Source organism: Podarcis vaucheri (genome assembly GCF_965113315.1).
Source record: "Podarcis vaucheri genome assembly, chromosome: 3".
In the NCBI taxonomy this organism is placed as follows: domain Eukaryota; kingdom Metazoa; phylum Chordata; class Lepidosauria; order Squamata; family Lacertidae; genus Podarcis; species Podarcis vaucheri.
Window position 1 is genome coordinate 65675697 of NC_138761.1, and position 72089 is coordinate 65747785.

The window sequence follows — 72089 nt, forward strand, 5'->3', positions numbered from 1 at the left end:
GGAAAAGAAAAGAAAGAATATGAGGAGCAAATTGCTAAAAAATATTTAAACCAACAATCATTTTTTAAAAATGCATTAGAAACAGGAAGCTGACTAAGGAAGCAGTTGGACCTTTGGATGACATGGGAGTGAAAAGTGTGCTAAAGCAGTAAAAGGAAGTTGCAGAGAAGCTGAATGAATTCTTTGTCCTCACTGCAGGAGATGTGCTTCAACTAACTTTCTCAGGACGGGAACGCAAGGAAGTGAGGCAAATAGTTTGGAGAAGAGATGAAATTCTCCACCAGGGGTTGGGAACCTTTTCTGCCCAGCAAGCCAGATCTTTATCTCTGCGCTCCTGGCATGCCGAAACTCACAGGTGGACAGGGCTACTCACCTGTGGGTCACCTGATTTCATAGGGACATCATGTGATACTGTGCTTTGAAGCCCCAGTTGACAGCACTTCAAATCACAGTGCAGGGACGTCTGTGGGCAGAATTCCTGCACTGCAGGAGATTGGACTAGATGACCCTTAGGGTTTCTGCCAACTATACAATTCTATGATTCTTGTACTACCCATGCTCTAGCTGTTGTCCAGTCTGCTTCTTTGTCTGGAGCTACCTAGAATACCAAATGGCAACATCAGCTCCACAATGATGAAAAGGCGCCCATGAGAAATCATGTTGATAGCCCAATGAATTTTGCCATTTCATAGTGAAAGTAGGGTGAAAGGGTAGCCTGTTCACTGGCAAATCCCCAAAGCATTCAGAAATTCATTGGTTTCCATATTCTCACATTTTACATTTGTATAACAATACGTTGACCATTACAAGCATTCTCAAGAATCCATAGAAATGTACTGTTGCCCTAGTAGATCCCAACAGCAATTGTTATGATAGAAATTAAGATAAAAATTGGTAATTTACAGAAGATACTTGGTGGCTCTTGAAATGTACCAGTGAACTGAATAAATGAATGAGCCACATTTTCAACATTTACCCCAGCTCAATGAAAATATTGCCATCCACCCTAAGGTGATAGCTCTTTGTTGGGGCAAATTGCTTGGCATTGAGATTCACTGTTAAATAATCAGAGATATTTATGTCACAAGGTTTGTTTTGGGAAAGTACAAACTAGCTATGGTGAATCTTGTCCTTTAATACTAAATGATGGAAATGAGGACAGAACTTGGTAATTTACTGGGAACACTCAGTTGACCTTGAGATTTTCTGTAAATGTCAGAGTTTTCTAACATTTCCCACTGGTCTCCTAAAAGCTTATTGATAAAGGTCAGCACTAAACAAGTTCTATTTACCATCACATTTACATTGCCTTCATTAAGACAGTTATTAAATTTGCAATTCTGTCACTCAAGCTTAAATTTATCAACCAAAACTGGTCATCTTCTCCTACTCCCAAGTTTCACCCAACAAGCACTCAGAGCTGTGGTAAAAGCCAGAAGGTAGGAAATGTAATTAATTTGATGACTAGAACTCAAGGCCCAGCTTTGGATGCTAAGTGGATGACACTTAGCAAGAGACTCAGTCCCAGTTTTATTTCACTCCCTCTAAGCAAGAGGGATAATAACGATAAGCTATTTTCAGACGATCAGTGTGAGCTAAATGAATGCATCTGGCAGCAGGGAGCAGGGCTGTAGCAGCAGGTCCCACACCCGACTCTATGTGCATTCATCAGACTGTGAAAACAGATACAAGGCATGTGGAAACTTAAAAGCACAGGCTCTGTATTTGCAACCTGGACCTACAAAAAGCCCTGAAAGAGTACCCTAGATTGATTATCTGAAAAAGATATAATCTTGGAGAAATCAGAACAGTTATAGGAACTGTGATTACTGAGAATTAATGCACTCAGTAGATCCTTCTATAATCCAGGCTTCGTTTTAAAACCCTCGGATATCCATTCAGTATATCCTCTTACAGCCTCAAGTCAGTTTAACCTTGTAACTCAGTGTAAAGTGCACTTCCAAAGTTATGTACTGCTGATACTAGCAGCAATCCAATTTGGACTTTTTTTTGTAGTTTACCCCTCTTCACTAGCTTGAAATGGCCCTTCTCCACTTTTATCCAAAGGTCTTTTACCTCTTCTCTGGATATAGTCCTGTGCAGCTTGCTAAACTTCCAAACAAATTAGCACACAGGCCACTGATGGATATATGAGTTTTAAACTAGGGACATAAGTGTGTGGAAAAGCCTGATAGCTTGGAGGCAATGCTCTTTGAAGGCTCAGGGGACATTCAAGCTTTGGAGACATTTTCAGAATATCTGCCCCATTGAACCATGAGCCATGGAGGAAGGTGTTTGAGATGAAGATGTGAACGTCTAAAGCAGGAACTATTTCAGCTGGAAATTTCTACATGGCACAGCTTTAAAGGAAGGTTTCAAAAAGTGAGCTTAAAAGACTAAGTGGAAACATGTGATCTCATCCCTTAATTTAGCAGTGTGGTGTAAGAAGCTCTGTTTGTGTACCACACACTTGGCATGAACCCCCACCTACCCCCAGCCACTTCTAAAAGCTGGCCTCTTTCCTTCGTTATAGTACTTTTTAAAATAACAGTTTCCATCTCCTTAATTCTATGATGACATCATTTTATCTACAAAGTGTGAAAAGTGTACATTGTGGTTGAAATAAATGGCAATTCTCCCTTTTACTTTCATACAGGGTGGCGTCCTTTTGCTACCCCCTTTCTTGTGGATTAGATCCCATTCTCTACATGCTGCCCTAAAGCCTACATACACAAACAGAAAGAAAATATATATAAACGTGCTTCACAATGGGACATAATTCCAGAAGACATTGGCTATGTACACATTAGCAGCTTAAAATGCAGTGAGGTCATTCTCCTCTCTGCCCCATTCCATTTTTAAATTGCTGTTCATACTAGACAGACATTGAAGAGGTCTTCATCCAATGAGCTTTACCTGTTTGGTTTCCCCATGCCTGCGACCCCACTAAACTCCTATTTAACGAAGCGGTCATCTGAGCATGCACAAAGGTTTTCCAAAATGTTCACACCTCAGCTCAACTCTCACACCTCAGCTTAAGCTCACAAGTCAGACAGAAGCTGATTTGAGGGCAATCACATCAAACCTCTGTATTTCTCGAGAAATTTCAGGATACATATGGGTTGTGGCCAACGTCATGTGTACTCTGTTTCAAACACCAGCAGTGGGAGTGCACTGGAGCTGGAGTAAATGGCAATGTACACACAGCCATTGCAGGTATCAGCCAAAGTGTGAGCTTTTTGGAAAGTCTGGCATTCTTCTGCTTTCTCTAAATGATGTGTGGTTTGTTTTTGTTTATTGATATTTTTTTAAAAGTGACCATAATATATCAAGCCTTTCAGAATGCTTTCCATTTACCATAAGTAGTCCTCTTTGTTGTGTGTGGAAACTTAGGTTCGTACAGACATCAGCTTCTTCCACAACTGAGTTTGCACTAAAATGCTGTTAACTGTATCTGGATGAATATTCCATCTGTTCACAGTTGTTAACAATTAGAATCCCAAATTAGTCCATAACCATGCACAGAAAAGGTGATTAAAAACCTACCCTTCCCCAGCCTTACTCCAAATATGACAAGGTCGTTATATAGCAACAACAACAACTTATTTGTATCCCGCCCATCTGACGGGGTTGCCTCAGCCATTCTGGTTATTAATGGTTATTAAACAGCAGCTAAGCGGGTTATGTTTTTGATGTGTGGTTTTTCATTTAAAACTTTTGGAATGTAGTTTTCACTATGTGATTGTTGATAGGGTAAGACAATTAATGTCCCAATCCTACTGACTACATGATATACTAAGTCTTGTCCAGGCTGCAGCTTGGATTATTTTTCTCATATCATTTTTCTTCCACTACAGAACCCAAGGCAATAAGCATATGGTTCCCAGGTCTGTTTCCCTTCAGCAAGGGTCTCATTTCCCTTCATTCCATACATATGTCTGGGTTCAATGCTGTGGTGCCAAGCTGCTTGAATGGCACTGGGGGGATGGGGCAACTGACTGAAAAAGATGTAAATCACCGCGGGGGTTTTGTTTTAAAGACACTCTTTCAGACCACCAGTCACATGGCCTGCTAAGAAAGGATCAACCTGGATAGCTCAGTTGGTTAGAGCATAGTGCTGAAAATGCCAAGGTTGCAGGTTCAATCCCCGTATGGGACAGCTGCATATTCCTGCATTGCAGGGGGTTGGTCTAGATCAGGGTTTCCCAAACTTGGGTCCCCAGCTGTTTTTTGGACTATAATTCCCATCATCTCTGACTGCTGGTCCTGATAGCTAGGGATGTTGGGAGTTGCAGTCCAAAAACAGCTGGAGACCCAAGTTTGGGAAACCCTGCTCTAGTCTTGATGATCCTCAGGGTCCCTTCCAGCTCTACAGTTCTATGATTCAGTTCAGGGCAGCGGGGCCAAAGTGCAGTGCAGCCAAAGCAGCACATCTGACACCTGAAAGGCGCCACCTGTGGAAACCACTTACGAGGTCACGCAGCAGCAGCACCTCTGGTGGAGCAAACGCACTGCAACACAACATGTTGTCTCTGCCACCTGGACTAGAGGGGTGCAGAACCAGGATGTGTCCTGGCACCGCCATGCTGAGACTTACAGGCTCCCACTGGTACTTCAGAATAAGGAAGATGTCTCTCTTCATGCTCATAGTGGTACAAGCTCAGTGGCAAGCACAAGTCCCAGAAGTCAGGATTCCAAGGTTCATGAGCAAGGCAAGAGGTCCATAAGCAAATGGAATCTACGAAGATGTCCCAACAAGTGGCATTCCCCTCCTGCCAAGTTTTCAAAGATAAGGCAGGGCAAACTCTGCCATAAGACTTGTCTGCTCTGTCTGCTCTTATTGTGCCTGGTGGGGATGGAGGGAACTGGCAAATCTACTTCCCTCTCTCTGGCCTCTAGAGCCAAAAGTGGAGGACCAACAGGTTGACTCTGTTACCTGTTGCAGAACCAGGCTGTGTCCTGGCACCGCCCTGCTGAGGCTTACAGGGTGTGCTGCCTGTTATCTACCTGGTACCTGAGAAACCCTCCGCCTGGCAGGGCGCGCGTCGCTCCCCTCCTCCCCTCCCGCGTCCACGAGGCACGTGGCACCTCTCTCCCGCGCTCCGCCTCTCAGCAGCAGGACTCTGAAGAGGAGCACGTGTCAAAGGCTTCTCCTGTTGAACTTCTGCCTGTCTGACGAGGGAGGAGGGGGCTCCTCGTTGCCCAGCCGCGAGCTTCTGCCCCCTCGCTCTTTCCCCTCAGGACCTTCGCTTCGCCGGCTCTCCTCAGGGCTCCTCACCCAGGTCGCGCTCTCTTCCTCCTCCTCCTCCTTCTCCCGCGCTTTCCTCAGCCCTCGAGGCCCGCTGACTCCGCGGGGGCGGGGTGACGCCGGGCGCCCGCCCCGTCCAATGAGCAGGCGCGGCGCCTGGCGGAGGCGCCAGGAGGCTGCCTCGGCCAGCTCAGTCCCCAACAGCTTAGCGGTCGGCTGAGGTGCGCGCCTGGCGCTGGTGCAGCGGGCGACGAGGATGCGCCGCTGGCCGCTGCTGCTGCTGCTCTTGTGGGGGCTGCCCGCCGTGCCCGGGCGCCACTACCCGCACAGCGCCGTGCTGGACGGGGCGTCCCGCTACCGGCTCTCGTGGGCTGCGCAGGGCAGCTCCATCGCCTTCCGCCTGGAGGTGCGCGCGGCGGGCTACGTGGGCTTCGGCTTCTCGCCCACGGGAGGCATGGCTTCGGCGGACATCGTGCTGGGCGGGTTGGACGCGGGGAAGCCCTACCTGCAGGTGAGGCGGACGGGCGCCTTGGACAGCGCTGGGTGGGGTGGGGGGGCAGAGTACGATCTGATCAGGGGAGGGGGGTCTGGCTCACAAGTGCATTGGGGGAGAGGGAAGGAGAAGAAGGGCTGGCTCCCCCTTCCAGGACCAGGGATCCAAGCTCCTTAGGGGTCCAGGCTCCAGCTGCTCAGTGGAATGGGCAGTCGTGCACTCTGTGCATGCTCAGAGCACGAGGGTCCATTATAAAGCTGCTGGTGCAGTCAGTGGCGTAGCGTGGGGGGTGCAGGGGGGCGCAACACCTGGGGTTAGGGGGCGCAAATCCACGGGTTAGGGGGCGCAAATTACTTGCCTTGCCCCGGGTGCTGACAACCCACGCTACGCCACTGGGTGCAGTGAAAGGCAACGGGACAGCCACCAAATCGCGACCGTTTGGGGCAAGGGGCAAAATGGGATCTCATGCTTGCTTCTCCTGAATAGTCATTACTGTCAAGCCATTACTACTTCTATTGTCATTTTCGATTTATATACCGTCCTTCATCAAAAGATCTCGGGGCGGTTCACAAAAAACAAACCTGGTGCCAAGGGATAGGTTTCGAAAAACCTCCTTACGCGTTTTCCGTGAACTTGCTGGGTTGTAAAAAGAATTAATATGAGGAAACATTCAAACATGTATTGGAGTTATTCTGGCGTGTGTGGGGCGTGTGTTTTTATGGGGAGGGTGTGTGCCAGCAATCCTATGCGAAGCAGAGAGTAGTAGAAGACTTAAAAGCGTTTTTAAAAATTTGACCTATTTTATGAATAGCCTTGTCTCCCAAGTTAGAAGCTTAGTGGTGAAGTTGGTTCTGAATTCGGCAGGTTTGAGGGTTGATCCCTGGGCAAGACTGGGGTCCATCTAAGACCCTTCTAAGGTGAGCAGATGAGTGACCAGATGGGTAGCATGCTCATTGGAGGAAAAGGCAATGGCATACAAGTAATTTTCTGCCTCTCATCTGTCTGTTTTTCACCTGGCATTGACAGAGCACTCATAGTATGTAAATCTGTGTTCAGTTGAGTTTAAAGGTGAGAGTGCTTAGGATTGCAGCCCTAAGTTTTAGCATTATTAATGATGACAAGCCCCAATGTTCACGTGACTGTGTTCACACTTCATGTGCACAGATTCAGGAATTAATATTATTAGTAATAGAACATTGAATATTTGTCCCCTTGTAGGGATGGGCGAATCTGGAGATTTTTGTTTCTCCTCAGTTTCTCATTTTTTCACTCTCTTCAGTTCATCAGATTTCTACATCAGTTTGCAGTTACATAAAAGAACAAACATTGACAAGCAGGACTTCTGCAAAGGGAGGTTTTGCGTCACACACCTTTTAATAATAATAATAATAATTTATTTATACTCCGCCCATCTGGCTGGGCTTCCCCAGCCACTCTGGGCGGCTTCCAAAAGAATATTAAAATACTATGATACATCAAACATTAAAAGCTTCCCTAAACAGGGCTGCCTTCAGATGTCTTCTAAAAGTCTGGTAGTTGTTGTTCTCTTTGACATCTGGTGGGAGGGCGTTCCACAGGGAGGGCGCCACTACCGAGAAGACCCTCTGCCTGGTTCCCTGTAACTTGGCTTCTCGCAGTGAGGGAACCGCCAGAAGGCCCTCGGTGCTGGACCTCAGTGTCCGGGCAGAATGATGGAGGTGGAGACGCTCCTTCAGGTATACTGGACCGAGGCCGTTTTGGAATTCCTTTAGTGTGTCCACAAGTATTCAGTTGGGGGAGATCTGGTTGACATTATATACTTAGACTTCCAAAATGCTTTTGATAAAGTTCCTCACAAAAGGCTCATGAGTCAACGTAGCAGCCAGCCACATGACAAAAGATCGTAGGAACACAGGAAACTGCTTTATATCATCTAGCACAGATTAGTGACAATATAAAGGTTTGATTACCACAAAGTAGGCATTTATCTTTTTCCTTTAGTTATACTTATTTACTTATGTTTATATAAGTAAACAGAAGTGAATTATTATGTTTGCACCATATTGGTGCACACAATATGGTGCTTTACATGGCTTTATTTTTTTATTTTTTTAAAAAAGGCCCTGCTCTCAAGAAACTTGCAATTCATATGCTCCATTAGATAAAACTGCTTTGCTTCCATCAAGGAAGATATAGATCAACATCTAGCTGATCGATCTGTGAAAGTTCATAGTGGAAGATCTGAACAGTGGAAGTGAAGTGTTTTTACATAGTATTTAAAAGAAAAACACACATATATACACAAACAAGCCAGAGCTTTCTTTTTTCACAGACTTAAAAATTTTTAAAATGCCCCACCAGGAATTGATTTCCCACATCCCCACCCAAAAAAAGAAAATATTTGCCAAGTACTAGAGATCAGGAAAACTTTTAAATAAAAAACATGAATAATTATCTCTCTGTGTGCCGCTTGATGTTACCTGGGGCTTTTGCTTCAGTATCTGGTATGATGAAACAGAACTTGAAAGATGCTTCTACTAACTCCTTGTAAATAGATCAATCAGGTTGAAGGGTGCAATTATATTATGGAGACAAAAAAGAACTTTACAAAGGGTCCACACATTCTTTCAAAAACTGTGGTTGAGTGGTGAGGGAGCCTGAAATGATGCATTAGTGGCCGAGCATTCCAGGAGCTCAGAGATTAGAGTGGGAACCCAGCTCTAACTATTTGGAAAGTGCAAGACTTGTGTCTAAATAAGAGTGGTCTCTCAAGCATGCTTAATAGCTGTTCTATGAGGGGTGGGAAAAGAGTGAGAGTTGAGCTAAGGTGGCGGGGGGGGGGGAGAGAGAAAGAGAAAGGGAGAGAGCACTCACTACAGACACATTTGCAGGCCAATGGTAGCAAAGTAGCTGCAGACGGGTGGAGCTATTATTATGAATACATTTAAGCATGGAAAAAGCACATGTACCTCAGTGCAGTGAAGCGAAGATACTTGATTGGTGCTGCCTCAGAGAAATTGCTCAGTCTGTCTGCGCTTGTAGTTATAGTGCCACTGCAATATTGCCAAAGTGAGTTTCTCGGCAGATTACTTGCCATGAGAGTGCTCAAGGCAGCTCTAATTTTTGCATCTAGCTTTTTGAAAGACCCTCTCTTTTTTGCTCATGAATTGACACAACTTGCATTTTCTTGCCTCCTCCATGGTCTCCGCCCCCATCTGGAATTGTGCATCCCCACCCGCAGCCTGCAGTAGCTGTGAGATCCATTTTTGCAGAGGGTAATCCTTCTTTATGAATGCTTGTTTTGTGCAAGTTCTACAGAACGTTGCATTGCAAACCCTTCTGTTGAATTCTTGCACAAAAATAGCCCTTACTTGAGGCATAAATCCTTTTGTGAATAGCTCTTCATTAATACGCTGTGTTCATTATAACCCTTGCTTGTTAGCTGACACCCATAACGAAGAATATTTGTTTTATCAAATACAATCAATTTTGAGATGTTACAGAGGAACAATCAGAATAGATTTTGAAAAGCGAGAAAATGGTGAACGGAACCATATTCTTCTTTTAAATGCACTCATGCCAACATAAACAAAGAAATGCTAAGAAATCAAATAGAAAAGCAGTAAGGGGAGATACGTCAGTGTGACACACACTTTATATGTCAGCTGGTGTTTGGCTGGAGGCATTTCAGTACGAAGCCTCCCTGTATTGATTTAACTATGGGGTGAGTTTGTAGTGTAAGAGCATTCACACTTGAGAAACCAGAACAAAACATAGTAGTTGGCATCTTGCTCCATATTTACTGGCCTTCCACACAGCAGACCTGCTTCTTCTAAACATGTGTTCAAATCTGCATTAATTCAACAACCATTTTGAAGAAGTGTTGAGTACAGATAGAGGTTTTCCACACGGCTGAAACAAATTGTGAAGAAAGGACACAATTTCTGAAGTTGTATTCTTTTACCATGAGGTGTAGAAACAAGTGTTATTTTTAAGATAAAACCCCTCACAGAAACCCCCCTCTTCTCAGCTTTTCCACAGATATACAAAATACCTATAGCCCTGGTTGGGACCCTCTGCTATAATTAATCAAGCCCTGCTGGGGAAACCCAGCCAGAGGGGCAGGGTGTGGTCTCTGTTGTGTTAGGTTGTAAACCTGCATAATTCCCCAAAGCGAGGTTAAATGATAATAAATGACTTGTCAGCCTGCCAGTTCTAAATGGTTCCCCACCTAAAAATGCCTGAAGCAATTCTTTTTTGGTTCTTTATTACATTTGAATCCTTCCAGTGAATCTCAGACTGACATTTTACCCTCACAACATAACCATGTAGGTTAAGCTGAGAGCTTAACTTGTGCCAAATGTGAATGTGGACCTGGGGCACTAGTCACTGTACTAGTCTGACTTGAGTGGTACAGAATGAACACTCTCATCCATAATTTGCATTCACGTGGAACAAAATTAACACCCCACAAGCATAATGCCCCATATGCCCTGGTAGAATTGCATAATCAGGCTATCAAATAATCTTGTGACCCTTTGTGTTGGAGTGCCCCAGTGTAGTTGAACATATTATTCTCACTTCCTTTACTAATGGAAGGAGGCAACATATATTGCAGGTTGTCAAGTATTTGGAGGGTATCTTCTCCATAAAAACACCTGTTCAAGGATAGAATGACAGCTGTGATTCCCCCCCCCAAGGTTCCTTGTGCAGCTCTGCTTACATTCTTCAAGGATAAAACAGGGCTTATTTACATATTTTTACTACATCCATAAGAAAGTACTCTCCTTGCCATTTTGTATAGCACTAATCAGAAACCATATCAACTGCAAATCCCTTTTGAGAGAGCGAGAGCAGGGTCAACAGCATGTGAGGAGCAATTCATCATCAATGCCTTCATCTGTAGGAAATTATATACCTCATCTTTTATGATCCGTAAAATCAACTTACCATGTGTTGCTTCAATTTCTAAATTACTTCCAGTGCATGAAAGACATCTAATTGTTTGACTACACCCACAAGCCAATAATTGCTTATGGTAGTTTTCTTTTTTAAAAAAGTGCTGATTTTAGGCAGTATCATTACTTCAAAACATCCTAAACTTTGGCATTATATAGTATGCATCCAGGATGAACAGCACATCACATGTGGTCAGCAGGGATCTAAAGCTCTCTTTACACAATACTTTGACCTGACATGGTTCTTGCCATTGACAGGCTCTCACTGGTAGCATCTGTGACTTCAGAATAAGGAAGATGTCTCTGTTCATGCTCATAGTGGTACAAGCTCAGTGGCAAGCACAAGTCCCAGAAGTCAAGATTCCAAGGCGCATGAGCAAGGCAAGAGGTCCATAAGCAAATGGAATCTACGAAGATGTCCCAACAAGTGACATTCCCCTCCTGCCAAGTTTTCAAAGATAAGGCAGGGCAAACTCTGCCATAAGACTGTCTTGTCCTGTGTGTCTGCCACAGGTACACATGTCTGCTCTGTCTGGGGGGTGCATGTGATCTTACCTACAAAGGTGGTGCTTGGTCCACAATTGGGGGGATGGAAAGAACTGGCAAATCTACTTCCCCCTCTCTGGCTTCTAGAGCCAAAAGGGGAGGACCTCCTTCCTCCATCTCTGGGTGCCAACCTTCCAGCCCCCACCCCCACCCCACCCATCTTCCTGGCCTTCCTGGGGTTGCCAAGCCACATCCTGATGGAGTCAAGGAGTCATTATCATAGTTCTTCACATACGTCTTTGCCAATGAGGTTAGGGCAGACTACAGTTATATACAGTGCTGGCTGGGGGTTGCCACTGTGATTCAGAGCCACGCAGTGCCACATCATAGGCAGAGAATAACTCCTTACACAAAGCTGCTCTGATGATCATGATAATAGAGTAATTCAAGGTAACATGTAAACTCAGAATATTTTGCCTCATAGCAGGTACGGGAGGCAGGTGAGTGAACTGACTGAATGTCAATATCTTTGTTGATCTGTTACATGATTTATCGTTTGCGGACAGGAAATGTTTGTCCACTAATATATACTGGTTTTCTTGGAGATGCATACCTTGGGTTATCCACCCAAATTGTTTGTGTTTAGTTTCTGTTTATTTATTTGGTCTGTTGTCTGCCCCACCCCTTTTCTTTTACATGTATCTCTAATAAAATTCTTTTTTAAGAAGAAAGAAAGAAAGAACTGCAGGAAAAATGCGTCCGAAAGCATAGTAGCTACAGCTTACTCAACACCTCATTTTGGAGTGTGGTCCTGGCCAACTCACTCTGAGCAAAATAGGAAACAAATGCACAAATGCCCCCACAAGCTAAGAAGAGAAAATTAGATGACATTACTGTCCTGGTCTCTAAGTCTATGGAAGGTTTTTGTGAATTAGCATCAGAGAATTTTAAGTCAGTCACAGGACTTATGGTGACCTAGAGAGGAGTCAGAAAGCCAGCTGCACATTATGACAAAGAATTCAGAGGTGAAGAGGTTAATGACACTATAATGCAGCTTATGCATTATATCATATGTCTGCTAACATTGAGAAGTAGGATAATCTTTCCTCAGAAAAACATTAAAATATTCCTGTGGGTTGGCACATAGAAAGTGTACAACAATATCATATTCCTATTTAATATTTCTCTGCCTGCCTGCCTGCCTCTCTCTCTCTCTCTCTCTCTCTCTCTCTCTCTCTCTCACACACACACACACACACACACACAATAACTTGGTTATGAATAACTTCCTTCCATATGTAGACTAGGAAGTAGGTTCCAATCCAAGGAAATGGAAAGAACTAACAACATAGGTTTAGGATTGGGCTATTAGATTGTTCATTAATGCAGACACTTTATTCCTAGATTTTAAAACATGAAACAGAAGAGGACTTTGAAATAGATACACTTTAACAACAAACTTTTAAAAGTTAGTTTATACATTCTACGAAAGCAAAGCAAAACCATAATGGATACACTTTTAACCCACAAGTGCAATGCAAAGAAGTATCATCTGTATAATATGTTTCTTTTAATGTAACTATTTTGATTGCAATGTATTCGTGGTGACAATGTTGGGAAATTTGCTTTGTTTTCTTTTTCTGCTCTTTCCTTCCCTCTTTTGTAAGGTGCGCAGATGAAAATATATGCATACAGTTATAAAATAAATTTTGGTGGCTAAATTCTAATGTTTTCCTGTTTGCTAATATAATATACTTTCTTAGAAAATTACAACTTACCGTATCCTTTTACACTTCTTTCCCAGAAAACTCAAAAGGTTGTTGAATTCAGATTATTTAAAGCAAAACAAAAAAAGTAACAGCAGGATAATGTTCTGGTTTGTTTCTTCAACAGGATTATTTTACAAATGCAGACAGAACATTGAAAAAGGACTCACAGCAGGACTACCATCTGGAGTATGCCATGGAAAATAGTACCCATACGATACTAGCTTTCAGCCGGCAACTTCACACATGTGACCCCAATGACAAGAGTATAACAGTAAGTAGTTGACGATCAATCTAACTCAGAGAGAGGGGAGTAAGACTTAAATCATGAATGAAGAGATAAAACAGTCTGCCAAAAAAAATCAAGCTGTTTGTGAGCTTCACATTCTTGGATCAATTAACCATTATGCTATGCTAGGGTTGCCATATTTCAAAATGTGAAAATCCGGACAGAAAAGTTGTTGAGCTTTCTTTTTCTCACTGAAAAGCTCTATGTCTAATAGAAGTTTGTTTAATTACAGATTCTGGTGGCAGCACCTGAATAATTAATTCATCAGAATACAGTGGTACCTCGGGTTACAAACACCTCAGGTTACAAACACTTTGGGTTACAGATTCTGCTAACCCAGAAGTAGTACCTCGGGTAAAGAACTTTACCTCAGGATGAGAACAGAAATCATGCACCAGCGGCGCGGACGCAGTGGGAGGCCCCATTAGCTAAAGTGGTACCTCAGGTTAAGAATGGTTTCATCTTAAGAACGGACCTTCGGAACGGTTTAAGTACGTAACCAGGGGTACCACTGTATATCTCAATTCCACAAGGAGGCATTGCCTGAAGTACAGAACACTTTAGGATAGGTGAAACGAATGTTCTTGGATTTTTAAAATGTAAAATATTGATAGACTGCTTTTTTGATCATATATAGGCTGTATAAAAAGCAGACAAAACTATTTTTAACAGCAAATTTATTTATTTATTTATAAAAATTTTATTGGTTTTACAAAATTTTTAAAAACAAACAAACATATAGACAAACATACAAACACGTATAGTTTCAAAACGTTTTTTCATAAACCTCTTTTCTGGGACTCCCCCATACCTCCCCTTTCTGCATCCCAATGTCCAAAGTTTTTTAGCAACTTCTAAACATTTCTGTCCAACCTCTGTCATCTTAGTCTTTTCTTTAATCTAGTCTTGTATCGCTGTAACCCTTTCTTTCTGAAAACCTCGACATTCTAACATTCATCAAGTTTATAATAGTCCTTAAGATAGGTAAATAATGCAGTAACTGAGGAACTTAGGATAGAAAAAGGAACACGACAGGGGTGCCCAATTTCCTCATTGCTTTTTATTTCGGTTCTGGAGGTGTTGCTAAATATAATTAGAAATGACCAGCAAGTTAAAGGTGTAAAGGTCGGAGCTAAACATTACAAGCTAAGGGCATTTGCAGATGACCTAGTATTGACTTTGCAAGAGCCAAACACTAGCACGAAAAGGGTGTTAGAAATAATTCAACAATTTGGCCAGGTAGCTGGATTTAAACTGAATAAACAAAAAACTAAAGTCTTGGCAAAAAATTTAACAGATATGGAGAAGGAGGAATTTCAAGAGGAGACAGGTCTGACGGTGGTTAAGAAGGTGAAATACCTAGGGGTTTATCTGACATCTAAAAATCTGAACTTGTACAAGGACAATTATGAAAAATGCTGGTCAGAAATTAAAAAAGATCTAGAAATATGGTCAAATCTGAAATTGTCAATGTTAGGCCGAATTGCAGTTGTTAAGATGAATGTATTGCCTAGAATGTTATTCTTGTTTCAAACCTTGCAGATCCTTGACAAGATGGACTGTTTCAAGAGGTGGCAGAAAGATATTTCGAAATTTGTCTGGCAGGGCAAAAAGCCCAGAATAAAATTTAAAGTACTTACAGATGCAAAAGAAAGAGGGGGATTTGCCCTGCCGGACTTAAAACTGTACTATGAAGCAGCAGCTTTCTGCTGGTTGAAAGAATGGATGCTCCTCGAGAATACAGATATCTTGGATTTAGAAGGTTTTGATAATATGTTTGGTTGGCATGCATATCTATGGTATGACAAAATCAAAGTGCATAAGGCCTTTAAAAATCATATTGTCAGAAAAGCGTTATTTAATGTCTGGATAAGATATAAAGACCTGTTGGAAAACAAAACCCCTAGATGGGTATCACCCTTGGAGGCTAAGGCATTGAAGAAAACCAATATGGAGGTTGGATGGCCAAAGTATTGGGAGATTTTGGAACAAGATGGAGACAAATTGAAATTACAGAGCCATGAGAAAATGAAATCTAAAGTACGAGATTGGCTCCATTATTATCAAATAATGGAGGTCTATAAACAAGACAGGAAAATTGGCTTCCAGGTGGAAAAATCAAAATTAGAGACTGAATTGTTAGAACCCAATACTAAGAATTTGTCAAGAATGTATAATTTGCTGTTGAAATGGAACACACAAGATGAAATGGTCAAATCAGCTATGATTAAGTGGGCACAGGACATTGGTCATAACATTATGTTTGCTGACTGGGAAAGGTTGTGGAACACCGGTATTAAATTTACGGCATGCAATGCCTTAAAGGAAAATATTATGAAAATGATTTATAGGTGGTACATGACTCCAGTCAAGCTAGCAAAAATTTACCATTTGCCTGATAATAAATGTTGGAAATGTAGAGAAACTGAAGGTACTTTCTACCACCTTTGGTGGACATGCCCGAAGATTAAGGCTTTCTGGGAAATGATATATAATGAAATGAAAAAGGTACTTAAATGTACTTTCCCTAAGAAACCAGAGGCCTTTCTCTTGGGCATTGTCGGCCAATTGGTATTAAAGAAAGACAGAACTTTCTTTATGTATGCAACAACAGCAGCAAGAATACTTACCACAAAGTATTGGAAGACACAAGATCTACCCACCTTGGAAGAATGGCAGATGAAAGTGATGGACTATATGTCATTGGCCGAGATGACTGGCAGAATCCGCGATCAGGGAAAAGAGACGGCGGAAGAAGAATGGAAGAAATTTAACAGCAAATTTAAACAAAACAAAATGAAGTGCAGAGTGATAGAACTACAAAAAGAATAAAATGCAGCTATCAAATCCTTACTAAATAATCTTTCTGGACTATCCCTCACCAACCCTAGCCAGGTGACGGGGGCTGATGAGAGTTGTAGTCTAAAATATATGAAGGGTATCATTGGGAAAGGCTGTTATAGATGGGCAGATTCATCTGGTAAGCCGCCATGATTGGCTGAGACATCTTCTTGCATACTTAATTAGTAAAGTTTTTCTTTTTGCTTTCTAGGAAAGCACAGTGAGGGTGATATGGGCATACCATGACAAAGACTTTAGAGAAGGAGTTCAAAATTACCATGGTTCAAATCGAGGGACAAAGAGTCTTCGTTTATTGAACCCAGAGAAGACTGCTATTATCGCTCCTTCATTGCCGTATTTTGACTTGACAAACCAAGGCGTAAGTTTCTTTGGGTTTTGCTTTTATTAAGTATCAGGGTAGGATGGGTGGAACTGTTAGCTACCTGTACAGGGAGCAGAAATCAGGTACTTTTATATTATATTTGCCTTTCCTTTTCCTTTTATTAAGACAGGTGCCTATACCAGACAAAGATACAACATATTGGTGCCAAATGTTTAAGATACCTACACTACATGAAAAGCATCATGTGATACAGGTATGCCATCAAGATACATATATGTATGCATTTACAAGATAGCACTTTTTGCTAAGGCTTTCTTTTCTGTACACACATTTTAAAAACAGTGAAGATCCTTGAAATATAGGATCATATTTTCAGCATCTAAAAATCTGAACTGCTGCATTAACTTTAGCTCTGTTTTATGTCCTGCCATGGTTATGTTGATTTATTGCAGAGAAGTTTAAGAAAAAAGGGGCTTTGGTTGGTCATCCATGCATGTGTGTGTGTGTGGGGAGAGAATTACAGTACTATCAACCCCTAAATGGCTTTCCCTAATTTGGATAGAAACATGATTATTTGAAAGTTCCCTTGAAATGGGATTTGATTTGGAGTACTGAAATGTATTTTTAATGTATTTTAAATCTTCGTTGGAAGCTACCCGGAGTGGCTGGGAAAACCCAGCCAGATGGGCGGGGTATAAATAATAAATGATGATGATGATGATGATGATGATGAAACAGCTCCCCCTGCCACCTCCCAAATAAAAGCCATTTTGGTTAAGTTTAAGAAATACTGTTTTTGAACATCAGCTGTTTTATTGCTGCTGGGTATAGTTGTGCTTCTTCAGTCGATACGATGGAATTCCAAGACTTGCTGTTCTGGTTCATTAATGTTCAGGATCCCATGTGCCAACATTTATGACTGTTTAGCATGATACAAACATGCCGAGGCAAATGTATAGGATCTAGGCAGGTAGTTTGGTATATAGTAAGTCTGCAACGTACACATATTTTACTTGGGTGCATTCAGGTTTATGTGCTTGGCAAAACAATTTTACATACGGTAATTAAAAAGGGTGTTGAAAGGAGGCAGGCATCCAGGGGAAAAGACTTTGGCAATCCCAACTGCCATGGAACCCAATGTGTTTTGACTATACACGATTTTGGCTTTAGGCATGATTCCCAGAACATAACCCCCATGTAAATTGCGGGCTTACTGTAATCTCTGAATCACATTGTGCAAATATGGCTTTATGTAACTCCATAGTTTTTGTGAGGAGTGGTGGGTTTACCAAAGAAGTTATAAGATTACAGAAAGACTTGCTTCTTATTCTGAACTTCTTAATCTGCTACTTTTATCTTGAAAGTAAATGCCTATCCAGCTAAATATGTTACATAAATCAAAAAGTTCATATGAGTTACGAAATTTTACAAATCTTGAGACCCAAGGTATATGCAATTTTCTTAAGGGAGCCAACAACACTTATTTATGCCTGCAAACATGTCTTGTGGCTAGATGTGCACTTGCATCATGCTTTAGTTTGCTTAAGTTGCAGGACTCCACAGATGCCAGAGGCACAATTCCATGCATTTGATGTTTGCCTATATATAGTACTAATGTCCTGAGTGTTCTAAAATAAAATAAAAAACCCAGCCTATGCATTATGTATACCACTCAAGGCTTTCTTAAATACTAGCTCCCATGTAATGAAAATTAAGATTCTCAAGTCCTTCACTAAAACTATTAAATAGCTACTATCGAAAAAGTTGTGTGTGCCTCTCTTATTGTTTTCTTGGGTATTTGTTTTATTTAAATGAATATATGAAGATTACAAATTGTATACTTTTAATAGATATTGAAGAAGGGAGTATCCTCTGTTAGACAGAAATCTAGGGGGGGCTATTGTTTTGCCCTTCATATGCCAACTGAAGATGGTATAAGGGGCTCTTATATGGCTGGCACAAATACCCTTTGTGATAGAGGAAGATTTTTATTTCTCCATTCTTAGATACAGACTTCATTTTGATCCTGGTACCTAGATAATAAACAGATACCAGGAGTATATGTTAACAAGGACACACATTTTTAATATGTAACCACAAATTATGAAGTACCACAGTTTCACATTTAGTTCACATGATGAAAGTATTAAGGTGCAGCTGAATTGGAAACTGTTTCTCCTGTATATTTCAACACCTGTTCAGTCTCAAGTTAGCGGGTGGGGGGAAGGATGGGTAGAACTAGCCCACCTCCCAATCTGCCATGCTGCTGGTGGGGGAATCCTGGCACCAGCACATGAGCCATGGCAGCAAGTAGTGTGCCCTATACACTTTCCCCAATGGCACGTGGATTGGAAGCTACCACTAGTGGTATCCCTGTGGGCAGATGTCCATGGAAAAAGCCTGAAACAGGGTGTTTTGGGAATTGATTGGCACAGTATGGTTCCAGTGATGGGGCTGTGGATGCAGCTGTAACCTACTGTGTTTCATCAATGCCAGCCACTTCCAGGCAGAGGTTCTGATTGCTCTGTAAGATCACTGTAGTTGGTAATTTAAGTAGATTCCACTTCATCCAAGTCGCAAACTTCTCCTGAACCTGGCTAGGTAGAAGGGGTGGGGGAGAGAATTTGAGATGCTGATCAGAAACACAATTCAGTTTTATGGCCAGTAACTACAACCAGCTGTCATGGCTAAAAAAGTTGACCTCCTAAGTTCAAAAAAATTGCACCGGTCTTTCACCAAGTTTACATCGTTTACTGTAATTTGTACCCACCTAGTTTTGGTAAGTTTCTTAAATCAACAGATGTCATGAGTGGCCTTTGACTTGTGTGCTTGACCTTTTAACCATCCTAACTGCAACTTCCAGATGAGGGTCTGGACATAGTAGGTGTTCTTCATAATTTCCAAAGGAATCATTTCTTTATTTCAACCTTCCATTTTGCACCCCTTCTAACCCAATTTAACCCCATCAACATTATCCTGCAGCAGGAGGCTATGCATGTAAGGACATAGATGACTATCACAAGCACATGTGATACTATTGGCAACCTATTGGGCCAGTCACTTGGGCTAGTCACTGTCTCTAAGTCCAGTCCGCCCTACAGGACTGTTTTGAGAATAAAATGGGAAGAGGAAAAACCATGTATACCACCTTGAGCTCCAGGAAGGAAACATGGGGTATAAATGCAATAAATAAATCCCAGATAGGACTGGGGGAAATCCCTGTTTGAAGCTCTAAGAAGCCACATTCATTTCGTATTGAGAAGTGGTCTGACACGGTATATGACAGCTTTGTATGCTGATAGGCTATCCAACTGATCAAAGAAGCCGTGTTCGTGAATGTCACCAAATTATTTGGGGGTTTGTGCAAAAAGCTCCAAAAGGAACTCCTTAAACTGGCTGAAAGGCAACAGAATGGCAAAAGAGAGTCAGTGTAAATTCTTTTGTTCCAGATTAGCAGTAAAGCACATAAAAACAGTGTGAAAATGAGTAGCAAATGTACTGATAGGTGGCAAGAGAAGCAGATAGATCTGTTCTGTTACATTTTTATTTGTTTTTGTATTTACTGTTGACCTGTTCTATTGTATTTTTTATCTGTTTTATGTTTGTTGTAAATTGCTCCCAAAACTTCCTCATTGGGTTGCATATAAATACTTTTAAATAGAGTCAGGCAGGCAGGCAGTGCAAAATTCTGTGCCTCTGACAGGGGCCAAGAACAAGTTGCCAAAATATTTTATCTGCCCTGGAACAGGCTAGCAGATGCTACTTAAACATAATTTTTAGATTCATAGTAGAGTCTCATTAAAAAGAGACTCTCAAAAATCTTGTTACCATGGGTAACTAGGCTTTTTGACACAGGAACGTATTAGTAATGCCAAATCCAACAGCGTGCAAAACACAAAGGGGCTCCAGTTTGAGAGCATGATTGATCGGAAGCCAAAGGGGCAGCCACAGCATTTGATACTTAATGGGAGCACTGTTTCTTATCTTGAATGATAGACAGTACCTACTTATTATTCTGTGGCCTGCCCTGCATCTTGCTTGATGCAAATTGCATCACTTTTTTTCCCCTGAAAAGGACCCCCCCAAAAAAAAAAGTGATGTGAAGTTTTGCATTCTAAGCATTTGCTACCTGTTCAAAGCTCTCACAGCTCCATAAAATCAAGTTGTCTGTAAAATGTTCAGCTGAATATCACAAATCTTTCTTATTTCTTTATGGGTCCTTTGATCTGATGGATTTTCTCTTTGTTGCAAGCTTGGCTATGCCTTTTAAACTTCAAGATTATTTATTTATTTTGACTTACAACCCACTTTATCCTCAAAGGCTCAAAGTAACTAAGAACACTGAAGATGATCAACAGCTGAAGGTTCTAAAAACATTTAAAAAGATTATGCTCAAAATGGATTCTGATTCTTTCACAATAAATTTATAGGGTGATATCTAAGTCAGGCTAGACCCACTGAAATAAATTACGTAATTCCAGTAACTTAAGTCCATTGAGTTGAATGAGCATTGTGACCCTATGGCAGATGTGAGGTGTAGGGGTCTGAGAAGTGGCCCAGAACCCAGGCAGCTGATATGATGGCCTCCAGTCCAGGGGCAGGGATGACAATCAATCAATTTGTATGTCACCATTCCAGAGTTAAAACCATGCTCAAGGTGGCTTACAACGTACTTTTAAGATTACTTAACTACAAGCATAGAAAAAGTAGTCATAAACAATCAACAAAGCAACAATCAAAAAGTGCGCAACCAAATTGAACAATTTCCACATAAATCATAAGATCAAAATAAATATGCAAAAATAGCATTAACAGCAGCCACAGAACCTCACAACAGCACCCTCCCAGACCAGATGGGAAAAGGCGTGCAAGGCAGGGAGCAGGTCTTGCAGGTTGCAGAGTCAAGATGGTGTCTGACTTCTTCAGCAGCCTCAGCAGTCCAGACCCAACATCTCCTAAGATCATTGACAGTGTGGAGATCTGCTAGAGGGTCCTGCTGCAGGACCCTCTAGAAGACCTCAGGATCTAGTGGGCAAGGCAGAACACTTAGCATATGACTTAGTTACGTTCCTACTTTCAGTTGACCAAATCTTCCAAATCATTTTTGGGAGATGAGATTAATGAGTATCATTTTTCCACTTGCCCAACTTTTGGACGAATAGTTGTTAAAGTACATACGCATGCACACAGCTTACAGCTGCAACTTCAAAAGAAGAAAAGCAAACAAAAGGGGGGGAGATGGGAAATTATAATAAGCAAAGTTCCATGTCTTTCTGATGTCACCCTGGAAAAGGGTCTGGCTTCCATGTGTACGTTCAGCCATCTGAAGTTTTCTTTTTTGTTGTTTAATGACAAATTCCTGATTTTCTGTTTGTTTTCATACTGCGCTTGTAATCCTTTCTAAATCTGATACCCATTCCAGCTGACATTTTAAATGCTACATTAATTTTTTTAAATCCTATTCAGTATGCCCTATTAGTATTTAGTAACACAGAATATATGGAACGCTGTGACATTCACCCTGTTTCTGCCATTGTTTTGTATGTATGCTTCCCAGAAGGTACAACAAAGTACTTCAAAAGCTATTATAAAGCATAGATGGAATGTTTATTTTGCTTAGACGGGAGCAGTTGTTGAATAGCTAGAAGCTTGTCCACACTTCTGCTTGTCCCACTGCTTTGCCCTGGGAAATCCCAATCTTTGCTGCCGAATCGGAGAAAACATTAATCAGGTTTTCTGCAGATTGACATTTGCTCCAATTCAGCACTAAAGAGCAGGTTTTCTCAGGAAACTCTCTTGCACTCATGCTTTCTAGGCATGAGACAACTGGGACGAGCCCTAGGTGAGTGATGGCAGAAGGAAGCAACCAGGCTTCTTTTTTTCTAATGTAGTAATCACAAAACAATCTGGAAGTTAGAAATTGCAGTTGATTTAGATTCTTACTACAGATACTTAAGTCCAGCACTGATTTATTTATTTTGAAATATATCCTATATATCCTTTGTGCCTGCTCCTTTTCAACTCTACCTATGTTGGAAGTGTGACATCAGTTGGGCCAGGGCCAAGCAGGTTTCCTCAGTGTGGCGGAGGCATCCAATGTCTGATCTTCCTCTCTGGTTAGACCTCTTTCTCCATTCTTGTACAGGGAAATTTCATGCTTCCTGTGAGCCCTGGGAAATCCCACCAAGGACCATTGGATTGTAAGGTTAATTAGTTAAATATAATATGACAATAGGATACCTAGAGAGAGGAAGAGGGAGAGATTAAAACAGTTTTGGAATCTGTCTAATGCTGAATAACGGTTCAAACCAAATCTCTCCCTAGAAAGCTTGTCATGCAAAACAAATAACTAGACATCTGGCTGTTTTCTTGTTTCTCATTTTGCAGTTATGTAAAGGACTGTAATTTTGATGAACTGGCCAGCCACAAAGAACATTGTTTCTCTTTACTGCCAGTAAGCAGTGTTTATTTCAACCCAAAAGGAACAATTTCTGGTAAAATGTTGCATAAATGTGCCTTTGGGAAAGTCTCTGACATGTTATTTCACAATTTCTTTGAAGATGGAAAGACAAAATAATTGTGGCACATACATTATTTTGTTCTGAGAATTGTATTGATTCATGACAGTGTGCGGCATAGAGCCCTACTAATACAGTGGTACCTCAGGTTAGATACGCTTTAGGTTACATACACTTCAGGTTACAGGCTCCGCTAATCCAGAAATAGTGCTTCAGGTTAAGAACTTTGCTTCAGGATGAGAACAGAAATCGTGCTCTGGCGGCGCAGCAGCAGCAGGAGGCCCCATTAGCTAAAGCGGTCTTCAGGTTAAGAACAGTTTCAGGTTAAGTACAGACCTCCGGAACGAATTAAGTACTTAACCTGAGGTACCACTGTACTTATGCTTTATATTGGTTTTAAATATGGGGGGGGCATCAAAAGACAAATTTTACCAATGGGGATCACATAAACATCATGATGAAAATGTGCATCTGAAGCCCCACTGGCTGCACACACACACACACACACACACACACACACACGGGTATCTTAAAAGATGGCCCCTGGTCCCCAATGAAATATATTATGTTCTTTTCATATGGATGCTCCTATAGTTTTGCACACACACCCCAATGCCTTAAACATCCACCCAGATGCTCTCCCATTGATACAGATATGATTGTGTGGCTGCAGTATGCATAAAAGAACCTAATCAGAACTAGTATCGCACATAATTCTGAGATGTCTTATAGGGAAGAATATTTTTTAAAATGTGTTTTTCATTCTTTGACTCCTTTAAATTCATACCAATTGCATTTTGATAGTAACTGTTTGAGGGTCTCAGCATCAAGCCTCTAGCATCAGGGAATGTCAGGCAGACAAACAACATTGCCTGTGATCAGAGTTATAGGTGACATTACAGTACAGTATTTCTTGCCAACTTGTTCATGGAACTTGAACTTGACAGCTGCTTTTTTATCTTGCAATTTTAGCAACGTATAGAATGCAAAAAGTATTTTGGGGGAAGCAAGGGAGTAAGTGTAATCTTGCAGGTAATTACAGAGGAAAAAATATTCGTTCTAAATGCAAACACAAATATTTCATGATATATAAAATCAATCAACACATAGGAAATACATTGCAGCTTAGAAATACTGTATATTTATTCTCAGAAGGGGCACAACCCTCTGCAGCTGGCTATATTGCTTAGCCATTTAGTTTATCATCCAAGATTGATATTGTGAATTATGAAAGTATGCTAATTAATTGATTACCAAATCCTTATTATTTTGCTTAGTCCACAAAACTTGTGAAATATAATTAACAATAAAACTAACTACCGGTACATATCCATGATGTCATTATTCCTTCCCAATCTCAAAACAGTATACATTAAGCTTGCAAATTACATGGGGGTTAGGTTCCAGGGATTGCCAAAATCTCATATAGTCAAAAACCATTGGATTCAGTGGCAGGTGAGACTGCCAAAGGCATTTTCCCCAGAAGCCACCTTCTTTGCAGCCCTTTAAAAAAAATAATAAAATAAAATTGCCACATGCATATAGCTGAATGTGGCCAAGTTAAATGTGTGTAAGTTGTGAGCTTACTGTACTGTATAATTATTGGAACAGAACTGTTAGGAATGATTTTGTAAATAGAAGAACAAACTAGGGAGTTTCATCACAATTTCTTCTCCTTGAAATCCTAGATTAGTTTTCATCATTTGTTTTGTCAGTTATGGAGAACCTAAGGAGTCTGTCTGTCTTACTTTCCTTCTAACTTAAAAGACATTTTCTTGTAGTTTGCGGTTGTTATAATTTGTTACCGTTATTACCAAAGCCACTTCATTTACCAGGCTGTCTGGAAATCTAGTACTCACAGTGGAGTACTAGATTTATAAAAGCGTCTAAACCTCTTCCTTCTTCCAGTTATTGATTTTCTTGTCAACTCGTCTACACCCAATATGCAAAGGTACTGTAAGTACAAGGAATTTAGGTGGTTTCTCCCAGAAAAAACAAGTTAATACACCCAATGTCTTAACTACTTCTGGTTAAAATGAAAACATTAAGAAGGCAAACACACACTCCAAAGCATTTCAGAGAGTGCAGAATCCTAGCATTACTTCAGCTCTTACAGATGTCAGCAGCAAGGTGTATAATATTTGACCAGCTTGTTTAAGGTTAAGAAAAAATGCAAGAGAATATTTTTAATCTACGCACTAGTAGGTAAAATGCACATGCCCCTGGCTGTGCACTCATAATATAAATAACCCAAGATGTGCCTAGGAAGATGAAGAGACAGAAAGGAGCTGACTCCTCTGTTCTCAGTGATGGGGGTCACGATGTTAGGGTTGTCAAATGGCAACTTTTGATTTCAAATATTCCTCTGGCTGGGGGGACCTTGGGGTGTGTAGAGGGAAAAGCCCAGTGGACTCTGCAAAGGCAAAGAATAGAGCTAATAGCAAAATAGTTTTGTTCCTGAGGCTGTGTGGGTAGAATTGTGGACTAAGCCTGTATCTGAGTTTTAGTATGGCATATAAGAGTCGTGGAAGGAAGTAGCTGTGTAAGCAATCTCCATAGTTGCCCCTGTACAATAATAATAATAATAATAATAATAATAATAATAATAATAATTTATTATTTATACCCTGCCCATCTGGCTGGGCTTCCCCAGCCACTCTGGGCGGCTTCCAAAAAATATTAAAATACTGTAATACATCAAACATTAAAAGCTTCCCTAAACAGGGCTGCCTTCAGATGTCTTCTAAAAGTCTGGTAGTTGTTGTTCTCTTTGACATCTGGTGGGAGGGCGTTCCACAGGGCGGGTGCCACCACCGAGAAGGCCCTCTGCCTGGTTCCCTGTAACTTGGCTTCTCGCAGTGAGGGAACTGCCAGAAGGCCCTCAGTCCTAGACCTCAGTATCTGGGTAGAACGATGGGGGTGGAGACGCTCCTTCAGATATACTGGACCGAGGCCGTTTAGGGCTTTAAAGGTCAGCACCAACACTTTGAATTGTGCTCGGAAACGTACCGTACTTACTTTTACTTTGGTAGCTAAGGAAAGTATGGCATTGCACCTGAGGACACTGGGGTGGAAAGGGAAGAATTTGTTGGCTGCTATGAGAACAGGATGCCGGACTAGAGAGGCCATTGGCCTGATCCAGCAAGCTCTTATTATGTTCTTACTCAGTGCCGGATTTCCATATAAGCTAAACAAGCTACAGCTTTGGGCCCCATTCTCTTGGGGGCCCCAAAAATTTAAAGGGGAAAAAACCCCTGGATGTACATTTCCAAAATATAAGATAAAAAACAAATAAAATGAAACCTACATACAGCAACAGTGGCAAATGGTTTTAGATACCTATTAGGTCCAGAAATTACCATATAGCATATGCTCAACACAAAAAACCAGTTACAATTTGTTGTTGACAAAGGACAGCTGGACATATAAAGGGCCCCATTACCTTTAGTAGCTTAGGGCCTCATCAAACCTAAACCCGACCCTGTTCTTCCCTATCTGCGGGACCTGACATCTTTCTGCAGGGCCTGCAAGACAGAGTTGTTCCACCAGGCCTTTGGTCAGGGCGCAGCCTGACTCCCTCCTCTGACAACGTGCACAGAATTTTGCTTAACGGTTGCCATCAATTTGATTTTAATTAATTTTTATAATGAAATGTTTTTAGAATGTTGGATTATTTGATTGTTTGATTATTTGATTGTTGTTAGCCGCCCTGAGCCCGGCTTCGGCTGGGGAGGGCGGGATATAAATATTATTATTATTATTATTATTATTATTATTATTATTATTATTATTATTATTATCTTTAGCTCTGTCTAACTCTTTCACTCCTCAGTACAGACTGAGTTGGCCTGTCCTTGAAAAGGTACAAATGCCTCTCTTGTTATATTCAAGCCTTCTCTATAGACACATCCACAAGCGTGTACACTCAAACCACTTGTCATTGCCACATTTAATTGCTGCTGGTATTTTTCTGGCCCAGGGCTCATTATGCCTCTTTCTTTCCATGGGAGAAGTGCAGTAACAGTGATTGGTCTTTGACACATTCAAATTCTGCAGCAGGTGTTGACATGTACTGGAAGTGCTCAAGTGCTCAACATGGCAATGGGTCTGTGTGCAAAGAGCATCAGTGAGATACTCTTGATACCACACCTGTGGAGTAAGCATTGGGAGGAAGCTGTTCCCCAACATACTAGCTCTGTGATAGCAATAGCCACACAGATAACAGAAATGTAGAAGGGTTGCTTGTATTCTGTCTCCTCACCCACTTCAGTGCTGCTCTTGAGTGTACTTTGAATATATAAAGACAAAAGTGCTGTATTAGTCAGAACTGGATACTTCTCATGGATGATAGCCCTGTAAAGTTCTTACAGTACATTTCATAAAACACAACATATAACCACCAGATATTTAAAAGGTTCTGTAGAAGAAAATGTATGCATGTCTCTGTACCCTAAGATAAAAGTCTCATTTTATTATGTCCTGAAATTCTCACCCTTGTCATCTTAAGCTTGAAAGGATTTTTTTTTTTTTGTAACTGCCATATCTTTTAATGGGTAATGAAAAATATATTTGCATGCATTTTTACACAAGTCAGATAATTAAGGTGTTATTTCCAGCCTCTTGTCCAGCTGTAAAGACAGTGATTTGTGACCTTATTTAATTATTATCAAATTAATGTGCTGATGCTTCTCATGAATGTTTCTCTCTCTCTCTCTCTCTCTCTCTCTCTCTCTGTGTGTGTGTGTGTGTGTGTGTGTGTGTGAGAGAGAGAGAGAGAGAGAGAGAGAGAGAGAGAGAGACTACAAAGCCTCCTGCAAAATGTCTGGCAAAGGCAGAAGGGCATTATACATAAACTGTTTACCTTTCGGAAGATTCCCTTTTTTAATAAAAAGGGAACTGAACAAAAGAATACTTGTTGGAATTGATGTTTAGGAAACTGACAGTGAAAGGATTGCCAACTTTGGTGATGACCCATTGCTTTGAAGGAGAGGTTGTTGTTGTTGCTGCTTTAAGTTCTGAGTAGAAGAACAGCAGGCGTCCGTGTCCTTTAGAGGCAGGTGGGTGTATCACACGTTTGGGCAAGTACTCCATTATTTCAAGCGGAGATCAATAGAACATCCTCCTAGCCTTTTTGCTAGTTCCCGTCTTATTTTATTTGTATCAAAAGTGGGTGGATTTTGTCATCATTGTTACACTGTAGCATTCAGTTTAAAAAACTGTCGTTGGTTTTAGGGCAATGTGACTGCGGCTTTCATTTATGCTTCTACTCTTCCCTTTTCTGATAGCTCAGAAACTAGTTATAGTGTGAGCACCTGTCCTTTTTACATGGGGGCATGTAAGATGGTGGAAACTACATCAATCTGAGATACAACCCTGCATCTTTACTGTACTTACTTTGAAATGATCAGTGTGTGAAAACTGGTTGTAGTTTTATTTTGCTTCTGCAGTACCATGATAGCTCCTACAGGGCAGAATAAAGCAGCGAGGAGGCCTTACTCAAAGTCCCCCCCAGTTTAACTATGAATCAAGGTGCTGCCCTTGTTCACCATACCCATATAAGTCTATGTTGTTGTTGTTGTTGTTGTTGTTATGTCGTATTATAACATAATTATATTATTGAGAAGTATATGCTTTGCTGTGCCATATCACACTCCCCAGCCATCCATTTTACATGTATCCACAGACTCTCTTCAATTTTAGCAGGGGGTTGGACTAGATTATCCTCAGGGTCCCTTCCAACTCTACAATTCTATGATTCTCTTATTCTTTTCCCATGCTTGCAGAATGGAAGCATGCATATCCAGGATGTCTTCAGGATGGGGGTAGAGAACATTCTGGTTACATGGGTTGGCCTTAGCTAACAAACAGGGATGGAACCTGAAAAATAATTCATGCAAACTGTGTAATCTACCATTGAGTTATGATCCCTCCCAATCTGTAAGGCACATTAATAATCTGCAAACCAAACACTAAGTCAGGGCACAAAACCCCCTGTGTGTTTTCCAGGGACATTTACATGTCTGCCATAATCCTTCCAGCTATACCGGTATCTCATAGTAGCTCCACCAACATAAGTTCAGTGCATCCTTTTAATAAATAACACCATTAAAATATGTGTAATTTGTGTTTGACCCCCTCACAAAATGATTTAAGCATTTTCATTATATCACTAATATATAATTGTAATTGTAGCTATTTAGACTGGGGCCTGCTTCTTCAAATGCTGTTAACATTTGCTAAGATAAAACAGTATTAAATTCATTGACTTTGATTACATTAACAGGTTGAACCACTGATACAGAAGGGCCATGAAAATTTGGTTCATCACATTCTACTCTATCAATGTAGCAGCAGTCTGAATGATAGTGTACTGGACTATGGTCATGAGTGCTACCACCCAAACATGCCAGATTCATTCCTCACCTGTGAAACAGTCATTTTTGCCTGGGCCATTGGAGGAGAGGTAAGATATATGGTTTTTGTAACTTATTTTGCTAATAGACACTATGGGCAGAATTCACCTAATGAGCTCTGGCAGCAGAAGCCCATTGAAATCAGTAGGACTTAAATTAGTCATGATATATACGTTCTCTAAGTTGTTGCCTGTATTGAACATGGTGAAATCTAAAGCCCAGCTGCCGGAGTCTTGTTGAGCCAAAAATTGTTACATGGAACAAATTGAACTTGGTCTCAAGATGGTTAAATACCATCAACATTAAATCTAGCTGTTGAGCACATTTCTGTATTCTGAGAATTTTTCCAAGGTAAACAAGAGACAACAATGAATAATTTTAAAATGATATGTCATTACTCAGAATAATATGATTCCTGTGGTATAAACCTGTATAAACTCAGCCTAGATTAATAAAAAAATGATCCAATATTGGGAAATTCCAGTTGGGAAATCTGAGGGTATAGGGCAGTATGCAAATTTTACTACTACTACTACTAATAATGATAACAGTTTGGGATGGGATGCGGTCAAGCAATTTAATCCAGATGAGGGAAGAACTATGGCCTGAGAAATCTGCTGATTTGGATGGAGAATTGCATCTGGGTGTAGATGGGGTTGTGCTTCCACAGAAGGGCAATGTATGCAGTTTGTAGAGGCACAGGTAACATCTGTGTGGGCAGAGGGGCATTTTGCCATCTTACGCTGGTTCGGCAGCTGCACCCCTATCTAGAGAAAGCTCAATTATTCTCAACAACAAATACCGGTACTTTGGTTATGCTCAGGATATTATTATATTATGCTGTACATGAGCTGTCCTTGAAGATAGTTCAGAAACTGCATATGGTGCAGAAGCTTATAGGCTTGGGGCAGCTAGCTGTTCAGATCATATCCCACTTATTATGTTTTGGTTACATTGGCTGCCTAGTCTTTTCTAGGCATCTCAATTCAAGGTGCCTGAACAATTGGATCAGGCTCTGAGGTCCTCTTTTCTAGTCTACCAGTAAGTAGTTAGATTAGCAGAGAGCAAGGGCAGGGTCTTCTCAATTGGAGCTCTCTCCTTAGTGGAATATATGTGACTTGATCATTGCTGGTGTTTTTAGGAAAACTGACAAGTGTTTTTACTGTAGACTGCATTTTTTAATTGATTAATGTGATGTGCTTGAAGAATTTTAGCTGTTCTTTAAAATGCATTGAAAGGCAGACGATAAATCTATGAATTTGGAATACAGTACACTGATCCTAGGCTTGTTCTTATAGTGTCTGATAGTGATATACCTTCATTACACTTTGGCCAACAAAAGATAAGGAAAGGAGATAAACAAGGTCCAAGGATCAGTACCAGTTTTCCCCTTTGGTAGAATGATGGGAGCAAATGTATGTATAGTAAAGAAATATGAAATATACACAAAATGTACACCCCAAATCACTGCATGTTTACATATTTAGTATCAGCAATTTCTGGTAAGTGTCAGTCCTAAGGGATCTGTCATTTTCTCTAGTTGACATATGAGGTTGAAATACGTCCCAAACTAAATTATTAGAACATTTGGTAGAACCTGGTTAATTGCGTTTGCATGTTTCAAATTCTAGGGCTTTACATATCCTCCTCATGTTGGCTTATCTATCGGGACAGCATCAGATCCTCAGTATGTGCTTATGGAAGTCCATTACGACAACCCATCATATATGGAGGGTATGTTTCTTAACTACTTTTTAACTTTCTAAATTAGTAAAATATGCCAAATGTATATGCTTCCTAGCCTGCTCATCCCAGTAAATGAAACAGCTAACAGGGAATGAAATCCCACTTTTTCTTAAAGTGTCAGTGCTGATGATAATCTTCTTTGTGAACATCCTGGGCTTGTCCTAGCTCTTACCCATATTCACATGGAGAACGCAATGTTTGAAATACTGTACTTGGAAGCACAGATTGACATATGCTTCAGTACAAAGTATATGCTGTACTTCCAGGTACAGTATTTATGTGAAACTGCAGCTCTTCTTTTTGGAGCTATTACGTATGGTCAATAGAGCTCTAGTGGTCAATTCTGCAATACAGCGTAGTCAGGTATACATATATATCTGATTCACATGGTGCTTCATCTGTGCACAGATGTTGATAAGTTCAAGCCTTAAGGTATCTACACATAGGACACTTGACAGTGTTTAAACTAGCTAGTGTAACAGTTTTTGCACTGCACAACTTAATCTGAATTTCCAAAGGATAAACCTTTTCACAAAAAAATTGGGGAACCATGCACATCTTTTAGTGCTCAATCTCTTAAGGATGTGATGGGTGGTAATATTTTTGCATGGCATCAAAGTCGTTTTGACTTTTTACAGATCAACATTTGAATGAGATTTTGAAGCTGTACTGTTTTAGTTATCAACATATTGGGGGGGGGGATAATACAATTGTTTATTTATTGCATCAGTCACCCAAACAAGGCAGCCTCTAGGTGACTTATAGCCAAGTTTGGAAGCTTTTCAAGTTCCATCAGTTTTTGTAAATGTTGATTTACAGAAATTCTGGCACATAGGCTGACTGCCTCTGAGCATGTGCTGAGGAGTTTTCCTTTCCAAAACAAATGCTGCCTCACCTGCCTGGGTGTGTTGTGCAACTGGGTTTTCCACATTTCCAACTTGACCTGCCTGTCTAGGGTAACAAGGACCTTGCAGATACTATCTTGATACTACAAGGAGCTACTTGACTGAGGAGGGAGGGACTTGGGATTTACTCCGAGACTGGCTGTCTGGCTGACTCTCTTGCACAGTGGCTGTGAGAGATTAGCTCCACTCAAAACAGCCCGTAGCATGTTAAAAGACAAGAAAAATCCAAACAACAATTAGCTACTTAAAAACTTTAAAGTCTTAGATTTTAAAAGATTCATATTAATGAGAAAGGGCTGTCTGGACCAGTAAAGATAAGATATTTCATAAGAGAAACTGTGATAAGACATGCAGTGATGCTGATAGCCAACTACACTTTACTGTCTGTCCTGTCATATTATGAAAGTGGAAAAACACTGCAGAGATTTGTTGAAATCAGCTCACCATAGACAAAATGATTGCTTCTGTCTCCTGGCGTTGCTGATTTGTTAATTTTGTTATTCCTTTAAAATCACAATTTTATCGGACAGTCCCCCCCCTTTTTATAGATATAGTTCATCAAAGGCTGTTAATATTGAAAGAAGTGGTACCTGGACTCCAGTCCTAACTTTTACTGAGTATAGCAAATTAAACAATAGCTTAACAGAAAACAAAAGCCCGCACTTACGTCCTATGTATCAGGGAAAAGGTAAACTTCACTCATGATGGATCTATGTTTATTTAAGCATAATTTTAAGATTCCCAAACTAGACTCAGATCAAAATGATGGCACAGGGAAACTTCTGTACACTTAGAATTTAGGACCAGGATGCCTTAATTAGCACATTATTATCATTAAATTAAACATGTTCAGCCAAATAATTTCTTTTTAGGACCAGAACTGTTCTTACAATCCTTTTACATACCAATCAAGTCCTGATTCCTCCACTCAGGAAAGAAAATATTTGTTTTGGCAAGCTATCTTTTTTTTTTTTAAGTATGTTAGTGTTGCTATTGTTAAACAATTGGGATTCAAAAAGTTTTGCTGAACTGCCAGAAATCACCCCAAGATGCTGACTTACCTTTGTCCACCACTGTTATATGTGCTGTTTATATATATGTTATATTAAAAAAGGAATAAATAAAATTTAAAAAACATCAAAAAATGGAGAGAACACGGGACAGAAAAGAGTTGCTCATGATCAGTCTTACCAAATACTATCAAATAAATATCCCTGACAGCACTCCAGATCATTACAGAAGGATCCATTCCTCCACCCCCTTGATGAATACTGCATCTTAAGTGCATGTCAGTTCAGATGTGCTTCCTTGGTGCAGGTGGTGTACAGAGACACTTAGATGATACCCCACAACAACGGAGTGATAACTATGTGTTTATTGTGCTAGAGTGGCTATTTGGAAAGGCCTTACAAGGAACACAGATGCGTACATTATTTTTTTTTTGTTCAGGTCAGAAAAGTACAGAAGTCAGCTTGCTCTAATTAACCACTTTCTTGTGACAATCCCTTATTTACAGCTTCCCCAGTTTTTGTGACCCCCTTTGACCGGTCTTAAGCACAACTTCTCCCTTGTGTTACTTTCTTGCATAAACTTGACAAGTGGGTCCCAAAGCAACTTAAAAAAACCCGATAGGATACTTTACGTTGATTTATGGCTGCTTCTGACAATTGCTCTTTTGTTCTCAGGAATGATAGATAACTCTGGGCTGAGGCTATTTTACACCCCAGATTTAAGGAGCTACGACGCTGGAGTTATTGAAGCAGGTCTCTGGGTCAGCCTCTTCCACAACATCCCACCGGGCATGCCAGAATTCACATCAGAGGGTCACTGCACTTTGGAATGCCTAGAGGAGGTATGTCTCCTGCCTTGCTCAATTCATTGTCATTCTTTGCATTATCTGAAAATAGCACATTTGAATTGCTTTCTTCTGAAGGAACGAGTGGGTATTGATGCAGTCATTACTATACAGACATTTGCAATACAGCAGGTCCTGGATCAAAAGATGGTTTGTGTGCACATGAGACAGAACTGCATGTGTAGCTCAGCCTTTTAACTTCATTTTTCTCTGCTGGAAAACCCTTTGCACTGTAATTAAAATTGACTCTTCAACAGTTGTAACGAGGAAGCAAAAAGTTAAACTCCTGAATCCAAGTTAACTCTTGGGCACATATACCATTCCTTTGGATCCCTGACAGCAACATGCAAGTTGTTAAATGAAAGCAAATGAAAATAGAACAGGAAATAGTGAAAGAAATTCTTGATCTTTATTTTTCTTTTCCTGCTGATCTTCACAGAATGTGCTTTAAAACTGACCTACAGTTAATAACTCTGACTTTCATCCTGTAGTGCTTTGTTACCAGTTTTCTGGCAGCTAGGCAAATATATTCTGTTCAAAATATTGAAAGTGCTTTGCTGTTTTCTTGGGGAAGAGAATTCCACTTTGAATAAATGGCACGTATGCAAAACAATGAATGAACAATGCTATTTAAAATACCGAATAATATTGTGTTTGGAAACTCATGGAGGGAGGGAATAGACTGGTCTGGAAGGGCTGTTAAGGAGATGGGATGTGAGAACTTACAAAGCAGGAATAGTTGAGGTGATTAAAGACTGAGTTTGCTTCATTTTCTAGCTCCCAAAACACCCCCTCCCCACCTTGCAAACATCTGAGTGTTTTAAGGAAAGCAAAAGTAGCTCGAAAGTCTGTTCTGCTGGTAAGCCACCATAGGACAGTGACTAAGTTGACACCTTAATTACTGTTCTATAAATCTACACATGCTTCCATGTTTTCTGCTGTGAGGTTTTTTAAAGGATTCTTTCTTTTTCCCTTTTGTAGGACTGTCTCTGCCTTAAAACTATTATTTTGAAAAGGAATAAATTTTTATGTGTGCAGGAATTATTTTAACATTCTGTCTACTGTGTGTGTGTGTGTTTTGAGGGGATAATGGTTTTTGTAAGCATATTACAATGCAGTCTATATGCTCTTCTAATACTGAATGTCCTCTCACTCTCTGTGGTAATCTGATAAGTTTCACTGGTCCTTTTCAGGCCCTGGATGCTGAGAGGCCAAGTGGAATTCATGTGTTTGCAGTGCTCCTTCATGCACACCTTGCTGGCAGAGGTATAAGGATGCGTCATTTCCGCAAGGGTGACGAGCAGGAACTTCTGGCCTATGATGATGAGTTTGACTTCAACTTCCAGGAGTTTCAGTATCTGAAAGAAGAAAGGACCATCTTGCCAGTAGGAATCAATGCTTCTTTCATTTAATAATACTTTTGCCATTTCTCCAAGCTGAGCTGTCCCCCATTTTCCCCCCTCAACAGCATGGACCAAAAGTTCATGTTTGCCATTGCAAAACACACATTTTGTTCCATGCAGGGATGGGGGAAGGGAAAGAGAAACTTCCATTTGGAGTAGAGAAATGACAGGTTAAGCGCCCCTCCTCCTCACTTCTCTCCCCCCCCCCCGTCATGGCCCCGCCCCAAATCAGCATGTCTTGTTAAAGAAGGGTAATTAGGCTACAATTACATACATTTGCACGTCTTGTGCTGTGGCTTATCAGTAAAAGTTATTACTTCATATTCAAATGAACCTAATGTTTACTTGCATGAATCATTTTCGAGCTCTTGTTTTCCCCCCAATTCCTAATTCGCTGTTCACAGCCTTTCATTCTAAACTGATGTTCTGTTTAAGATAAGCTTTTCCTTTGGGCTGTTGCTGTTTTTGTTACTGATAAGAACTTGGGGTTGCCATAAGAGTTAAATATTAGTTGCAGAAACTTGAGACTGAAAGGCTCCTCACCATATAAATCTGTCAGCATTTGTCAGTTGCAGCCTGTCTGATAGACCTCAGGGCTCTGAGGATGGCTAGTCATGACAAATACTGTTATGCATTTGCAAACATGGAAAATTTGCTGCCTGTAGCAACTTTATTATTGTGGGGAGATCAAATATTACTTCAAATAGTCAACTTGTTTCTAAGCTCCCAAATAGACTACTAAATAACAAAAGAGATATCACAAGAGAGAGAAAGAGAGATGCATGCAGTGGCATATAGATGACCCTAGCGTTATTGATTGAGAAGTGTTGTCATTATTGTCCCCAATAATAACAGTATTAAGATTCATAAACATGGCCACTGGGCATGTGCTGGCCACTTTATAATCCTCCAAAAGTTATCTGCCTGCTTTGGGCAGCTGTTTTGTTCTGCTACTACAGTATTAAGCTTTCCCCACACTATTGCAAATGAATATTTAGAAGTATCTGCAGTGACCTACAAAATGTTTAATCCTTTGTGTGGTGGTGACTGGACTGGCTGTACGCAAGTACATTCGAATGAGCTCTCAGCCACATATGCCTCACAGGCCCACTTAACATATGCATTTGATGTCCCAGTTTCTATCTTTCTCAGGCCATGGTGTGCTTCCACAGTAATGTATAAGAGGGGCCTATCATTCATTGGATGCCACTGAGAACAGAATCGATCCATATGAGAGGCGCAACTCATCTCTATCCCTAACCCAGTTGTGCCTCGTTTGCCCCCAGTCAGATTGCAGGAACATAGCAGACTTACTGGTTCCAAGGTGCAGCCTGCTGTGTTACCAACACAATCCCTTGCATGTCTGCTTAGATATAACTTTCATTGAGTTTTATGACCCTTACTCCCAAGAAAGTGTGCAGCTGAGCAGGCCAATCCTTTCCACATTTACACAGAAGTAAGTTATGTTGGGTTCCATGGGACCAAAACCCAAGGAAGTATACCTGAAGCTCGCTGGCTGACACTGGGTCAGCCACTATCTCTCAGGATTATTGTGAAGACCTTGGTGTGGGTGTGCAGGGAAGAGTTGAACTTGGCTGTTCAGGAACGCTTTTCCAAAGATGCCACTTTGCTACATTGCTGGCAAGCAAGGTGCGTGCAGCAACTTGCCCTTGATCAGAGAAAAAATATTTTATTCTTACCTATGAATGTCCTTTCTGAGAATAGTATCACTGGTCTTGCTTTTCTGGCAGACTAAAGTGGCCCTGAACAATTAAATTTAGCAGGGCAGAGTATTTTGCCTTTTCTGTCTTCATTAGGGGCAACTACTTTCTAGAGTTTTACATGAACCTGCTGGTGAAGTTACAAACTAAAAGCGTTTCTACCTCCTGGCTTAAATAATTCATTTCTGCCCATGATCCAGTGAGAGAGATTTGCCACTCCACTCTGCTTCTCATTGGCTGGGATGGCTCTATGGGTCTACTATCTTCCTAGCCAAATCCCAAATATTCATAGCAACAAAACCTTTCTTTCTATGGTCTTTGCTGCTTCCATTTTGGTACTGAAGAAAAGAAACTATGCTATAAGAGAGAATGCTGTAATTCAGCAGTGAAATGCATTGCTGCTATTTGACTACAAATCCAGAAAAAGGTGTGATTTTTGTGATCGTGTTACTTGTAGATTTTGGTTCTAAGAAACAGTGAAAACTGGAATCTGTGTTACAATGTATTTTACAGTTCCTTTTAACAAATTAATTGTTACATGCACTTTTACTGATAAATATAAATGCCACGTGGCACAAAGTAAAATTTCAGCCTACCCTCTACATTTTCAAAAAACAAAATATTGAAACTCAAATTCTCAAAACTGTTAAGATATTTTAAAACAGTCACAAAAAATGACTTAAACATTATCATTTGTAACAGTGTTTGCCTTAAATGTTCTGTTTCAGGGAGATAATCTGGTCACCGAATGTCATTACAGTACCCTAAATCGATCACATATGACTTGGGTAAGAAACTTTATGACATGGCAGAATGAAAATGTCTTCAGATAAAAATGTTGCAGGAAATGTTGTTTTGAGGCATTTAGGTACTCTTGGCAGATAGCTGCAAGGCTGCTAGAGCTTTGCTGTAGGTGATCTATTAAACTTATAAAGCAGATTTACTTCTGATGCCAGAGAAATTGCATCTGGCCCTCTTTGCTGCCTATAATTTTAGTGTACCATAATAGACCCAATCTAATATTCAAGAACAATGCTTTATATATTACAATGACCTCATTGCCATTGGTTATTCTTTACATAATTGGGACATAAGACTCACCTGTGTGGGTCATTTGTATGGCAGTTACACAGCAAATAAGATATTAACCTCCCTTTAGCATACTTTTTGGTTAGCTTGTAAGTACCATATTAAGGCTCTGTTATTTACTTGTGGGTTTGGGGCCACAAAATCCAACTTTTACTTTGAGGGTACAGAGAACAAGGTTATTTGGGCAGTGGGCTTTGCCACATGCCCTGTGTCCTATATCCTTAACTGCTACTCCTTTTTCTTGCCATCATTTTAAAGTTTTATGTACATAGTGGCAGCAGCAGCAACCATGATGGATATATAGAGGTAACACCAGAGGGCAGTAGTAGTCAGGTTTGGGAACAAGCAGAGAAGCTTAGATTCTAGGACTGAACTGTCTGTCAGCACTACCTTTCTGAAATTTGCACACACAGTCCTAGTTCAGAAAAAATGACACAGCAGGAAGGCTTATAGAAGAAAGATTTTCTTTATTTTTTAAAACCTTTTGCAGTTGTTTGGCAGCACCTGTTATGAATAATCCATCTACTGTTTTACTTCAGCTGCAGTAAGAAAAGAATAAAAGTTTCGCAGTCAGCAAACAAATTAACAATGGCTTGGATGCCATTCATACAGTTTATAGTTTTATTTGCTGCTCTTGCTTTGGACATTATCTGCATTTCCTTATGATTATTGATAAGAAGAGGAGTAATTTTAGGAAACATTCTTCATAAAGCCTTGACAAAGGTACCAAGAGATCTGGAAAAAAATCCTGAAGTGTGTATTGTTGATTTGTTCACATGTTTAGGGTGGTCTTAGCACCAGAAATGAAATGTGCCTATCCTACCTTCTGTATTATCCAAGAATAAATCTTACCCGATGTGCAAGTATCCCAGACATAATGGAACAACTTCAGTTTATTGGTGTTAAAGAAATATACAGACCAGTGAGGTAAGCAAGGTGGTTTCATAGGCTGAGGTGGTGCAAAACTATATATTGCATTTGATATATCACTCATTGTTATATTGAAGGTGTGGGTGAGATGCACCATGCTTCACATGCTCTAGAGCAGTGGTTTTCAACCAGTGTGCCATGGCACCTTGGGGTGCCTTGAAGGATGGGCAGGGGTGGCCTTTGTCCCTCTTTCCTTCACTCCCTCTTCTGATGCCCTCTCATGTCTCTGCCTCCCAGAGGCTTGTGAGGCTGTTTGTTGCAGCAGCCCTGGCTGCAAGCTCCTGGTGCCTCTGAGGCTGGCCAGGGGTGCTGGTTGCCAGGAGCTGAGGCAGCCTCGGGGTAAGCATGCAAGCAGGCAAGGGAGCCCAGCCAGCTAGTCCACCAGCTCTTGCTGTTGGGAATGGACAGAAAAGTGGGAGGCCGGGCAGACAGGTGGTGCACTAGCCTTTCTTGCGCTTGCTGTGTGCAAAGCCTGCCTGGGAGCTGAGTGCCCAGTGCTGAAAGGTGGCCTTTCCACCATGCAGGCCCAGCGGCGCCTGCTGCCTCCCAAGGTTAGGCAGTAGTGAATACCTTTGGCCAGTCTCCATTGGGCCACCAAGACTGGGGACATCCTCTTCCCAGGCCCATGTGGGGCAGGAGCAGCAGCTCAAAGACCAGGAGTGGCAACAGCGACTGCCCAGAGGACCCCCAAGTAGAGGGGAGGGGAGAGGGAAGAGGGCAAAGTAGAGGGAAGTTGAAGGAACATTCTGCAAGGGAGGGTGTTCAAAAAAGAGTGAGAGGCTGCCAGCTCTGCAGGCAAGGGGTGATATAACTGGGCTCCTGGGCCCCCAGGGGTGACCTAGAAACAATGTAGTCAGTCAAGGGAGCCATGGACTCAAAAAGGTTGGAAACCTCTGCTCTATAGGGTTCCCTCTTCCATAGGTTGGACAGGGACTCATGTGCAGGTTTCCTGGTTAAGGGATGTATTTCCTGCATAAAAGTTGGCTCATTGGAACTTTTCATTATAAATATTGACAAGAATGGATGCATTAGTCATTCTGTTGTTGCTGGTATTAATACAGTAATACCACAGCAGATAAAAATATTTTTTTCTTTCAGAGAGGCAGCATTCTAAATACTTGGTACTATTATTGTAATAATGGTGGGTGTTGTTTCATTTTGCTTTTAATTCAGGACTTGGCCATTCATTATCAAGAGTCCAAAACAATACAAAAACCTGTCTTTCATGGATGCAATGAACAAGTTTAAATGGTCCAAAGAACAGGGCCTTTCCTACAATGACTTTGTTCTTAGGTTACCAGTGAATGTAAGATGTACCAAGACTGACAATGCAGAGTGGACAGTAAGTGTAATCCTTAAAAAAAACAACCCAACACTGCTTGAACTACTGCTAATCTGTATATTTTATTGTGTCATAGTTGTAAATTGGAAAGGGTGATTGGATTGCATCAGATATTTAAATTATAATTATCATTTATTTCATTTATGAATCATTTATCATGATGAATGCCAATGTGATTTACAATAAAATGGCCTATATATATATATAACAGTTCTCTATATCAGGGATGTCCAACTTCCAAGAGACTGTGATCTACTCACATGATTAAAACCTGGCGTGATCTACCCCTTTTTCTTGGGGTTCAGGTCAATGTTGTTGAGCTTTTTTTAGGGAGGTAATATTCGTTAATTTAAGAGCTTAGGTCAAATAGCTAAAATAAAAGGCACTCACCACCAAGAGTTCGCTACTGAGACACTCAGATTTCTGCTTCAGCTATCTAAAAAGATGGGGCAAGGGGGCAGGGGCGGATGGAGGAGATCTCTTGGACATCCCTGCTCTATATAAAATCTATTCATCTCCAGAACAGATACCAACCAGGATAAAGGCATCTGTCTGATATGCAGTGGGAGGGAGTTCCAAAGGGCAGATGCCACCATGCTAAATCACCCCACAAATCATCATGAAGGAGGCTGTAACTCAGTAGTCAAAATGCATCCTTTAACAATGTAAGAATTGACTTGCCTGATCAAACCATCTAGTTCAGTTTTCTGTGGAACATACTGGACAATCATATCTGAGATTAATACGGCAATATATGACTGAGCTATTTGAGTGCCCATCACTCCTCTCTTTGCATGGGTGAGTGAACAAACCAGGAAGTCTTCCATTAACTATTGTTTCCCATTTCCTTCCAACTGGCTAATGGCATTAGAACAAGCCAGGATATGAAGCTGTGGTTGAAGTCTGATTGATATCTTGATTTGTTTGAAAGCCGTTTACTATCATTTCCCAGTTCAGACAAAACAGGAAATTATCATTAATGAAAGACTTGCCTGCTTGCCTGTCATATGGTGTGAAGACTGAAGCAAAAGGCACTTTAAAAGGGCTCACTTATATCTTGGCTGAATATACTGATTCGGTGTATGAATGGTCTTGGGGATTTGCAAAGTACTTTAGTAACCATAAATTCTATAAAGGAGGGATAATGCAAAGTCTTATCAAGACACCTAGTACTCTCAGCAGCTAGAAGGTAGCAAGGATTTAGATAATAGATATTAAGGGCATTAAGAAAGTAACTAGCTGTTGATTACGGCCATCGGGTTTAGTTGGGATGAATAAATCTGTGTAAATAAGTGTAAATGCTTAATAATAATAATAATAATAATAATAATAATAATAATAATAATAAATTGCCAGAGTATTCTGTGTTGTTGGTATTGGTGCTTACTTAGATCAGGATTTCCCAAACTAGGGTCTCCAGCTGTTTTTGGACTACAATTCCCATCATCCCTAGCAGGACCAGTGGTTAGGGATGATGGGAACTGTATTCCAAAAACAGCTGGAGACCCAAGTTTGGATCTGCACCCTGACTTAAACTATAATACATAAATAATATAGATAAGGCACAGATGTCAGCTAAATTCTTTATAGAGCCCAGTAGTATATGCAGCTCATAATTTTATTTCATTTTAAATTTCAGATACAAGGAATGATAACTTCACCACCTCAAATAGAAAGACCATACAGGACAGAACCAATTGTCTGTAGTTCAACTTCCTGCTTAAACTGCAATCTGTTTTTAACTCTATTGATTGTTCTGTACACATCAACCACTGCTGTAAATAAGAGTGGGCCTTTTGTATAATAACTCTGATTGTACTCACTTTCATTTTTTTGTGCCATGCAAGTCCTGAAATGTTTGCACTGTTGCTCTTGTAGATTTATTTTTTTACATATTAATAAACTAAATTCATTTCAAAATAGTGTTCACCTCATTTGAAAGGGGGGGTATTTCATTTTTTGCAATCTAAATTGATTGGTATTGTTTCATTTTATTTATCCTGGCACATCACACCATGAAAAAAGCTGCTCTGTATTTGGATACCATTGTAATAAACTAAACTTTATCTATGTAACCTTAATAATCATGAAGTTTGTTGAATTATTTCACCTCTACTCTTGATAAATGTAAGTTAAAAAGGTGATTTGCTGTAGAGCTGGATCTTGCCAGTGCCATATTAGTTCTGCAAACTTTTTTACTCCTTCAACAAAAGCCATAAAAGTGTTGTAAATCACAAACATGAATGAAGCAGAATCACAGAAGTCTGTTTCTGTGATACTGGCTGGTTATTATCCACATAAGAGGTCCTGTGTCTGTGTGTGGGGAAAAACCTTCACTCAGATTAGCAATTTACCCTGATATTCTGGTCTGCCATTCAAGTGTACTGTCATAATGTGTGACTTTATGCATTAAAAATTGCCAGCTTACTTGACATGATAAATTCTATTTGCTTCAGCCGCATCATTTGCCCATAAATGGAAATGCTGTTTTATACAACTTTTATAAATGTTTACTGGGAAGGAATCCCATTGATCCGAGGTAAATGTACTTCCCAGTAAACATGCTTAGCAGATTACAGCCATTCAAACAAATGTTCTCACTTCACTTTTACAATGGTTTGGGAGAAATTTACAGTTTAGATACCTTACCTTTGGTTTCCTGTTTACTTTTCACTGCTAGCCATATGAGGAGAAAAAGCTTCTATCCTTTCTGAACAGCTATGCAAATGGTTACAAAGTACCTACAAGTAGGTGTGTTTTACCAAATATGGCTTTTCATTGCTTGGTAAATGTGTGTTTATGGCAGAAGGCCTTTGTTGACTTGGTTTGGAATAAATATAACAAAGCCCTATTCCTTTTTCATGAGCAGTCAACCTAACAGAATATGAACAAATGCAACTTTGTTGTTACCAACCATTCTGTTTTGGTTCTGAGATAATGGAAAGCCATTCAGGCAAAAGGCATTTAGAAGATAAAACTCCTAACGTTGATAGCAAGCAGCACTGGATCGTTTATGCTTTGACGGCATCAGGCTTTTTTAAGATCACACCTGGCAAAGAAATAGAAGTCTGATTCAGCAATATATGCAAACATGCGCAAAAGGACATTTCTAACAAAACAAAATGGAAGCAAATGTGTAAATACTAAATTCCCAGCAATGGAAGGAAAGAGCTGGAAATCAGGATACAGACTGCCAAAAATCGAAACCCAGGTGGAAACGGAATATGTTGGACCTAAATGCAACAGTGAGAACAAAAAGGTAAGAACTCGTCGCCTGACATCCTTTGACCTTGCACACTTGTACAAAAACAGGCAGTAAAGTATAACGTCTGTCAATTGCTTGTTCAGTTGTCTATTGGCTTGTACAGTTTTGGCTCCTGCCAACCTAGCAGTTCGAAAGCATGTCAAAGTGCAAGTAGATAAATAGGTACCGCTCCAGCAGGAAGGTAAACGGAGTTTCCGTGCGCTGCTCTGGTTCTCCAGAAGCGGCTTAGTCATGCTGGCCACATGACCTGGAAGCTGTACGCCGGCTCCCTCGGCCAATAAAGCGAGATGAGCGCCGCAACCCCAGTCGGCCACGACTGGACCTAATGGTCAGGGGTCCCTTTACCTTTACCTTACAGTTTTGGCATACTAAATCTACATCCCTTTACAATAGCTGTGAGTAATAAACATTGGTAAGTACAGTTCAGAAACAGTGCCTATGGGAAAGGAGCATAATGGAACATGTTTGTGTATGATTATCATAGATGGACTTTTGTTTCTCCACACACACACCAGCACTGAACTGTCCTATAGAAACAGCACAAAGGATGAGGCACTAGAGACCTCATCTGAATGTTAATGTCACACCCATATTGGAGTAACTGTTAGGCCACGGTAGCAGCGCCAGAGCAGTGCACAGCAGAGGAGAGAGAGGAGATCCTTTCATCAGACAAACAGAAATGCTTTCAGTGACAGAGCAATCTTCTTACGGTTATGTTGAATTCCTCCCAGAGCTCTGTCCCACTTAATTCAAGCACAGATTTGAAGCAGGTAAGAGTTGTGTACAACCATACCTTGGTTTTTGAACAGCTTAGTTCTCAAACGTTTCAGCTCCTGAACGCTGCAAACCCAGAAGTGACTGTTCTGGTTATTTTGGGAAGCTGAACATTTGACAGGACTTCCAATTGGCTGCAGAAGTTTCCAAACGTTTTGGAAGTCGAACGGACTTCCGGAACGGATTCCCAAGGTATGACTGCGTTTTACAGTTAACTTTAGTGTGCACTTTCATTCCTCACTTTTCTCAATCCAGAAAACAAAACTGGCACAAGGGTTTCAATCAGAGGAAATATTAATGCAAAGGAAATGCAAAGATGTAATCTTGCATCATGGGACGGGGAATGCCACCTTCAATTTCCTTAAAACTTGTTTATCCGTGGCCCATGCTGGGTCAGCTAGTATGATACCACAGAAACAAACAAATCGGTCCTTGGAGAGAGGCTGAGATATCTGATGAATACAGTCATGATATGGGGCTGATGTTGTCTGCTTTTTTAGAGCCTTTCAGCATGTCCTTAAATCTTGTCAGAATCTCAGCAGATGTTAACTTAAAATAATTCATTCTTTTCTTTCTTTAGGTTCATGGTTGCTTTTCCTACTTGTGGGGAGATATTTCAAGGTATGGCTGTGATGTGGTAATACAACATTGTGATAATACAACGTTAGATGTTTGTTGGGATAAAGAAAAGGGTCTTCCTTTTCATCATGTTTATATAGTAGAACTCCTTACCTGGGAGTGTTTTTTTAAATCCCCAGTCTCCTTGCTGATTGGCCAAGATATTTATATTCTGACAGGCATTTGACCTGCAATGTTAACTTGTTAATGTACAAGTTTCCAAAAGATACATAAAAAGAAATATTGGTCCTTCAGTCCATAATAAAAATAAAATAAAATAAAATGTCCTCTTCCATTATTATTTGCAATTTCAGCTAAATTTTATAATGTTCCCAACAATAAATGGATTGATATCCTGTATTTAGTTACTGGTGTAATAAATAAACAAGACTCCACTTCTCAATAAATGGATTGTGATCAGTTGGGACTGATTACTACCCACACACTTCTCAGTAAGTGAATAACCATCTCTCTGGCTTCTATGTGAACCATATCATAAACATAATAAAACTGGGTAACCAAAAGATTCCTAGGAAAAGCATATTCTGTGAATTATTCAATTTCATGAATTGCCATAAGCCAAAAGGACCATATATTCTTGACAGGACTAGACCAAATGATTTACCGTATTTTTTGCACCATAACACTCACTTTTTCTCCTCCTAGAAAGTAAGGGGGAATGTCTGTGCGTGTTATGGAGGGAATGCCTATGGGTGGCATGCCTACGGATTTTCCTCCTCTAAAAACTACGTGCGTGTTATGGACGGGTGCGTGTTATAGAGCGAAAAATACGGTACATCTCCAACTGTGTTTGTTAGAGCCATTATAAATACTGTATGATTATCCCTTTGAGGAGTTAAGCACCAATGAAAAAGCAGCTTGTACACGTTTTCTTTCAGACTTATACTTACCAGGTTTGGCACATATTTCCACAAATCATTACAATTATTCATTTGAAATTTCAAAGCTCAGGCCTTTCACCCATCTTGTAATGTTACATATAATGAAGAAGAAAAGACTCTTCAAGATCATTTTGTCCAAGTTTAGTTGAATTTAAGCCTTTGACAATAACCCTTGAGATTAATTTCCTCTTTGTATTACTCCGCACTGCTTACATTTTGTCAGGATTCAAAAGCTTTATCAGATTCCTGTCTGTATTTATTTATGCTATACATAATCCTGAGGGCAGCGTTAACATTGGCAAGAATTAGGTCAAATGCCATTTGTGCTTTTAAATTGGAATTTCTTAACATTTGTGTTCTAAAGCTACTTCTCCCGAGCCTGACACTGCAGTGATTGTGGGATTTTGATTGTGTGATTATATTCAGTAGCAGAGCACATGATAGGAAAGAAATCACTTGAGATATTTTTAATATTCCCCCACCCTTAAAAATGGATGTAACAGTTCAACTGGCTGGTGGTGTAACATCAGATACAAAATCAAGTCACAAATACAAGAGTCCAAATAATATGAGTATAGCTATTCTTCTGGACCAGGAAGTTACTTTTGGCTGAGTCGCCAGGGACAGAATCGGGGAAGGAGGAGGCGTACAGATGCCACATGCTCTGAAAGTTTGTTTAGCAACCAGGCATTTTCAGGGAAGTAATGCCGGATAGTCTTTCTTTCTGTTGGTTTTACAGGTGGATTTAATGCTGTTTCATCATTTTAGATTTGTATTTTGTATTTTCTTTGTATTTCTCTTATGTGCATGTTAGCATGAGGAACAGAATCACATCCGTTGGCCCTCCCTCTGTTTAAATTTACAGCGATGTCTGAAAGTGCATGGCTATAACTGATGTTGCTAGTTTAGTTGAAAGTAACTCTCTACCACTTTCTTTTGCTGCAACTGTTAAAATAAACACAGCTCACAGACAGTTAACTCAGAAGCAGCTTTGTCAGAATCGAGATGTGTATTCAATCCGTTGCTATTTAACTTGCTATTATGTTGTTCTATTATTTCCCAGTGGTTATTATAGTAACCAGCCATTACAGCCACCAGATCTACAGATATAGAAACATTTATTGACTCATGAAAATGATCAGTTTTGCTTTCAACAGTGTTTCTTTTGGCTGCATTTATGCTCCCCTTCCCCCTGTTTCTAATGTCACTAGGCTTTGAATAATCTCTTGCTAAGGGAATCTTGTGATTCCACATTGTTTCCATATATAAATTACTCCAGTTCCAGGAAGAAAATTTCAGTATACTAAGACTGTAGAAAATCTCCACCTGTCATTCAGGATTTGGTATGGGGGGGGCGGCATTCTAAGGTGTTTTTTGAGAGCAGTATGACACCAGGGAGCAGAGCCTCTTGGGCTTGCTGATCAGAAGGTTGGCGGTTCAAATCCCCGCAACAGGACGAGCTCCATTGCTTTGTCCCAGCTCCTGCCAACCTAGCAGTTTGAAAACATACCAAGTAGATAAATATCTACCAAGTAGATACCAAGTGCAAGTAGATAAATAGGTATCACTGTGGCAGGAAGGTAAATGGGGTTTCCATTCGCTCTGGCTTCTGTCACGGTGTTCTGTTGTGCCAGAAGCAGTTTAGTCATGCTGGCCACATGACTTGGAAAGCTTTCTGTGGGCAAATGCCCTGTCCCTTGGCCTGAAGCGAGATGAGCACCGTACCCCATAGTCACCTTTGACTACTGGACTTAACTGTCCGGAGGTCCTTTACCTTTTACCTTACCTTATGACACCAGGAATCTATTTCATGGGTGACGTTCTTCTTGGCAGGGATGGGAAAACAAGACCTGTTGTGTGACCCCCCCCCACCTCATTTTATGGAGCTGCTAATACCACTGAGCCTCCCAGCTGAACTACATCTTACAATACAGTTGTGTGTAGCATTAGCTTGGCAGCTATTTTTCTTGTTTCAAAGCACTCATGGTAAAGGGGAAGCAGTAGGAGAGGGGTGCTTAATCCTCCATGTGCTGTTTTCTATGGAAAAACAGAGAGAGAGACAGAGACAGAGACAGAGACAGAGAGAGAGAGAGAGAGAGAGAGAGAGAGAGAGAGAGAACACACTCTTACTGTATCCAGGGTTTCTGGCCTCTCTTTACCTTAGAGATATAGGGCTGAAATCAGGGAACAGGTTGGGAAAAGGGGTTCAGAGGCAAAGCGGCCAAACATCTACATCACTTTTCCACACTGCAGAGCTGGCAACAGAGGTTGGTATCACTGGGCATTTCCTAAAGCCCACCTCAGCAGGGATCTCCATGGCTGACCACCAGAGCCCTTTGGAGCTTAGCATTGCTTCTTGCTCACTCTGACTGGCCCCAGAAGGACAGCACCAAGAGGCAACAAACATATGAAGAGGTCTTCAGATCACAATTACATAACAGGGCAACTTGTGGTGTCCCAGTGATGCAGCCCTTCTGGTCCTCTGGTTTATTCACTTATTTGGCAACTGCAATTAGTGTGGTATCATTAAGAGGCCTCTCAACACTTAATGCTCTTAAACAAAGCAAAACAAAACTTTTCAGGGAGTATAACTGTTGTGAAGCATGAGAACTGCACTATTGCAGGATATTATTTAAAACTCTTCAAAAACCACTTTACCAGCTGCAGTGTACATTAATGCTCCCCCCTGCCCTTTTTCTCGTGAATACAAGCCCTCCATCTTACACATACATGCCTCATTTATTTTGGTCAATTTGCCAGTTTGCCATTTGACCTTGATGGATGTCTGTAGCAGCAGCTCTCACAGACTTAAAGTGCAACGGAGCATCGGGTGAGCGAGCAGAACAAGCAGCCTTTGTCTGAAACAGCACACTTATTTCTGTCACAAACAGTCTGCCGGAGATATTTTTGTGAAGCAGCGTGACATAATCTGTCTCTGCTGCACTTAGGCTGACGAAACCAGAACTACCATTGTGGCTGCCTCTGAATGGAAAGGCAAATCTGTTAATTGGCTTAGTGGGTTGAAAAAAGAGAAACAATCCCTCACATCTCTAAGTTCCATTTCCTGATAATGATCATTTGGTGGTTCTGGAGACATTGGAGCTATCAATAAAGTGTTGCAAGGAATTCTTCCTGAGGGGTTAGTGGAAAGAAGTGAAATAGTTCTAAAGAAAAGTTTTTTCTTCAGAAACAGGAAATAGCTTAGTCTGTGAAAATTATCTAATTTGTGTGAGTGTTTATGGAAAACGAGGTCTGCTGACAAGCTACAAATGTCACAATGGTATGCCATATTTCTGTATGGTACAGTATTGAATTCCAGAAAAGGGAAGGTTTATGATACAGCTTGTTTCTGACAATGTGACATCTGTGCAGAGCTGAGAAGAATGACAGTGGTGTCCTGTGTGTGGAATTTTTTGATACAATCCGCTAACTGATGAGGCATGTAACTGAATAGTCTACTAGAAATAAGAATTGATACACACATGGTAGATAGATGATAGATGATGATGATAGATAGATGATAGATAGATAGATGATAGATAGATAGATAGATAGATAGATAGATAGATGATAGATTCAATCTATCTATCAGTGGTTTTAAACCAGTGTGTCGTGGCACCCTGGGGTGCCTTGAATGAGAGCAACACTGGCCTCTGTCCCTCTTTCCTTCCCTCTCTCCTCTGATGCCTTCTCATGTCTCTCCCTCCCAAAAGCTTGCACAGCTGTTTGTTGCAGCAGCCCTGGCTATAAGCTCCACAGACCAATGATGCCTCTGGGAGGCACCTCTCTTTGGGGCAGCAGGGGGCAGTTCAGAGACCAGGGACAGCAGCTGTAGTTGCCAAGAGGACTCCCAAGGAGAGGGGAGAGGATAGAATAGGAGGCTGAGGGAATCCTCCACAAGGGAGGGTGTTCGAAAAAGGGTGAGAGGCTGCTAGTTCTGCAGGCAAGGGGTGACATAACTGGGCTCCTGAATCCCACAGGGGTGTCACAGAAAGAATGCAGTTGGTCAAGGGAGCCATGGACTCAAAAAGGTTGAAAACCTCTGGTATATATGGTGTTTTACTTTCACTTCAGTACTGTTGATAGTCTCAGTGCCTAAATGTATGTAAGTTGTAACTGTTATCACCTCCCCCTTTTTTTACATTAGATTCCACTTCCATTGTAGCCCAAAGTGTGCTGTAAACTATTCCTCCATCTGCGTTATGCCTTAATATTTTACCCTTTACTGGAAAAGGCTCAGAAAAAAGCAAGTGAAATGATCAAGGGCTGGAGCCACTCCCCTCTGAGGAACGCTTACAACATTTGGGGCTTTTTAACTTAGAGAAAACTTAGAGAAAATGTAAGTAACAGGAGATATGATGGAGAAGTATAAAATTATGCACAGTGCGGAGAAAGTGGACAGGCAAAAGTTTTTCTCCCTCTTCAAAAAAGCTGAATGGTGGAATAAGGGTGGCTGGGGAAACCCAGCCAGATGCGCAGGGTATAAATAATAAATTATTATTATTATTATTATTATTATTATTATTATTATTATTATTATTATATTCAGGACCTTTTAATACAGCATAGGCAAACAAGGGAATTGGCTCCCACAAGCTGTTTTGACGGCCACCGACTTGGGTGGCTTTAAAAGAAGATTAGAGGAATTCATGGAAGATTATGTTTCATCTTCCAATCAGGCTTTGGACCTACCACATGAATTACTGGAAAAGATAAGGAGCCAACAATCTCACAGGCCAGTAGAACTCTAGGTTTTAAATCCCCTATCTTCATCTCAAGCTCTTCCTTATGAATGTATGCATATATTTGTGAATATCAGCTCACTCACCACCACAGTTTACCTTATCATATGTCTCTCCCACATAGTTCCAACAGCCTTTCTTTGCTTTCCATTTGCGTAGACAAATGCAGCACTAGCTATTAACCTGAACCATCTGCCCTGCCCCTCAACATACAGGCTGCCACACAATTTTCTGCCATCATGGAACACCTTTCATACCAACTTACAGCATGGCTAGAGATGGCCCCATGGAGCATCTTTCTCTAAGGGTTTCTGGTTGGGTAATAAAATTGGTTAACATTGAATTAGAGTGCACAATTGATACTAGGCAGGATACTGACTGCGAAAATAAATTTTCTATGGTTGTGGATTATTGGGGAGGATAATTAAAGCATATTTTAATTGATTTGGAGCAGGATCTGTTGGGAAAGTAATTGGGCGTAAATGAATTGAAGAGAAACTTATCTAGCGGGATCTGGGATAGGATACAAATTTGTTTAATACCTTACTTAGGGGTTATTTGGATGAAAAGCTGGCTTGCCTCCAGTGATATCTAAAGTCTAACTTAGCTGGCAATACCTCAGCCAATTTACTTGCTCCTTTCAACACAACCACTTCTAAACTCAGCAGTTTCGTGCTGGAGTCTTCCCTTTGAAGATCCTTAGTTAAAGAATGGCAAAGGCTTCTCTGGGATTCTGTTTTGCAGAACTATCCCACTGCTCAACCCATATAAACATTTCCAAGGGTGGGTATAAACCAAAGCAAAACTCCCACAAAGGAAAACCTGCCAGAAAGACGATGGAGACTTGCTCACAAATTACTTGGCACAGCAGTTGCGTTTTGTGAGTGGATGCTGCCACCTTATGGTAACAGGAGAGAATAGATCTCTAAAAAGCAAAGTGATGAGAGCAATGAGCAGTTTGCTCTACCTCTGTGAGTGGGGCTTCTGTAAACCAAGCAATGCAATCAGTTGTATTGGTGAAATATTCCACTTTGTACATTTTGTGGGGCCGGGGAGGGGGGGATATGGGGAGGGGGGGAAGGTAGTTGCTGCGTGGATAATAATCAGTGTAGCTGATACACGGTTTAACTTCAATAAGTTGGAACCAAAAGATGTCATACCGAAATACTCAGAATGATGTGATGTGTCAGAGGGATCTATCACAGCTCTATTCATATTGATGTTGTTATCCCATGGAAGGCTTAGTTGGGCATATGATTCATACACCAAAATGTGCATGTCATTATTGTGAACAACTTTCACATGTGGAGAGGAGGAAGTAGAAGGACCACGCGAAGGTGGGAGGGGGGCAGCTGGGTACACTTGCCCTGGGCCTTAAACTGGCTGGGGACGCCCACCAGGGGCCCACAGGACTTATGCTACTTGAGTTTATAAATTTATTCCAAAAAGACTCCTGCCTTGGACCTCCAACAAGCTCTGCCCAGTCCTGGGAAGTAGGATCATGTCTGTCAACCTCTAGTGTTGATGCATGCCCCATTTACACCCCCCCCACTTACTCATTTAGTAAGGAGGAGAAGAATCCTTATGCACATATCACTATGCACACAAGGTCCTACACACAAGGGATTATGGTCTGAAGGCCTCTGAGGCCACCAGCTGTTTTTAGATGAGTGAGACATACATTATGGCACCTTGGAATTCATGGAAGGAGAGAGGCAGGATATGAATTAGATTTGGCACTTTCTCATTCTCACCAGACATTCAACCGACTGTGGGGAGGGGGGAAAGGCCAGCCATATGTATGGATGGCAGAAGGTAGGAGGTATCTAGAGCCAACAGCTTCCTCACACTAGAGATTAAATCTAAAAACCATTCCATGCAAAACCTGTAGGGCTGAAACTGTGATTATTATTTTTTGAACTTGCTGAACTGTACATTAAAAGCATTTCATATTGCTTTAAAACTTGAAGATCTGCTATTTCTGGGATACTTTTTTTTTTGAGACATTCAATTTTTTAAAATAAAATTTTCCTTACAGAAAAGAGTGGGTAATATGGAAAAGGATGGTGGAGCACTTTGTTATAAGAAATGCCTTTGTTGCCATTTGCTAAGCTGTTTTCTGAGCCAGACTGAGCAACAACTTTGCTGTCTCAGTTACAACCCTGGGAAAAACCCCTAAAAGACACAGAATAGCCTCAGAATGTCCCCTAGTGGCATTGGTCATCTGCTGAAAAAAGAGAAATCCATCCCTGCAATTCTTTGCAATCTTCACACTGAATGGTTGATTCTGAGGCCACTTTTTTAAAAATAAAATAATCTAACACATATTTCTTCATATTGATAATGCGATACTAAAAGAGGAAAGGAAGCCTTCTTAAATTAAATGTGTCAATTAGTATACAGCATCCTAAAAGATGGCATCCTTTCTAATGTGTCCTCACGATCACTGTGTATGACACACAACAATCTCTTAACAATAACATTTGTGTGCCATGTTCACACAGAGAAGACCACCTTGCAATTAGAGAATTATCTCTTCACTAAAGCCTTAGGCTGTAATCGAATCTTCCTCTTTATGCTGGTTGGTGGTGGTTGGCTGGATTGAGGCTTCCCTCTGTTGCTTCAGTCAGCTCAGCTGGCATCTTGCCAGCTGTGTCACTGACAAGCTGCCACTCAGTTGATGCTGGCAACCCACAACCCTTCTGCCTGCCAAAAAGAAGGCTCACCAGTGCCACCCCCAAAACTGGAGTTCAGCAGAAAGCCTGAAACGGGTGTTCCGAGTGAGGGGTGAGGCTGACTTGACCTGGAATCTGCCTGATCCTGGCCCAGTCTCACAGCCTGCCCTGACGAGCATTGGGCCCAATCACTGCACCAGCCTGGAGCTTCTGTAGGTGTCTCAACTGATCTGCCATTCATTCAGACTCACTTCCAAACCCATAATACAGCATAATGGGAAGGGATTATTCACTTCCACATGAGCAATTTGAATTGTCAGGTATGTCGCAGGAAAAAAACCACAAAATTGACCTGGAAGTCTTTCTAGTTCAGCATTCTGTTGTCACAGTGGCCAATCAGATCTCCATGGGAAGTCCTTGAGAAAGTTAAGAGTTCAACAGCGCTATCCTCACTCATGATCTCCAGCAACTGGTACTTAGAGGCATATGGAATACTTTCTTTCTTTTTTTAAAACCTAAATCTTCCAATATTTGGCTTCATTCAGAAATGCCCTCTTCTGAAGTCTAATGTGTTGTCTTCTGCAGTTCACTTACATAGATGTTGGATTTGATAGCACCATGATCACTATTACCAGTTGGTTCAGCAACTGTACCAGGCCTTAGGTGACTTTATTAGTTCTATGACCCACTGTTCTAGGGCAGAGATATTTGGGGTATGTATAAATTTCCCCTCTTTGACCTGACTGGAACATACATTTGCCCAGTCACTATGGCTAACAGGCTCTCTGACTTTCTTTGACACTGTGTGTCACGCGTATGCCACCAGCAGGGTATCCTTTCTGCAACAGCTATTATTTATTTGTTTGTTTCACAGAAATTATATACCATGTGATTGTAGAAAAGAAGCTACATCTTGTGTACTTAGTAAGCCTCAGCCCTGCTATTTAATCTGTACCAGTGATGTTATTTCCTTTGCGCTGCTAAAATTCACAAAGATGTTGTTTTGGAAGCTTCCATTCCTGCTGCACAGGCTCAGAGACACCAGTTATTTATACACAACCCTGTTGAGGCATCTGTGACAATCAAGACAGCTTGCTACTCTGACCCAGAGGTTCTGAAGATGGGGAAAAAACTGCTGAGTTAAGGTAGCCAGGCTACTTCTAATCAGCTGTGTTTATCCAGTTGGAGTTAATAAATATGACCGAGTCAAGGTGAGCGAGACAGCTGTCTGTGGAAGCCTGCCAGGGTGTCTTGGGTAAAGGGAGAAAGCTCAGTGACACAGGAAGGAGAAAGGCAAGTATTTGCGGTTGGTACATGACTGCTAAAACAACTTACGCAGATCACGGTAGACCGAATATTCAGATAATCTCACCTTATGACAGGCATATATTCAAGCAGCAGAGCAATGGAACTATCCCAAAACATAGAGGCCTTTCCCTCCCATTCTGATAAACAGTGGACAGTTTTTAATATCAGCACTGTCAGAAGTGTGTGGATGTTTGGCTGTGCAGACACAGTCACTGGCCATGAAAATTGCCAGCAAGGATTCCCCTCCCCCTTTTAACGACTTGTCAAAATTGATGCAAAGAATAATGGTTGTCTTCAAAATCCAGCGTTTCCTAGGACAGTGCAACTGAACAAAATTTTAAAGGGTCTCTAAAAATGCCATGTGCCCACAAACAGTGCTGCCATGTTATTATGGCCAGGCCATGACTGCATCAGCAGTACTTTATGTGCTCTCATAAGACTGTCATATTCTGTGAATCGACCCTCAGTGCCTCAGGCAGTTTTCATTTCAGAAGTATGCAGTGTCAGCCCAAGTTGTTGTGCTACCTCAAACAGAGCACAAATTGTGCCCCCTCTCCCTCCACCTGCACTGTCCAACTTTTTTTTTTTAAAAAAGCTTGCTGCCTATAGTTTAGTTTCCTACATTAAAAAATTGCATTGATTATACTTGTGTTTTAATGATCATTTATATTGTTTTTAAATTGGTTTGTGCAATTTAGCTGTCTTTTCACTTTTTTGTGCATTGTTTGATGGGAATTTTGAGCAGCTTAAGAAATATCCTAAAGAAATAATAAACACTGAGGCATGAATTCTTGCCTTATTCTATCCCACCATTGTGGTACCACCTGCTATATAACAGAGCCAGTCCTGGGCTAATGAGAAGCAGTAATTTATGGCACTCCCTGTTTGGTGACACTTTCATGTAAAAAGCATAATCAATAGCAACAATGATAAGTTTGGCCTCTTAAGCTGCAGTTGTTCTCCTTTAAGTGAGGGACAAAAAATAACTACTGACATAAATCACAACAACAGTTTGTCTGATGTGGACAAAATCTCCACCAGTAGAGTTTTTCAATTTCACTGCTGAAGTGTTGTCAGAACATCACCTGATTCAATGCTGACCAGCTTTAGGCTTCATCAAGAGACGAGAGTCTTGCTGTTTTCTTTTTGGAGAATGGCTAAGCCCCTTTGACCAAAACTGTTTCCCTTCCCTGAAGTGCAAATCATTTCTGGTTTACAGTGTGCTCTTGGAAACCTTAACTATCTCATCCGGTCTTATTCAACATCTTTATCAACGACTTGGATGATGGACTCAAGGGCATCCTGATCAAATTTGCAGATGACACCAAACTGGGAGGGGTGGCTAACACCCCAGAGGACAGGATCACACTTCAAAACGACCTTGACAGATTAGAGAACTGAGCCAAAACAAACAAGATGAACTTTAACAGGGAGAAATGTAAAGTATTGCACTTGGGCAAAAAAAATGAGAGGCACAAATACAAGATGGGGGACACCTGGCTTGAGAGCAGTACATGTGAAAAGGATCTAGGAGTCTTGGTTGACCACAAACTTGACATGAGCCAACAGTGTGATGCAGCAGCTTAAAAAGCCAATGCAATTCTGGGCTGCATCAATAGGAGTATAGCATCTAGATCAAGGGAAGTAATAGTGCCACTGTATTCTGCTCTGGTCAGACCTCACCTGGAGTACTGTGTCCAGTTCTGGGCACCACAGTTCAAGAAGGACACTGACAAACTGGAACATGTCCAGAGGAGGGCAACCAAAATGGTCAAAGGTCTGGAAACGATGCCTTATGAGGAACGGCTAAGGGAGCTGGGCATGTTTAGCCTGGAGAAGAGGAGGTTAAGGGGTAATATGATAGCCATGTTCAAATATATAAAAGGATGTCATATAGAGGAGGGAGAAAGGTTGTTTTCTGCTGCTCCAGAGAAGCGGACACGGAGCAATGGATCCAAACTACAAGAAAGAAGATTCCACCTAAACATTAGGAAGGACTTCCTGACAGTAAGAGCTGTTCGACAGTGGAATTTGCTGCCAAGGAGTGTGGTGGAGTCTCCTACTTTGGAGGTCTTTAAGCAGAGGCTTGACAACCATATGTCAGGAGTGCTCTGATGGTGTTTCCTGCTTGGCAGGGGGTTGGACTCGATGGCCCTTGTGGTCTATTCCAACTCTATGATTCTATGATTCTATCCCCGCCACAGAACTTCAGTCCCATTCTTCTCCCATTAATGAATGTCTACTTGACCTTTGAACACCTCACTTTCCCACCCAGCCTATATGTGGGGAAACACTTGATCACAACTCAAGAACACGCAGCTCACTTTAACTTTCCAAAGCGGTTGGCTGTAGGCCTGGCTATGAATGGGAGCTAAGAAGCATAACGAGAACGTAACTGATGTGTTTGGCCTGCACCCAAATTACTTGGGTCCTCTAGTAGAAGATGTATCTAAATCTCTAACTGGGTTTTCATCACTATATGTGGAGGAAAAACCACTGTTTCAAAACACAACAACAACCCCTATAGCTTCTACTGAGTGGGTCCAAAAAGTTGGGATGCTTTGATTCTAATGCTCTACAATAAGGAACATACAAAATATTATTTCTCAGCATAACCCAAATTTGGGAAATAAATATTTGTTTGCTAGTATTTCCTGTAGGAACCGGTGAGAGGGAACGCTATGTGCTAAGATCTGTTTCAAGTGTCTAATAAGGTTTCCATGGCATGTTCCACTCAGACCTCTGAATGTTTGTTTAGTTAGCAGAGTTTTTCATTTGGACTTTATTTCCTTTCCCTGTGATACTTTTGGAAGAAAAAACAACAACCCAACTTTGGTACTTATTTTTATTCCAGTGCTCCAAAGTTCAAATTAGTTAGCCAATACACACCTTGTACCATTGAGTCACCTGATGAACTTAGATCTATTTTAAGAAAGAGATGTTTGAGTGCAGTAACTGGGGGAATTGAAGGATTCAAGGTCCAACCAATTAGATTAAAGCTTGCAGAGACAATAATATATACCAGACCAGTGTCAGTTGTTGCCTAGAAAGCCAGTGCAGTCCCTGCTTCTGTAACAATGCTTATGAGGTTGATAAAAGTCTTCTTTTCACAGTTCCTGTCAGGCAGCTGAATCAGAAAGTTTCTTGAGCCTCTGATTGTCTCAATTCAAGCCTGCAATTTAATTTTCTCCTAAATTATAATTCAGCAGTTTCAGCCTGAAATTTCCTTTTGATGTTTCTTTGTTCAAAACAGGTCAGCAGTAAGGTTTCCTGTGATGCTGGCATTTTCTCCCCTTTCTGAAAGCTGATTTATCTCCATTTATTATTTTCATAGAAATTGGCCTGTTGCATGAATAATGCAGAATGGCTTTACCAGTAGATGATAGGATTGCTCATCTCTGGCATCTATTATCATATTTTTCAGGCAAATAAAGAAACAACAGATTAATGATTTACTGTATACCATGGTTTGCAAATCTGTCCACTTCAGATTCAGCATTGATTTTGATAATTCTGATAAATGGGCTTCTCTGATATTTCTTCTGTTTTCTAGCTTCTGTGTTTCAGAGACAACTCATTCCATAAATTCTACTAGGCACATGAGGTGGTGTTTTTCCCCTAAATGAGAAAATCCTTATGAATATGAGTTATTAAATGATAGCTAGAAAACATCTTTTATTTGGGGGAACAAATACCATCATTTGCCATTGGAGGGAGATAGCATGCAGCAGTTTTACCTCAGCTCTTTCACCATTCTCACTAAACTGGAGCAGTAAGATTAAATGTATATATATTCACTAGGAATATTGAGAGAAGCTGTAAGAGACAAACACACATTTTATTAATCTTTTGAAGCAAATACTGTAGAAATCTCTTCATGAGGTTTTGGGCTAGAAGGCTATCACAGTATTTTCTACAGAAATCTTCATACTGTGTTCCTCAGACAACATCTTGGTTCCTCCTAAGCCCTCAGCCAGCAACTGACTTCGCTGATAACTGCCATCAGTCAGAGTCCCCAAATGCTTAACTAAAGTAACTCCCTCACCCCAAATCATAAAAACCCGTTAGCTAAATCATGCAGAAACTATTCCAGCTCTTTTAGCTTGTTTGAAATCACTCATACATGACAGTTAGAGAACTTACCTCAGGAAGATGGCTTGAAAATGCAGCAGCTGTCCTATGGAAATGATTCTAGACAAATATCTTACATGAGGAGGGTACTTCCTCAGAAATGCATGTGAATTGGCCCAGAATTTAAAGGCAAATCCAAAACAACAGTAACATAGGCTAAGAAATGAAAGCAAAATAGGAAATAGGAAAATTTGCCCGAGATTTTTTTCCACCCAAATTCATTTAACTTCTAATTCAGCAGTGGTGCTGCTTTAAACCTCAAAAATTAAAAAATAAATTAAAAAAACGAAGTTTTCTGCAATTTTGGTGGCCATTGGAAGCTCAGAATCAGGATTTCTTCAGATTCTCTCCTTGATACTTCAGTAACTAAATTCCTTAACTCTGTAAAAATATGTCTGCAGAAATGAATGAGCCTGCAAAGGGGATGAGGTATTGCAGCCTTAAAAAAAAACAACCTTAAAAATGAAACACTGGAAAGGAGCCTTCATTAAAGTCACCCAAAACTAACGAGGAATTGGTATACGCTTTAAATCATGCCTGACAGATGTTTTCCCCCTAAAGGCCATCAATGGAGATTCCACAACTTCCCTGGGCAAACAGTAAACATTCACCTTTGGTGGTAATGGAAAGTGAATGTAATCTGATGATCCTGCAACATCTAGCAATAAATTACCTTTTAAAATGTATCTTCCAGAGAGAAGCCAGATTTTACAGCTACCTCATCTTTGCTTTGCATCCATGGCTTAGACTCAAAGCGTTGGCAGCAAAGGTCTTATTTATGGGACAGAGAAGATGCTCTTCATTTTATCATTGGTTCCTGTGTTGCTCATCAGAGTGTGTGGCGCCCACACCTTCTTTCTGATGCTGAAAATAAAAAGGGGAGGTGCGCCAAACAGGATGCAGAAGACGCCACTGTTTTGAAAAACATGTTGTGCATGGCGGACAACTGCCATAACTCAAGATGGGTTTCTTTCATCTTTAGAATGGGCTGCCAATAAGGGGGGGGGGAGAGAAAGAAAAAAGGTTGAAGTAAAACTCTATATTCATGGCATCCACTTTACAGGCTAACATTGTAAGACCTCACCTCTCAAGGACACTGCGCCAAGGTCAACTAATATCAATGAACATGCCTGCAGTACAAATGGAAAACAGTTTTCAAATGGCTTCACTGTTAGAACGCTAGAGGGCTGCTAGATCAGACCCATCTAGTGCAGCATGCTGTTCTCACATGGGGAGCCAGTGTGGTGTAGTGGTTAAGAGCAGTAGTCTCGTAATCTGGGGAACCGGGTTCACGGCTCCGCTCCTCCACATGCAGCTGCTGGGTGACCTTGGGCCAGTCACACTTCTCTGAAGTCTCTCAGCCCCACTCACCTCACAGAGTGTTTGTTGTGGGGAAGGAAGGGAAAGGAGAATGTTAGCCACTTTGATACTCCTTCGGGTAGTGATAAAGCAGGATACCAAATCCAAACTACTACTACTACTACTACTACTACTACTACTACTACTATTCTTCTTCTTCTTCTTCTTCTTCTTCTTCTTCTTCTTCTTCTTCTTCTTCTTCTTCTTCTTCTTCTTCTTCTATTATGGGATGCTCACAAGCATGACATAGAATCACAGAACTGAAGAGCTGGAAAGGACCATGAGGGTTATATAGTCCAGCCCCCTGCAATGCAAGAATCTATGTGCTATTGTCTTGTCTAGTTATTCATCACCTAGGGAACTATGGGTCACTTCTTCTTCTTCTTCTTCTTCTTCTTCTTCTTCTTCTTCTTATTATTATTATTATTATTAGAATTTCTATACTTCCCTATACCGAGGGGTCTCAGGGCAGTTCACAGTGCTGTTGCCTTCTTGTTGTTAATAGCTTCCTTAACTCTGCTAGCATATGATATTATATATAAGTTGTTGACTTTTCTATGGCTAATCTTATAACAAATATATTTAAAGCATCTATTATCTGGTTTTGTCTAGGTATGTTCCTTTTTGGGAACAAGCACAGTTGATCAAAAAGATATCAGAACCTTTGAGTTATTGCGTAGAGTTAATCCACAACCAGCCTCTCCATGGACTCTGCTATGGCTGTGACAGAAACATTCAGAAACAGTAAGTATCCTCTTTAAGGACAAAAGCAATAGTGTTGCCTGCTAAATGGTCAGATAATCAAATGGGGAAATGATTCCTAATGTCCAGAAATGACATCTGAATTGATTCCTCATGTAACTACAAATTGTGTGTGTGCTAATATCTATTTGTCTACTTTGTTCTCCCATCTACAATCTCTGATGCGGGCCGGTGTTTTGCATGATGCACTACAAGGCTTCTCTTCAAATATACTGAGGTGCAGGTGGTTAGATAAAGCACTTGCAGTTACATTAGAGAATACACAATTAACCCTATAGCAATGCAGTGATTGTGTGGAGCTTTGAGGAACCTAAGGCTGAAACCACATACTGGGCATCAAGCCTCTCCTTTGCTTTTCCTCATAAAATTTAGCAGTACAAAATCTTTGCCGTGGCATCATCATCTTGCAAAGCTCGGAAGCTACTTGACTGTCTGCTGCTTGTGTGGGTGGAGGAAACTAACAACCATTAATGTCAAATAATGCATGTTGCATTACTAAACAAGGAGGAGCCAGCAGCCAAGAATTTGACTGTAGTCTTAGGGTCTTAAAAGTTATGCTGCATTATGTTACTGAATGCTAGCATGATATCATAGATGTGTTATCATAAATAACTGCAGTTAGCCCCTCCCAACTTTGAAACTCTATGTTGGTAGAGGACATGTATGTGGCTGGTGGCTGGTAGAAGCTAAACCGAATATATGAGTAATCCATTCTTTAGGTTGGTCAAGCCATGCTTGGATATATGTGTAACTAGAAGTGGGGGGGGGGGGAATATGAATCAGACTTCATTCAGATGGAGTCAAGAGTATTCTTTTTCTACCCTCAAGAATTAAGCAGTGATGAAAGTAGGTGCTGAGATATGAGCTGGGATTTGGACTGGGCTTGCCAATCGGAAGGTCGGCGGTTTGAATCCCCACAAAGGGGTGAGCTCCCGTTGTTTGGTCCCAGCTCCTGCCCACCTAGCAGTTCGAAAGCATGTCAAGTGCAAGTAGATAAATAGGTACCGCTCCGGCAGGAAGGTAAACAGCGTTTTTGTGCACTGCTCTGGTTTCGCCAGAAGCGGCTTAGTCATGCTGGCCACATAACCTGGAAAAACTGTTTGCGGACAAACGTCTGCTCCCTTGGCCTATAGAGCGAGATGAGCGACGCAACCCCAGAGTCATCCACGACTGGACCTAATGGTCAGGGGTACTTTTAACTTTACCTTTAGTGGCAGTGTGGGGTTGTGTAATTTGACCCTGCGTTGATTTCACTTAATATGTTGATGCCATCCCTTAGGGGCACAACAATATGCGGAATCAATGGTCCATCTAATCTGTAAGGGAACCTGTGGCCTTCCAGATATAGCTGGACTGCAGCATCCATCAGCCGTAGCCAAAATGGCTAATGGTCAAGGATGATGGAGGTTGTAGTCCACCAACACCCGGAAGGTCACAGCTTTCTGATCCCTGATCCTGTCTAAAATCTGCTTCCAACAATGGGCAGCCAAAAGCTTCTTGGAAATCCACACAAATGCGGCAGGAAGCAGCTTCCCATGTTGTTTGGCTCCCAGAATACCACCTCTGAATTTGGACATTCCATTAGCTATTATGAATTTCCTCCATGAATTTTCCTAATCAGCCTTTAAAGCTGTCAAACTCCATTTTAAGCCACACTGGACAGCATTAATGTAAACCAACACTTGATGCCCCCCCCCCGAAACATCACCTGTAGAGCAGTAATTGTCTTAGTCATTAAATTATAGTAGTGAGGTTGCAATTCATCTACCCCTGACTTAGAACAAAATTCAAATTTTAGCCAACAGTGGTGGTCATTCTGTTATAACTTACTAAATATGCCTACTTTTTTCCCCTTTAGCATTGCTTTGAGTTTATTATAATATGTACCTACTATTGCTAAGAGTTTATTATAATATGTACCTGCTATTCTACACAGCTACTTATCCTGTCTCAATTCTCAACAAGAATTTTTTAGGCTGGATCAGTGGTAAACCAACTTGGCTAATGATCTTAAATAAAGGAAATCTGTATTAGAATATGCTTCATTGTTTTCTACAGGGAAAAAAAAGAGAGAGAGACCAAGTGCAAACATCTGACAAATGAGATTTCCTGCTTTATAGTACTTCCTGTGAAAGTTAACTGCAGCAAGTCACTTAATTCTTGAAAGTATTTCTTTGGAGCTAATAATAACATCAAAGAAAGGGCTGAGTTCTTTTTCTCCCCAAAGTTGTTAATCTTCCCATTGATTGAGGAAGCTGACTTTCAGATTACATTTCTTCCCCAAGTATATCCACCATTTTTCTAGCTCTTAATCTTCTGAAGTGTCTTCTGAACAAAAACTTGCTCTCTAATGCCTCAGAGGACAGGCTAAGCTCTAGTGGGACTGAGGAATAGGAGGGTGTGTTGTGACTCAACACTGGGAGCAAGAGCAGTTCATTACTGGGACCAATTACTTAGGGTGATGGTGGGCTCTCGATCTTCAAATACATGCAGGACAGCCACATGTTGGACATGTTCTAGCTCTAGATTTTCTGCACTGAGCAGTGGGGTTGAATAGATGGCCTAGGCCGCCTCCACCTCCATGTTCCTAGGCCAGGGGTGCACAACCTGCAGCCCTCCAAATGTTTCTGGACTACAACTTCCATCAGCCCCAGCCAGCACAGCCAGTGATCAGGGATGATGTAAGGTGTAGTCCAACACCATCTGGAGGGCCACAGCTTGTTCCAGACAGATGCTCCAGGCCATAATCTACAAAATATCTACCATACAGCAGCTTGTTTTGCAGCATGGTAATGCTTTCAGACACCACACCGTGGCATCATTTTATCATGTGATAACAAGAATTGAAGCTGTGGTCACAGCCCTGCAGTATCTGAAAGGGTCCGTGGAAATGTTTGCCTTTAGGTAATACATTTAAAGCACATTTAAACATTGTACATGATCTATGAAGTGAGCATTGACTGAGTGATAATTTATTTCCATGTGATGAATATACTAAATGAATATTAAAATCAGAAAATGCTTGGCACAGCCTATTTTAAACTCACAACGGTGGTGACCACTGCCAAAAGGTTGCTGTATTCCTCCTAACAGGATTGCTCCTGTTCAGAGATGCTTTTCTCTGGGATACTGTAAGATGTTTGGGGATCCAGGAAGCCACTTCACTCTTCCTCCTGTTTTCCCATTTTTCTTTTCCAATAGACACTCAACATCCCATGGGTCTTTTGATGTTTGAAGGTGTCCAGTTCTTATTGGGCTTTGTGGGAGCTGCCCTCTTTAGGGTTGTTGCGGTTTTTTAAATCATCACTGCTGCAATATTTGAGGTTATCTCAAGCATGCTTAATACCACTTGAGATCCTTTCTGGTTTAATTTCCATCAGCACAGGAGTACTGTATGTGCTATTAGAAGGAGTGATTGTCATAGGGGAGTGGGATAGGTCCGTTTCATAGGATCTGGGAAGTGATCTTTCTATAATATCCCTTCTTGCTTTATAGCTTTCATCATGAGAAGCCAGTACGCACTGGTGGAGGGTACACATACTTTAGCAAAAAGACATCGGCATCTCCACTTCAAGAAGGTTACCTGAGTGAGTAATAACAACTTTAAACAAATGACATGGAAATTACAACATCATTTCATAGGTTGTGCTTGCTCCACACTCCATCAACTGACCTGGGCTCAGTTCCTGTCATTTGCATCAATTCACTGTTCCATCACAATGATCAGCTTTTCCTGGGTCAAGTTATTTGTTCATCCAGCCCCACATTCCATGCCCTGCCCAGCAGCAGCCAGTCTTAGGCATGGACCTTTACCATCATCACCTGCTACATGACCCTTTTAACTGGAGATTAGATGCTGGGTATTGAGTCTCACACCTTCTGCATGCAAACTGTCTGCTCTAGTCTCTCCAGCAAAACGCCACCAGAAAAGCAGCCCGCAAATCCTCTAAACCCTGGTGCTTTGTGGAAGCCTAATCCACAGTGTAAGCCAAAATCCAATTCCAGATACCACATTAGTTACCGCACTGTGGTGCCCACATCTATGTTAGCTCCTGCAATCTCCAAGCTCACACAGTTCTAGCTCTCCCCAGGGCTCAGTACTTCCCAGCCTTGAAAACCCCCCATATACATTCATAGCTGACAGGGACCTTCTGCTGACTATAGGAGTTAAAATGGATTTTTTTTACCCATGAGGGCTAGAAACTTCTCGTTATGACTGACATTAGGAAAACCGATTAAGCCAAAGAGTGAAGCACCCTGCTGAGACACTCATCTGCAAAAACTACCAGGCTTATGAGGCAGGGACTTTTCTGCAGTAGCTCCTCATTTTTAATGATGTTAGGCAGGCCCTGTCTCTGAACTCTTTTAAACACACTTAAAAAACAAAACACCTCCATTGGTCTTTGTGGGTTAAATTTTGGTGCTGAGTAACATGTGCTATTTGTTCTGTGCTGGTTTTGTATTTTATTTCGAGAATTTACTTAGCTTTTGATGCTTTTAACGTTTTATTGTATATCCTTCCTAAGTGTGGGGCAGTTTGGCCTGAGAAATGGCATAGGAGCCCCTGAGAGATACTCTTTGCACATTCAGTAAACAGACATGGAGGGTGACACCACAGCAGCATCCTCCAACCTCATACATTCATTATGGCATTTGCAGAAAACCTCAGCTGCACTGGAGTTCTTCCCATAGACCATGCATTCGTAGAAAGATTTCTATCATGCTGCAATGCAGCATCTTCACACAGACAGACAGATGTGTCTTCCTTGAGCATGTAAATAATGTCTTTTAAGAACCTTATAATAAAAGCAGATGAGGTGCTTGGTATTTTAAGGAAATGTCCTTGGTGGAATGAACAAATAAAACTTGCAGTCGCCAAGACCAGGGATGCTTCCAAAAAGCCCTGCAACTAGCCACATTTTCTCGCAAGTCCTACTCCAAAATGTCCTAAAGCAACCAGTATATACTTCTAGTTCCTCACAGCATTGTGAATACCATTATGACTTCAAATTGACTAGAGAGGATGGTCTGTTTGCTGTATACAAACCATAAAAACATCCAGCCAGTTCTCAGCTGATGAAATTGTTCCACTCATCAACCTTATGCATTGGCACTCAGGCTACTTAAAGAAGGTTACATCTGTGCCTTCAGACTCAAGCTTTGCTTGTTATAATAAGTGTCTTCTTACTAGCTCATAGAGGTGAGGACTTTTGAAATCACCATCTATCAGATAAAAAATGTAAGAAACCCTTTCCCTGCTATTTATATTAAAAAAGAATCCTCTGCATTTTTTCATGCTCATGGGATTGAATTCCTCATGGCTTTGGATTGTAACAGCTATATTTTCACTTTCTGTGGATATTTTAGTAGTATGTCAGACTTTGATGGTGTTTCAGGCTGAGTCATCATTAAAAGTCAAAACATTTTTGTGGCCTCATATCAATGGACAGTTACTATAGTGCACACACTAAAAACATTATCTCTTTGAGCAATGCGGGGTTAGATATGTTATTTTGAGCTACACATGTATTTTTTTATTTACTATGTGTGCTTTGTTTATCCATCATAACTTTTAATTACTGTTACACTCTGTCATATCTTTTTTTAAAAAGCAACGCCAACACAAGTTGTTTGTTTGCATTAGCTGAAGTGACATAAAACAGACTCTCAGACCTAGACATTTCTTTCAAAATTCCTCTCCCACTTTTGATGTCTTCACAGAAGTATTTAGACCACTGCCGTCCATCACCTCACGACCTCTTGCAATTGCCTCCAAATGAAATTATCTTCCCTTAATCCAAAAAGGAGGTTGTGGTTACCATAGCTGACCTCCCACTGCTAGGCCCAACTCTCTTGCGGTATTTATTTCAAGCTTTCTTAGCTCTCGTACCTGGAGTGGGAAGGGCCAGTCCGGAGTTTTAACTGGCATATTTTAAAAGTCTTGTCTATTATGTAGTATTTATGAGAGGAAGTAGAGTTGGACATTCCTGCTGCCCGTACGGTGTAAGAACACTATGTACCTTTTGCCACTAGAACATGTAAATGCAGACGGTTATTTAACAGAAGACACACATACCTCATGCCTTTACATCTGAAGGGAGATGCCAGAGGAATGTAAACTTTTATTTGGAGCAAGCCTTCAGGTGGAGGATTGCCATATGCCACACAAGGAAATTCCAGCCTACCCTCTAAAAATTATACTGGGGAGGAAAACTATGAATAGAAAGTTTGTACAGTGTAATGAACATGGAGCAAGTACATCACTAGGGATTGGATGGTGGCATGCAAGACTGAAAACACATACTTTGGATCACATCATGTTTTCAAAATTATACTGAGAAGACAACAAACAAACATTTTAATGTGTCATTGAAGTGTCTGAAATACCTTCAGGGAAGAGGCATTTTATTGTCTGGGGGGGGGGGAATTCTTCAAGCATTTCAGAACATAGTGGATGGCTTTTCATAAAGGAATAACCCCCCGCCCTCTGTTAGAATTGTGTTGTGTTGTCCATTCATGGAAACAAACCACATTTTCTCTGAAATGTAACAACTGAGCTGGTTTCATGATTGTAGGCTGAACCATTAATAAACCTTTGGTAAACTTATAGCACTACCTTTGGTATACTGTCAAGATGTAGAATCTAGCCTTTCTGTACATCCTTCACAACTGAATGCTGAGATCAAATTTTGAATTAAAATTGAAAGATTTCATTCACATTTTGAATGTTTAGAATTAATTGCTTCTCTCAGCAAAATGCATTTAAGTATCTTGTTACACAGACCTTGCTCGCTATCAATCATCTCTTGTTGGTATTTTAGAAACAATGAATATGGACTGGTGGCAACCCATCCTGGCTAAGCTCTACACCTATATAAATAATATAGCTCAAATGCCAGCTGGTTGGAAATTGAACATCATCGTGCCAATCTACAAAAAAAGAGATAAAACCCTCCCCCAAAACTACCGCCCCATTAGCTTGCTGGATATCCCCTCCAAACTCTATGCTCACCATCTGCTCACCAAAATAACAATGCAATGCTTCTCTGAAAGCCAATTCAAACATTTCACCTTCCCACAAGTAGACCACAATACCTTTGACCACCACTGCCAAAAGAAAACTTTCCATAAGACCATCCCCCATATAGGCTATAACATTTGAAAACTGCTCACAGTTTAACTGTTGTTGCTGGTGTAAAGGCAGCTCTTGTAGTTGGGACCATCCCATGGGGATACTGATTCCAGACATTCTGGCCTTTCAGTAGGTCACCACCATGCATAAACATTTTTGGGAGCTTCTGTGGTGAGGGATTGTAGCCTTTGAATTGGTCTTCAAATAATATCATTTGACAAGTTCCCTCATCTGAGCAGCCAATCAAATCTGCTAACAGGTCATAAATATTATCCCGAGCAAAAGAATTGTACTAAAACTGAACTTCCAGAAGAAGAATATCATGACCTGCTGACAGAACAATCACCTCAGATAATTCCCTTTGACGTGAAACTAGGTCAGTTTTCTGGGAACTGTGCTCCCAGAATGAAACTGTGCCATCCCAGTCATTGGTAAGCAGGCGTAAATCATTTGCTTCGCAGCTGCTGTACTTGAAGGAATGCTGCTTTTGTGTTTCCCATACATTTATTATTACTTGATATGTATTCCCCCTCAGAAACATATGGGATTCCTGAAGATGATCCAGAATCTCTGACATTGCCTATACAGGTCTGTTCAATTGCAGTTTTATCATTCTGTATATGGGGGTGGTTCGTGTTTGAGCATATTTCTCTAACTACAGATGGTAGTGATTCAAAATATAAGCCAGCTGATTAACATTTTACACATGTACCACATGCTGTTTGATTTTTGCAGAAATGTTGCGTGTATATGGTAGCTGTTAGAAAATACACTAAACAAGAAAATCAGCAGCACAACTGACCATTCCAGATGCCTTGGTTCAGTGGCTGGAATGGTGATAGGTACCAAGGAGAAGGTGCAAAATGGAGGCAGGCTGGCAGGGAACTGGTCCAAAGGAGGAAAAAGACAACTTGATAGTCTTCCACATTCTTTTAATAAACTGCCTATGTTGAGCTACAGCAGGCAAGGAAGCACTGGCACAGGGGCTGATTTATTTTGATTGCACCCTATTTTATGGTCTTACTATTTGCATGTTATTGATTGTTTTAATGTTTTGAATTGCGTATTTACATACTTGCATAGTACAGTGGTACCTCGGGTTACATACGCTTCAGGTTGCATACGGTTCAGGTTACAGACTCTGCTAACCCAGAAATATTACCTCAGGTTAAGAACTTTGTTTCAGGATGAGAACAGAAATCGTGCTATGGTGGCGCAGCGGCAGTGGGAGGCCCCATTAGCTAAAGTGATGCTTCGGGTTAAGAACAGTTTCAGGTTAAGAACAGACCTCCAGAATGAATTAAGTTCTTAACCCGAAGTACCACTGTACGTGGTTTAGTTTACCTGCTTATCTTTGCTGCCTTGTGAGGATTTCCCCCCCCCCCAAAAAATAGGATATAAATTTATTAAACCAATAAAATAAAAGGTATCTTCTAATTTCAATAAGCAATGCAACTAACCATGCCTGAGAGCATTCCGATCTGTACTGTTAGCACCCCAGCTTGAACTGCTTATGGTTCCTTCCTTCAGAAAGCGGCCCTGTGGTGCAGAGAGTAAGGAATCTCCATCTGGCAGTTGAATGGGCTCTTCTGCTTCAAGTCTCATGATGCCTAACGCCATGACCCTTATGGGATAAATTAACAAATACTCATAAAGGAACGTAAGAGCCATATTGGACCCTTGAAACAAGGGAGAAAAAGTGCTTCTTCTGTTTGTGTAGGAGGTCTACAGCTGATCCACCTTTCTTTCTTCACGTGGACATATGTGCACAGTCTCTTTTAGCTCTGGAATCACCCTGGAGGGGAGATGAAGAAGCTCCAGTTTCAGAATTCTGAAACAAGCAATGGAAGACTAAATGTAACTTGCTTGTTGTTCTTCTCTGCAGCACTTCCCCACCACACCCCAATGTCTTTAGAATATCTAGAGCCACTTGGACTTTGGCACTGCACACTTTTCTTGGTCACTTTGGAAATAATAATCAGTTTGAATGCCATTTCCCTGGTCCCAGATTCTGCCAATTAACTCGCTGTGATTCTTTTTTTAACACCAGCCACAAATATTTAAAGCTTCCGAGATTTCCCCTTGTAAATAATCCGACCCTCATTTTCAGTCGCTGCCTCTCACTCCGTGTACACACAGGAGGAGGAGACAAGGACATGCTGTGGTTGCCAGGATTCAGGGTTTGCTGTGAAATTTTAACATTCTGTTGTGAGCCATGTTGATATGCCGCATGTGCATAAGTCAGGTGGCACTGGTAACAACCTGAACTATTTCACTTGCCTCTGCAAGTGACGCATATGCATTGTACACAACATTTTAAAAAAATGTATAGATTGGAGTACAGCTCATAGTATTGTAGGACTGTTTGATCACATGCTCATTTGAGGAATGCAAATAGCTGAAACTAAACCAAGGCATAACCTGACCATCTTTAATGCACTGAAACATATTTGAAGCATTTTGGCCCAGCAGCTAGAAGCTCAACCTTTTTAACACTGATTGTCCCATCAACATCTGTCTTTTTTAAAAAATAAAACTCTCTAACACTCTCTCTCTCTCTCTCTCTCTCCACCATACCTTAATCTAATATCTAAAATTTGCATATCACATGCTAGCTTTACAACAGCTTCCTGTCTATTAAAGCTTTAATTGGGAATTCTTCAGTAGTGTCACTGTTAGAAACAGTGGGCAACAGCCCCAGAAAACATAACTTCCAAATAGGGACGGCTAAGGATGAATAAGGTGAGTTGGGGACTGCTAGCACTGGAAGCAGAAATCTGTTTATCCACGAGCTTGGTACCAGTTCACATGGCTTGCATTTCAGCTTCCCACATCGCCATGGCAAGGCAAGTTATCTTGGCTTGGACAAATGGTGCTCTGTCATTTTTTTGGAACTAGTGCATCTTCAGAGAGCAAATGCTGCCAAACAGGACAGTGTCCCATCAAATTCCATTTCATCTCCTAGATTATAGTGATCTTATTGAGGAGTGCATTTTGCCATGCCGGAAAGAAATTTAGGCATTCACTGACTGGCCACTAGAGTGTTTTTGTGTTTGGGGGATAGTTCTTCCTTTCCCCTACTCTTCTTCAACAGCTCCACTGCTTTTTAGGACAGCAAGACAATTGGCAGAAGAACATTTTCATAAACACCCTTTTCCAGACACTCATCCATCTCTGGAAAATAGTTGTAAAGCGGGCACATCACACCCACACCTTACACACACACACACACACAGAGAGAGAGAGAGAGAGAGAGAGAGCACAGTGCTCAAAGGGCAGCTTGTTTCTCTCCTCATGGGATGCAATTTCTATTCACGCTGACAGTTTACAGATTACTTGTGGTTTACTGCTGCCATGACTCTTCTTGTTGTTAGGTAGCTTCATTAGCACTGGAAGAAACGGACAGTAGCCTCTTGCTCTTTGTCCTGGAAACTCTGAAAGATGCAGTCTTGAGAATTCTAGCATTTACTGCTTGAAATTGTTGTGAACTCCCTTTTCAAAAACAGAGTCCTTCTGACTTCCTCACCCAAAGCAAGGAATTGTGGGGTACTTCTTCCTCAGCATGGGAGTTTAAGCATAACACAAAGAATCTGATCTCTGTGAGACAAGGGGGTTAAGTGGCTCCCAGTGGTACACTGAAGTAGCTGAGACTGTCGTAAGGGAGGCCTGTGGCAACAGTCAGATAGAGTCTCAGCGGACGATGGGCTAAGTGAATGCATGAATCTGTGTGTTTTAATTGTCCTATGGGGAAGGGAAGGGTTGCAGAGGATTGTAGAATGAAGCTTGCATGCCACGCAGTGGCAAGGGTGCTGTTTGCAGTGGGAGGATGCTTACTACAGCATGACTTATGTTTACTACAGCATGCCTTATATGTGTCACAAAATTCATCGGTTCGTCCTTAACTGAAGTTTGTACAGATATAGGCTTGGATCCTAAGATAAGTATATGGAAGAAAGTTCATGGGAAGAAGGGGGGAATCCTAAACCACCCCCACTACCTCTAAGCTGCCTTTGCCCCCTTAAAAGCCTCTCCAGAGGATATGGGGCTCACCCTGAACTCTGTATAATGGGCATGGGGCTTGCTGGGGGAGAGGGAA

At 41.0% G+C, this 72089-nt stretch overlaps 2 protein-coding genes across 2 annotated transcripts in view; both read left to right on the forward strand.

Moving 5' to 3' along the window:
- Positions 1-5471: 5471 nt before the first annotated feature.
- MOXD1 (monooxygenase DBH like 1) lies at positions 5472-42245 on the forward strand. The gene is made up of 12 exons (XM_082216127.1): positions 5472-5759; positions 13058-13204; positions 16272-16439; positions 16573-16656; positions 29205-29384; positions 30966-31068; positions 33671-33837; positions 35034-35225; positions 37693-37752; positions 38838-38980; positions 40157-40325; positions 41965-42245. The coding sequence occupies exons 1-12, from the start codon at positions 5505-5507 to the stop codon at positions 42127-42129; spliced, it is 1833 nt and encodes a 610-aa protein (XP_082072253.1). The 5' UTR covers positions 5472-5504; the 3' UTR covers positions 42130-42245.
- Positions 42246-63592: 21347 nt separating this feature from the next.
- LOC309528707 (uncharacterized protein) overlaps positions 63593-72089 on the forward strand; it is a gene marked incomplete at its 5' end in the record, with an annotated part of 120563 nt that continues 112066 nt past the window's right edge. Inside the window, 3 exons of the mRNA XM_082216304.1 lie at positions 63593-63765; positions 64357-64448; positions 68529-68581. Of these exons, the coding sequence (XP_082072430.1) occupies positions 63593-63765; positions 64357-64448; positions 68529-68581 (318 nt within the window). The remainder of the gene's footprint in view (positions 63766-64356; positions 64449-68528; positions 68582-72089) is intronic.

Coding starts and splice junctions, on each gene's coding strand:
- MOXD1 (XM_082216127.1), top strand. CDS start 5,505: ATGCGCCGCTGGCCGCTGCTGCTGCTGCTCTTGTGGGGGCTGCCCGCC. Junction 16,657..29,204: donor AAAAGCATCATGTGATACAG/GTATGCCATCAA, acceptor TTACATTAACAG/GTTGAACCACTGATACAGAA. Junction 40,326..41,964: donor CTGACAATGCAGAGTGGACA/GTAAGTGTAATC, acceptor TTTAAATTTCAG/ATACAAGGAATGATAACTTC.